The sequence below is a fragment of the Oryctolagus cuniculus genome, chromosome 7, assembly GCF_051225735.1.
Source record: "Oryctolagus cuniculus isolate XC-2025 breed Fujian yellow rabbit chromosome 7, ASM5122573v1, whole genome shotgun sequence".
NCBI classification, from domain to species: Eukaryota; Metazoa; Chordata; class Mammalia; order Lagomorpha; family Leporidae; genus Oryctolagus; species Oryctolagus cuniculus.
In genome coordinates, this window is record NC_142873.1 from 146135270 (window position 1) to 146195868 (window position 60599).

The 60599-nt window shown below is 58.5% G+C and overlaps 3 protein-coding genes across 5 annotated transcripts; 2 read left to right on the top strand and 1 right to left on the bottom strand.

Moving 5' to 3' along the window:
- Positions 1–5918: 5918 nt before the first annotated feature.
- TRIM63 (tripartite motif containing 63) lies at positions 5919–18797 on the top strand. Its single transcript, XM_051856858.3, has 9 exons — positions 5919–6376; positions 7102–7274; positions 10776–10944; positions 11675–11770; positions 12798–13031; positions 13751–13773; positions 14089–14213; positions 16788–16862; positions 18243–18797. Exons 1-9 carry the CDS (start codon positions 6218–6220, stop codon positions 18251–18253), a joined length of 1065 nt encoding a protein of 354 aa, XP_051712818.1. The 5' UTR covers positions 5919–6217; the 3' UTR covers positions 18254–18797.
- Positions 18798–26342: 7545 nt separating this feature from the next.
- Positions 26343–34244, top strand: SLC30A2 (solute carrier family 30 member 2). The gene is made up of 8 exons (XM_002716104.6): positions 26343–26627; positions 27281–27501; positions 28036–28182; positions 29170–29323; positions 29986–30154; positions 30781–30886; positions 31255–31389; positions 31616–34244. Exons 1-8 carry the CDS (start codon positions 26578–26580, stop codon positions 31759–31761), a joined length of 1128 nt encoding a protein of 375 aa, XP_002716150.1. The 5' UTR covers positions 26343–26577; the 3' UTR covers positions 31762–34244.
- On the bottom strand, positions 33717–47409 carry EXTL1 (exostosin like glycosyltransferase 1). 3 transcript variants are annotated; one of them, XM_002716129.6, is made up of 11 exons: positions 45811–47402; positions 40510–40600; positions 40142–40249; positions 39340–39459; positions 38749–38881; positions 38454–38560; positions 37675–37764; positions 36911–36997; positions 36407–36567; positions 34723–34891; positions 33717–34584 (listed from the first exon to the last, which is right to left on the bottom strand). In XM_002716129.6, the coding sequence occupies exons 1-11, from the start codon at positions 46575–46577 to the stop codon at positions 34402–34404; spliced, it is 2016 nt and encodes a 671-aa protein (XP_002716175.2). In that variant the 5' UTR covers positions 46578–47402; the 3' UTR covers positions 33717–34401. The 3 variants fall into 3 exon arrangements, 2 of the variants coding, with proteins under 2 accessions (XP_002716175.2, XP_089157455.1); XR_016211220.1 differs by lacking the exon at positions 38454–38560 and having other exon boundaries at positions 45811–47405; XM_089301329.1 differs by lacking the exons at positions 33717–34584; positions 34723–34891; positions 36407–36567; ... (3 more) ...; positions 38749–38881; positions 39340–39459 and adding an exon at positions 39612–40022 and having other exon boundaries at positions 45811–47409.
- Between the last annotated feature and the right edge of the window lie 13190 nt (positions 47410–60599).

Genomic DNA, 60599 nt, shown 5'->3' on the forward strand with positions numbered 1-60599 from the left:
CACCCCAGAGGCTGCAGGGGACATCCAGAGCAGAGGCGGGGTGGACCCCACCCTCCAGGGAGGCACCCAAGGAGGACAGGCACATGTATGTGAAAGAGATCTGCTCCGTGACGAAGCCAGGAAGCATTTAAAGAAACCCGAGCTCCGTGACTGTGACAGGGCAGCCGATTTCCTGTGTGTGACAGCGCCCCCGCCCCGCCCCTCTCTGGGCCTCGGGAACCGGCCCCTGGGGACATGGGGGGACCCTCAGAAATCACGTCCTGTGCTCGCTCCATTTGGCAGGTGAAGAAACCAAGGTGCGTGTGCCTCGCTGGGCGTCACACTGCCAGGCCCCGGCAGGGACGGACAGAGCCCAGGTGTCTGGGCCCCAGGCCAGCACTCTCTCTCCTGAACTGAGAGGCATCAGAATCTCAGGTTTCCAAAAAGTCCCCTTTCTAGTGACAAAGAAAAACAGCCCCGACTTTGGGATTGAACACGCCTATTCCAGCTTTGCCGACACCAGCTGTGGGACTGGGGCGACTCCACACGCTGACCTGAGCCTCAGTTTCCTCATCTGTAAAGGGCATAATACGCATGGCCCACGTATTTGAAAGTTGTTGAGAATAGATTTCATGTGTACTCATCACCAACATGTGAGGGAATGCACGTGGTAAGTGGCTTCATTAGCACTTCATGGTACACACGTACACGGACATGTTGAACATGACGGATATTTATGTTTTGTATTTAACAATTAAAAATGTTTTTATGGACCAGTGTTGTGGCGCAGTGAGCTATACTGCCACCTGCAATGGGAACATCCCACATCAGAGAGCCAGTTCAAATCCCAGCTGCTCCACTTCCTATCCAGCCCCCTGCTAATGCGCCTGGGAGAGCAGTGAAGATGGCCCAAGTGCTTAGGTCCTTTCACCCACGTGGGAGACCCAGAGAAGGCTCCTGGCTTTGGCCTGGCCCAGCTCCGGCTGTTGCAGCCACCTGGGAAGTAAACCAGTGGATGGAAGACCCCTCTCTCTCTCTCTCTCTGTAACTCTGCCTTTCAAATAAATACATAAATCTTTTTTTTTTAAAAAGAAGTTGCTATTTTTGTTAAGGGTGACCACAGCGTGTGGATAACATACAAACTCAATGTCAGGACACTAGAGTGTATGTAGGTGAAAGACTGAGTGGCTGAGATTTGGTTTACAATGTCTCAGAAAAGGGGCAGGCAGCTTAGCCCAGCAGGTACCCCACATCAGAGTGCCTGGCTTTGGTTCCGGGCTCTGGCTCCTGGCTCTGCTTCCTGCCCGTGCAGACCCTGGAAGGCAGCAGTGACGGCTCAGGAAGTTGGGTTCCTGCCGCCTCGTGGAGGTCCTGACTCCTGGCTTTGGTTGTGCCCGAGGGCTGCTGTGCGAATCTGGGACCTGACCCAGCCGATGGGCGCTCTATAGGTCTCTGTCTCTCAAATAAAAATAGATTTTGCGGCACCTCAGAAAAAAAAAAGTGCGGGGGCACAGATGAGATAAAGCTGGGGAAAGGGGCCCGCATGGTGGCACAGCCAGGTAGGTCACCACTTGTGATGCCAGCATTGCACCTTGCAGTGGCCAGTTCAAACCCGGGCTGCTCGGCTTCCCATCCAGCTCCCCGCTAACGCTCCTGGGAAGGCAGCAGAAGATGGTCCAAGTGCTTGGGCCCCTGCACCCACGTGGGAGGCCCCAGTGGGCTTCCTGGCTCCTGGCTTTGGCCTGGCTCAGATCTTGCTGGTGCAGACATTCAGGGTGTGAACCTGGGATTCATAGATCTATCGTGCTCTTCTATCTTCTGTAGGCTTGAAGTTTTCAACAATATAAACAGTCAACACCAGCACGTGCGGGGGGGGGGGGGGCAGGAAAGCGGAGGTGGTGCCGCGCTCGGGTGCAGACACACCGTGCACCAGGGCCCGGCTTTTCTGCTCCCTGGCCAGCACCACCTGACAGTCTGTTCCCATACCTGCTAACAATACTGGTTTGCAACGTTCTGTCACTCAACGGCGGCTGGACCTGGGCCAAGTGACTTTACCTCTCAGAGCCTCTGGGGCTTGGCTAAAAGCAGGGGAAATCGCGATGCCTGCCTCATTCAGAGCATGGGAGGATGGGAGGGAGGGAAAGGGCTGGGCACACGCCGGGCACACGCCGGGCACACAGCAACCTTTCAGTAAGCGCTGCAGTGAGGGGCACGCAGGCTGCTTGGGACGTGAACCCCAGCTCTGCTGCTGGTGGCTGTGTGACTGTAGCCAAGTCACTGAACTCTGGCGCTCATGCTGCCTCCCCACGGGGCTGCTGCGAGGATAGAGTGACAGGACATGTTTTGATGCCCAGCCTGGCCTGCATGGGAGTCTCCTTCCTCAGCCCTCGCCTTTCAGCAGGGCCGGCCTTGCCAGCCCCCAGGCTGGCCTCCGTCCCACTGTCCATTTGCTGGGTTTCTGCACCTGCACTGCCAAGTGTGGCTGGGAACAGTCAACAGGCCCACGTGGACGGCCCCTTGCAAATGACACATCGGAATTGGGAAACATCAGCCGGGCCTGCTGAGCCCAGACAGCCCTTCCGCCTCTCTCCAAGGCACACCCTGCTGTGTCCCACACCGGCTGGCAGGGCCTTGTCCCCACCCTGCAGGCCACCCTCCCCGCCGCCTGAGCCCTGGAAGTTGACCTCAACTCTCTCTGGATTGAGCACCTTTCTCTGCGCCTCCCAGTACCCCCGGGCCTCACCTCCGTCCCTTCCTGTCTTTCGTTCTCCCAACCCAGAGGTTGGACATGGAAGTTCCTCTCCTTCCCCGGGCTTTAGACCCCAGCCCCCATCTTCCAGAACTTTCTACTGGCTGCACCGACTCGAGTGCCTCAGTCTTCCCCAAGCCTGACAACAGCCCAGCTGCTCCCGCACTTGACTCGCTCATTCACTCCCCGGCTCGGCTAAGAAGCCGCTGTTGAGGGGCTGTGAGCCAGGCCTTCAGCGTCCATGGGGAGAGTCAGACCCACACCTGGGCGGTAGCCATGTTGTGACAGGGGAGACCCTGAGACGGGAGGGAGGGGGCCCCCGAGCGGATGCTCAACTTCCTGGTTGGTGCCTGTGAGTCGATGGCAGTAGTGCCGTGCCCGGGGACACTGGATTGGGACCGTGGGAGGAGGCGCTGCGTGTCTGGGACGTGGTGAGAGTGGGGATGCCGTGGAGGGTCTCCCGAGAAATGCCCAACAACCCTCCAGCTCAGGGGAGAGAAAGGTCAGAAGTGGAGTTAGCGACTTGAGAACCCCTGGTGTATCTGCGCTGGGGCCCCCAACACTAGCAGGGTGCTCTCTGCTGCGAGTGTCCAGGAGTTACACCGTGATGGCGTCCGCTGTCTCCGCCTCAGGCAGTCACAGCTGGATTCGCTGGAGGCACGGTGACGGCCTGGAGACAGCACAGACACAGCTGCCGTGCGCTCTCCCCCCATTCAGAGGCAAGACCGAAGCTTTCTCCTTGCTGACTTTTGTCATGGAGGAACTCCGACGTGTCCTTGGGTCTCCTGGGTATTTGGCCAAAGGGCGTGGAATGAGCAGGAAAGGCCTCAATTAGATGAGACCTCTCTCCCATAGCAGCAGAGGGGGAACAGGGTAGGAGGCCACCGGATGCTCGGACAAAACCGAGGACCCGTGGGCAAGGAAGGGGCCAGGCCTTCCCTCTTCAGCCCCTTTCCTCTTGTGGCCCCCTGCCTGCCTGGCAGCGTCTGTGTGATCCAAACAGAGCACAGCAGAGACGTGTGAGTTTGAATTCCTCGGCCCAGCAGCTCTGGTTCCTGTCCTGGAGCCACCTCTTGCTTGCTGTGTGACCTCCACTGAGCTGTGTTGCCTCTCTGTGCTCGAGCTTCCTCGCCTGGGGAAGGGGGTTTAATGGTTCCTACCCTGCTAGGATGATAAAGCAATCATACAAAGTATGAGGCACAGGGCCTGGCACATAGTAATTGCTCAGCAAAAGCTAGCCGTCGGCGTTTCAGGGGCGAGGACCAAGGCCACCTCCTCTTTCTGCGGTGATTCCTCCTCTTCTTCTCCGGTTTCCTCCCTGTCCTCAGGCTGGCCCCCTGCCCTGGCTACTCAGGGTCTCATGACCCCTTTCCTGAGCTCCCGCACGTTCCTCCTGGATGTCCCATGGCCTCTTAGGCGTAGCCAAGGCCCTGCGGCCGCTGCTCTCAACCTTCTGCTCCAGCGCCTTGGACCAGGCGACCCCAAGGTCCTTGCATGAGGCTCTGCCTTAAAAACCTCCCTTGGGCCTGCTCAAAGGACTTCTACTGCCAAGGTGAAAGATGCCCTTGCGAACGTGGAGGAAGGGGCCGGCGTCGACGCAAAGCAGGTGAAGCTGCCTTCTGCAGTGCTGGCACTGGTTTGAGTCCCAGCTGCTCCATTTCTGGTCCAGCTCCCTGTCAATGTGCCTGGGAAAAGCAGTGGAGGATGGCCCAGTGCTTGGGGCCCTGCACACATATGGAAGATGTGGATGAAACTCCCAGCTCCTGGCTTTGGTCTGGTCCAGCTTTGAATGTTGCACGCATTTTGGGAATGATCCAGCAGATGGAAGATCCGCTCGCTCTCTTTCTCTCTTTCTCTCTCTCTCCAACTCTGCCTTTCAAATAAATAAGTAAATATTGGGGCTGGAGCTGTGGTGTAGCAGGTAAAGCCGCCACCTGCAGTGCAGTGCCGGCATCCCATATGGGTGCCGGTTCAAGTCCTGGCTGCTCCACTTCCTTTTTTTTTACTTGACAGATAGACAGTGAGAGAGCGAGACAGAGAGAAAGGTCTTCCTTCCGTTGGTTCACCCCCAAAATGGCTGCCACAGCCAGAGCTGCCCCAATCCAAAGCCAGGAGCCAGGTGCTTCTTCCTGGTTTCCCACGCGGGTGCAGGTGCCCAAGCACTTGGGCCATCCTCCACTGCCTTCCCGGGCCACAGCAGAGAGCTGGACTGGAAGAGGAGCAACCAGGACTAGAACCCGGCGCCCATGTGGGATGCCGGCGCCACAGGCGGAGGATTAACCAAGTGAGCCATGGCACCGGGCTGCTCCACTTCCTATCCAGCTCACTGCTATGACCTGGGAAAGCAGTAGAAGATGGCCCAAGTCCTTGGGACCCTGCACCCACGTGGGAGACCGGAAGGAAGCTCCTGGCTCCTGGCTTCAGATTGGCACAGCTCCGGCTGTTGCAGCCAACTGGGGAGTGAACCAGCAGATGGAAGACCTCTCTCTATGACTCTGCCTCTCTGTAACTCTGTCTTTCAAATAAAAGAAATAAATCTTTAAAAATAATAAGTAAAGCTTTTTTAAAGTGGAGTAAAATTGAAAATGTGTGCCGAGACCCAGGGGAGCCTTCCGGCCAGTGCTGAGCGTCCAGGCGGGGTTTCCATAAGAGCTGCTCCCCTCTGCTCCTTCCTGGGCTGTGCACATCCCAGGGCAGGAGACCGCTCCTCTGCCTGTCACCTTGGTCCCTGCTGCACTGAAGAATGTCTGGTGTGTGGATAAGGTTCCTGGCTTTGCTGCTAGGAAGTGTAAAGTCTTCTCTTTGCTGGGACTCATTTCAAACTCTATAGAATGAGGGGACTGGACTCAAGGGAGCCCTTTCAGCGTTAAGGGGAATAAGTGGCCAAGAGAGGGAGACAGACACCCCGGGTGGGGCCTCCCCTGTCTACATGAGACGCTGGGCTCAGGTGCGAGGCTCAGAGAGGGGCGGCCCTGTCCCTTATCTTGAGAGCTGCCCAGGACTCCAGGGGAGTGGCAGGCACTGATTTACGTTAATGAGGGGGACAGTGACTATGAACCCCTGAATCCCCGAGGTCCCCTCCCTGGATCCCATCCCTGGCCCAGCAGCCTAGCTAGGGGGACCCAGTTTCTGGAGGGAACTCTGGGTACCCATGCCCCCGCCAGGCTGCCTCCGAACAGGTTGTTCTTGTTTTCGACCCCCCATGCCCGGGGAACAGCGATTGCTCAGGCTTGCGTGTGATCTGAGAGGGCCGCGTCTCCCAGGCTTGGAAGAAACTCAAGCCCCACCGCGCACTTGGCATCGGAATGCTCAGCTGGTCCCCTCCCGGGCTCATGTGACCGAGACCCAGCTATAAATACCAGAGGGGCCCCAGTCCCGGACAGAATTCAGACGCGGGGAGAAGAAGGCCGAGAGATTCCGAGCGGGTGTTTGTGACAAAGGCACAGGTCTCCGGAGCCAGCAGGTGGAGGAGGCAGCCACCCCAACGTTATGGATTACAAGTCGGGCCTGATCCAGGATGGCAGCCCCATGGAGAACCTGGAGAAGCAGCTGATCTGTCCCATCTGCCTGGAGATGTTCACCAAGCCGGTGGTCATCCTGCCGTGTCAGCACAACCTCTGCCGCAAGTGTGCCAACGACATCTTCCAGGTCGGTGCTGGCCATGGCCGCTCCTGGGTCCCTGGGCGGCAACTCGGCGGCCCTTTGCTCTTAGCCGAAGGCCCTGCAATGCGAGCTGATTCTTTCCGCTTCCGAGTGATCCCCTGTGGAGGCCTCTGGCCTGGGCTGGGGCTGGGGCGGTGGCTCTGGCGGCCCCGCTGCCTCTCCATGACGCATGTGTCCCTCCCAGCCTGTCCACAGCTCCCCCGCCTGCCCTGGGCCCGCTGAGGACTGAGAGTCAAATGCCTCAAGTGATAAGGGGGAGGCAGGCAGAGAGGGGAGAGAAACCAGACCCCTGGGGCCCGGCCAGCGCCACAGTGGCAGGGGGCCCGGAGCTGTGGGAGGAGGGGGACGGGCAGGCACGAGGCCTAGAGGGCCCCCCCACCGAGGCTGTCCTCTTCAAGGTGGGAGCCGGAGGGGCTCTAGGGAGGTCTGGCAGGCAGGCAGGACCCAGCGGTCCCCAGGAGCACCGTCTCCAATGCCCCTTCACTGCTTCACCTTTGCCCTAATTATAGCACCCATTTCTTGAGTGGGCAAACTGAGGTTTTGAGAGAGAAAGTCACTGCCCAGGGTCAGGCAGAGACGGAAGCCAGGCCTGCTGACTGCTCGGGGGCTCTCCGGGCAGGGGTCTGTTCTCACCTCAAGAGCGGGAGAGACTCAAGAGGGAAGGGGCTGAGGAGGGAGCACTGGCCTCACCTCTACCTTGGCCACCGCAGGCCGCAAATCCTTACTGGACCAACCGGAGCGGCACGGTGTCCATGTCCGGCGGCCGTTTCCGCTGCCCGTCCTGCCGCCACGAGGTGGTCATGGACCGGCACGGCGTGTACGGGCTGCAGAGGAACCTGCTGGTGGAGAACATCATTGACATCTACAAGCAAGAGTGCTCCAGGTCAGCTCGCCGGCCCCGAGACCCTGCCCCCAGAACCCGCCACTAGGGACCCCTCGGGCTGCACTGCCGGGGGAGATGGGAAGCGAGAGGGAGGGACAGGCCTGGGACCTGTGAGGTGGCCGGCTGGGCAGGGAGAGTGCCCAGTGACAACATAGCCAGGAGCTGCAGCGATGGCTACATTGTCTCCCTTGCCAGCCCTGGGGAGGCTCTGCCTGCCTCGCAGCCACCCTGTAGACCGGGAGGGACTTCTGTAATCCCCAAGAAGCCAAGTCAGTGACTCAAGGCTTCCCAGCCGAGAAGGGGGCGAGCTGGGGCTGAGCCTGGCCCATCGGGTGCTGAGTCTCCCTGTTAATAAGAGAGGCAGCATCTGTGAGTGGTGGGGCCGGCTGGAGACACAGCCGCTGCCGGGAGAGCGGTACAAATGAGGACATCCTGACACCACTCCCAGCTGCTGACCTCACAGCCTTTTTGGTCTAAAACCTCCACCAAGCACGTGGCAGCAGGCAGTGGCCTGCCCAGAGGTGCTGCCAACCATGCCCGCGGAGGAAGAGCCCTGGCCTGGGGCCTGTGATGGCCGCTCTGCCCCGTTGTTAATGCATTAAGTGGCCGAAGCGTGGCTGTGACTGTGGGCTAGGACACCGATGGGCAATGTGACACAGTCAAGTGCTCCCTGAGCACACGCTGTGCTCAGGCACTGTCCGGAGTACTTCCTGTCTCAGTCACTCTGTGAGGCATTCGCAGCTCCATTTTCCTATAAGGAAACGGAGGCTCAGAGAGGGTCGGAGATTTTCCCAAGGCCACACAGCTAGAAGAGAGAAGGTGTGACTGACTCCATGGTGAATGTGCTTTTTTCGTTTTAAAAATAATGTATTTATTTGAGAGAGAGAGAGAGAACACATTCCCATCTGCTGGTTCATGCGTGAAATGCCCAGCGGGGGCTGAGTTGGAGCTGAATCTGGGAGCCCAGAACTTAATCTGGGTCTCCTACGTGGGTGGCAGGAGCCCAATTACTTGAGTCATCAGCACAGCTTCCCGGGTCTGCATCGTAGGAGCCCGCGTCAGGAGCTGGAGCCGAGGATCCACCTGAGAACTCAGCTAGGGGGAGCAGGTGTCCCGAATGCCGGGCTCAGTGCCTGTGCCTGGTGCATATTCCTCACCGCTGGTCTAGATTGTGGCTACAGGATGCACACGGGCTGTGGGTCGCTATAAAAGTAGTCCAATCTGTATTGCATGGGAATACCAGCCCCCTCGGGGAGCACCTCCGCTGAGCGCGCTGTGTCGGAGCCCCTGAGGCCTCTCCAAGGGGAGGAGCGTCACAGCCGCTGCGCTTTCCTGGGGCTCTGCTCTGTGCTGGGCACTTCCTGTTCCCGCAGAGAGCTTCGGCAATTCTTCCTCCTGTCGGAGGAAACCAAACCCAGAGGAGCCAAGCAACTTGCTCCAACGGTCTGGACGGAAGCCAGAGGGAAGGATGGGCACCCAAGGGTCAGGGGTCACAGCTTGTCTCTGTGCACCACTGCTGGCCCCAGGGCTCCTCTCCCAGGGCCGGGAGACCCCTACCAGCATGCAGGCCCTGGGCGGCAAGATGCAAGAAGACAAGTCTGGCCAGGGGCTTCTTTAAGAACTGCGGGGGGAGGACAGAAAGCTGGGCTGTGGGCAGTCGTGCAGGCTGTTGGAGGTGAGCCCTTGACACTGAGAGGGAGTTGTCTCCATCCGACACTTGGGAATCAGAAGTGGCGTGGATACGGCGCTGGCTCTAAATGAGTATGTAGGCCAGTTGAGGAGGTAAGATCTGGACTCAAAAAAAAAAAAAAAAATCAAACGTACATGCCATCACTGTGGCTCAGAGGCTTGGGCCACCGCTTACAGTGCCAGCATACCATATCACAGCTCTGTCCGAATCCTGGCTGCTTTGTTTCCAATCCAGCTCCCAGCTCATGAGCCTGGGAAGACAGCGGAAGATGGCCCACGTACTTGGGCCCCTGCACCCACATGGGAGACCCAGAAGCTCCTGGCTCTTGGCTTAGGCCTGGTCCAGACCTAGCTGTTGCATACCATTTGGGGAGTGAACCAGCAGATGGAAGACCTCTCTCTCTCTCTCTCTTTCAGTTGCTCTGCCCCTCAAACAACTACATCTTAAAAAAAAAAAAAAAATAGAACCCAGGTTAGGAAGGATGGGGCTGTTGGAGGCCAGGGCCTGACCTGGGGACACCCTCATGGTGTGCTTACTGGTGAAGCCCTTTGACTTGTATTTAATCACTACCTCCTGGGCACCAGGCACTGTACACTGTCGACTCTGGGAGGGAGGAAACAGGTGAGTTTCCCGATGGAGGTTACAGCCTGCTGGATTAAATACAGAATTCAGTGAGGCCATTAGGATAAACACCCCAGCTCTCAGTGAGCAGGAGCCACCAGGAGCCATGGGGACTATAATTAGAGCGAGCGGGCTCTGGCCTGCCCTGCCCTGCCCTGCCCTTATGTGCCTGGTGACCTTGGGCAAGTCAGTTCACTTCTCTGGGACCCAGCTTCCTCCTGCTTCAAACCTCTTCATCTGCTGATCCTCCCCAACGTCCGCTGCCCTGACAGAGCCGGGGGCTGACTCCAGCACTAGAGTTTGGGTCCCAGGATGTGGGGACATGTGTGATGTCACTGGCTTCCCTGGGCTTGAGTCCCCAGAGGATGAAAGGAAAAGGTTTGGGGCTTGTGTTCTGGCACAACTGCCTGTGGTGTCAGCAGCCCTATGGGTGCCAGTTCAAGTCCTGGCTGCTCCGCTTTTGATCCAGCTCCCTGCTGATTCACCTGGGAAGGCAGCAGAGGGTGGCCCAAGTGCTTGGGCTCCTGCACCTGTGTGGGAGACTTGGGTGGAGCTCCTGGCTCCTGGATTTGGCCTAGATCAGCCCCAACCATTGTGGCCATTTGGGGAGTAAACCAGAGAATAGAGGGTCTCTCTGTCTCTCCTTTTCTCTCTGTCACTCTGCATTTCAAACAAACAAAATAAATCTCTTTTTTTAAGATTTATTTATTTTATTTGAAAGTCAGGGTTACACAGAGAGAGAACGAGAGGCAGAGAGAGAAAGAGAGGTCTTCCATCTGCTGGTTCACTCCTCATTGGCTGCAATGGCTGAAGCTGTGCAAATCCGAAGCCAGAAGCCAGGAGCCAGGAGCTTCTTCCTGGTCTCCCACCTGGGTGCAGGGGCCCAGGCACTTGGGCCATCTTCTACTGCTTTTCCAGGCCATAGCAGAGAGCTGGATTGGAAGTAGAGCAGCCGGGTCTCGAACCAGCACCCATATGGAATGCTGGTACTGCATGCAGCAGCTTTACCTGCTATGCCACAGCACTGGCCCCTAATATAAATCTTAAAAAAAAAAAAAAAAAAAGGGAAAGGTTTGGAGGCCTCCAACCACTGAGAGCCCAGGGACAGAACTGGAGTGAGCTCCAGTGACCAGAGCCGGGCTGAGACGGTCCCCCAAAGCCCCCGTGACCTGTGACGGTTCTCCTTTCAGTCGGCCCCTGCAGAAGGGCAGTCACCCCATGTGCAAGGAACACGAAGACGAGAAAATCAACATCTACTGCCTCACGTGTGAGACGCCCACGTGCTCCATGTGCAAGGTGTTTGGAGCCCACCAGGCCTGCGAGGTGGCCCCGCTGCAGAGCGTCTTCCAGGGCCAAAAGGTACCGGCTGCAGCCGCTGCTGCCCACAGCCTGGGCCTGCAGAGCAGGACCTGCTGGTTCAGGAGGCAGATCTGCTGAGCCGGCCTTTCAGGAATAATCCTGGGGAGGGACTGTCCCGGCTGCAGGGACAGCAGCCGCGGCCTCCCTGGGGGCGCTGACTGAGCTCATGGGTTATACTTAGAGCCACTTGCAAGCACCTGGGTGTGGCCAAAGGCGGAGTCAGACCCCAGGGCCCTCTCAGGCCACACTTCTGGGCCCCAGATTTCACATTCCCCTGCAGCGGGAGGCAGCTGGGAGCCCTCTCCCCGGGTGCAGGGCCGTGGCAGCCCTCCCAGCATGCCCATGCCGTCAGCTGCAGCTCCACCCCTCTGCTCTCCTCCCCACTCCCTCTCTGCTCCCAGTCTCTCCCCCACCACCCTCTGCATGCAGTTCTTGTCTTCGTCCCAATTTACTTAGAACAAGCCCTTCTTCAAGGGCCAGTTCCTTGCTGTGTGTTTTGGGCAGCTCAATCCCCTTCTCTGGGCTATGCCAATAAAACAAAAGACGCAGTAGCTCTTCTTTGACAGTCTCTGCTCTAGACCTGGGCTGCACCCTAGAAGAGGGGCCACACCCCTCCCGGGGGCTTTTTCCGGCAGAGCAGGGTGAGGGTGCTGCGGCCGCCGCCACACCCGAGCAGGTGGTCCTGAGTCTATTTCTGTCCGTCCCCTGCCGGTCCCCTCCTCCCGTGCAGACGGAGCTGAGTAACTGCATCTCCATGCTGGTGGCCGGGAATGACCGTGTGCAGACCATCATTACCCAGCTGGAAGACTCCTGTCGAGTGACCAAGGTGAGGGGACAGAGTGGCCTCGCCCTGGGGCTGAGGCCTTGCGGTGCAGCCCGCTCTCCGGCGAAGGCTCATGCTTGGGTTGGGACTAGAGGTTGGGGCCTGGAGCGTGGGGTGGCTGCGTGGGGATAGGAACAAGGGACTCACCGGTCCATCCATGCACTCAACAGATGTTTCTGGGGCATGGCCTGGTTTCAGGCCTCGACCCACGCCCTGGGGATGGGGGAGAGGGGCAGTGATCAAGACAGACTTGGTCCGTGAGCTCAGGGACCGTCCTGCCAGTAGTTCCCAGGGTGTGCTCAGTGCTAGCAGCTCACACAGCCCTGTTCTCCAGTGCTTCTCAAACGCTAACGTGCACACAAAACGGTGGGCTTTCCGCTCCGCGTCCCCCACAAGCTCCAGGGCTGCCCAGCTGTGGGGTTCAGGGAGGGCGGGAGGGCAGGAGGGAGCTTCTCCAGCTCCGGGAAGGCTCGTGGGAGGTTCCTCTGGCCCTGAGAGGGGACCTGGAGGAGAGACAGGGGCACGAAGGCGCACTGAGAGGAGGGGGTGGAGCTCTGTGATCACCCACCAGCGGCTCCCAGGCCGACGAGCTGGCTAGGATTGTGCCCATTCTTCAGGAAAGAAAGCCGGGACAGAGCATCCGAGTTGGGTGAGGCGGCTGCCGGGGGCAGGGCTGCCCTCCCACCTCTTCCAGGGCCCCATGGCGCGCAGCTGCCCGATCCAGACTTGGCCCTAGAATGGAGGGAGGGACGAGTGTGACGTGGGGCACACCAAGGGCCCAGGGTCTGTGCTGCCACGTGACCCCAGAGTCCCTTGTTGTGAAGAAGGGGCAGCTGTCTCCATGGCACCAGCCTCCACGTGTTACGCGGCTGGCCGTGGCACCTCATAGCTGCCGGCTTCTGGTGAAGCCTTTGTCTCCTCTTCCGTGAAAGGGGGCGGTAGGGAGATCTCTTCACCAGTCCCAGGAAGAGAGTGCTGGGGTGGGGAGCAAGGACCCCACGGGCGTGACGGCGATGTTGCTGTCCCCCAGGAGAACAGCCACCGCGTGAAAGAGGAGCTGAGCCGCAAGTTCGACGTCCTGTACACCGTCCTGGACGAGAAGAAGAGTGAGCTGCTGCAGCGCATCACGCAGGAGCAGGAGGGGAAGCTCAGCTTCCTGGAGGCCCTCATCCTGCAGTACCGGGAGCAGCTCGACAAGTCCACGAAGCTGGTGGAGACGGCCATCCAGTCCCTGGACGAGCCTGGCGGGGCCACCTTCCTCATGGTGAGCGAGGCTAGGAGGGGTGCTGTCTAAGGTTCTGCTTGTGCACCTCCACCGACCACTTATGTGCCCCTAGACAAGCCCTCTACAACGCTGGGAGTCTCGGCTTTCCTATCTGTAAAATGGGCACGCAGCGCTCCCCACCTTTCTCTTGCTGATTTTATGAAGATGAAATAAGAGGATGCTAATGAAATGGCTTTTCCAGCCACCAAGGGCTTGCCCCACATAGACTACTGAGTGACGGCTTGCTGCAGGCCAGGGGACGAGGAGGCGGCACGGCTGCACCCCGCAAGTTCTTGCTGGGGAAGACAGAGAAGGCCCGGCTCTAAGACTCAGAGTTCAGTTCAGTAAAAACTTTCGTGGGCCAGCCTTTGTGCCAAATGCTGGGTACGGGGGGGTGCCTGCGATAGGATTCTCATCTTGGCGATTTCAGGATTTAGCAGGCTTTGAGCTGAGGCCCAGAACCAAGCTCCCACCCAGACGGCAGGGCAGGGTGTGCATGCACAGGGTGTGTGGGGGTGTTGTTTCTAGAGTGATGACCAAGGCCTGTGCAGACCGTGAACCAATGGAGAGAATCCAGCTTCTAGCAGCCCCGGGTGGGGAGCAGGGCAGAAGTGGGTAGGGAATGGCACCAGGTGTCCATCTCCAACACCGGGTCCCTTGGGCTGAGTTCCTGCTTTTTTGGCAATCCTAACCCTTTGTTCTCTCTCCCCCCTCCACAGAGTGCCAAGCAACTCATCAAAAGGTCAGTGTCTGCCCAGGGGCTGTGACCCAAGCCCCCAGCTCCCAGCAGGGTCTCTGACTTCTGTCCGATGCCCCACACCCTGCCCCAGTGCGTTAGGTCTGTGGTGAGGGTCTTACCCTAGCCTGGATATCCTGGTCTTGGTGTCCCTACTGTTCTACTTGAGACTGGAGAGGGGGCACTGCCTCCTGGCTGGGGGCCTCTGGGTGGCAGGCAGTAGGGGGTGGGCACAGCTCATGCACCCGGGGTGTTGGAGCTAAGACTGCCCTTCCTGTCCTGAGCCCTGAGATCACAGCTCCATCTCTGTCTCGCCCACAGCATTGTGGAAGCTTCCAAGGGTTGCCAGCTGGGGAAGACAGAGCAGGGCTTTGAAAACATGGACTACTTCACCTTGGACTTGGAGCACATAGCAGACGCCCTGAGGGCCATCGACTTTGGGACAGGTAAAGTGATGGCTCCATTTGGCTGTTTAACTTGCTTGGCCCCTGACAGCCAGCATTCCTCCCACTGAGCCCCTTAGGGAGGCAGATGGACTACCAAAGAGCCCCAGATTTCACCTGACTCATGCAGGCAACTTCTGGATGAACCAGAGCCTCGCACCGTGCCTGGAGCACAAGCATAGCTCTGTGACTGATGTACAGATCCATGGTGCGAAGCATCATGGGAAGAGCCCAGGGTCTGCAATCAGACAGACCTGAGTTCAAATCCTGGTGCTGGCCATCCACCTCTCTGTGCTTCGTAGCCTAATTTTAGAAATTAGGTCAGGTGTGGGCATTCGGCTTAGGGGTTGGGACACCTGCAGCCCACACTGGAGGGCCTGGGTTCGAGTTCCAGCTCCAGCTCCCGACTCCAGCTTCCTGCTAAAGCAGACTCTGGGAGGCAGCAGTAATGGTCCAAGTGATTGGGTTCCTGCCACCCTGTGGGAGACCTGGATTGGGTTCCTGGCTCCCGACTTTGGTCCTGGTTTGGGGGTTATTGTGGGTATTTGAGGAGTAGGCCAGTGGATAGGAGCTCTGTCTGCCTCTCAATAAAATAAAATAAAATAAAATAAAATAAAATAAAATAAAATAATTAGGCTAACCGTGCCCCACGGAGCAGGCCAGGTATTTGCCAAGACACAGCTTGGGATGCCTGCATCCTTTATTGGAGAGCCTGGGTTTGGGTCCTGGCTCTTCTTGCTAGCGTGCCCCCTGTGAGGCAGTAGATGACGGCTTAAGTACTTGGGTCTCTGCCACCCACATGGGGGACCTGGACTGAGTCCGCAGCTCCTGGCTTTGACCTGGCCCAGCCCCGCCTACTGCAGGCACTTGAGAAGTGAACTAGCAGATGGGAGTTCTCTCTGTCTCTGTTTCTCCCTCTCTCTCTGCTTCTGAAATAAAAATAAACAAGTAAACATTTTGCGAAGTGAGCTCTCCAATAATGATTGGTTGGTATTGTCGCAGACATTGCTGCAGAAGGGTTTTGTGGGGTCTGAGATGTCTAGGAGTTACTGCCTACAGCCAGCCTCAGCCTCAGCTTCCAAGTGTCGCCTCGCTACAGTGTCTTCCTTTCTCTTCATAATGCCTTTTCCACAGAGTGCCTGTAAGAATTTTAATAATGTAACTGAAACAATAAGGGGGGAAATTAGGGAACCAGATAAAGAGCAAACATGTTAGTGCTGAAGTTTCTAGAGCTGTAATACAGCTTTTGAGCAACAGAGCGAGGGCCGATGCGATTCTGCTACGTGACCCATTGGTCCGAGAGGCAATGACCAGGGGAGGGGGGGGAGGAGGCAGAGGTGTGCAGGAGCAGGGACCAAGTGAGAAAGAGAAAGGCCTCTCGGTGCCCCCTTCATGGATTCCACTCCTGAACCCCAGACACACGCCTGGGGAGGAACAAAGCTGCGATCCCTGTGGCCTTGGGCACACCTCTGGCTGCAGGGCGTGCTCCACGCTGGCCTCCCTGGGCTGACATTCGCGAGTGGGTCACTCTGCGTGAACCCAATACCGCGAAGATCTGTGCTGCCCTGCGTAATCTCTCTGAGCCTCAGTTTCCTCAAAGGTGAAATGGGGAGAGGACCAACAGCTACCATTGTTGCCATGTCCACATCCCAGGCACGGAGCCCTTGACGTAAACTCCGCCATGCGATAAACTGCGTAAGATAGGTTCTTCATCGTCCCCATTTCATAGCCGGGGAGACCGAAGCCCAGAGAGAGTGAGTAATGGGCAGGGCGGCGCGGCTGGTGAGCGGCCCGCGTGCATTCCCGCCAGCTCTCAAGCTTCCAGGGAGGCTCCCAGGACACTGCGCATCCCATCCCGCAGTGAGCGCTCAGCAAACGCTGTTGTAAGTGACTGTGATCAGTGAGTCGGTCGACAACCACACAGCTCCCTGGGCTATCTCTGATCCCAGGTACTTGGCTGGCATTCAGGCAGTTGTTTTGGAGAAAATGCTGTGACCATGGTGACCCCTCCCAGGGTTCCCCAGGACTAAGGAGGTGGCTTGGGGCAGGGGTGGGGAAAGGGCCTGTTCCCTGCCAGTAGAACTTGAAGGGTGGGAAACGGGACCCAGGCTGCAGCTCTGTCGCCCGTCTACACTGTTGCTCAGCTTCAGGGAGCAATGGAGCACTGATGGCCCCTGCGTGCTCCCCACCCCGTGTGGCCCCTGCGGAGGCTAAGGAATGAGGAAAACGGAGCAGGGTGCTGAGCAAGCCGGCTTCAAGGGCTGAGCGGATTCCCCAGGGACAAGGACTCTGACCCTGCGAATGGAGCTGTTTGGTCCTGCTCTCCGCGGGTGTGGGGTGGGGTGTGTGTGTGTTTGTCTACCTGGGCGATGTGCTAAGTACAAAGTGCACAGCCAGAGTCCTCTCTGCCCACGGGCGGGGCAGGCGACAGGTGCTGCAGCTGCACGGGCACAGGGGAGTGCAGGGAGAGGCAGGTGCAGCGCGGCGGGGGCCAGCCCCTCTCTTGCACACCCGTGGACAGCACGTGCTGGGTGTTGAGGAGCTAGCCCACCCTCACCGGCTTGTTCTTTATCCCAGATGAGGAAGAAGATGAGTTCCTGGAGGAAGAAGACGATCAGGACGAAGAACAGTCCTCAGCAGGGAAGGAAGAAGGTAAGAAATCCATCCTCCTTCATTCATTCATTCATTCATTCATCCCCTCACCCCACAGCAGAGTGAGAAGGCCACTGTGCACCAGGTGCCGCGCTGGACACTGGGGCTCCCAGCATGCATTCTCTTAAAGTCCTGTCTCCTTACCTTTAGAGGGAAAAAAAATCCCCAACTTTGCATAATCAAAAGCATCCCGTTTTACATCTAAATAAGCTTCCTAACCGGCAAGTGCCAAACAGAGGTCAAAGGTGAAAGACTGGGGTCTCACTAGAGAGGCTGGGCCCATGGAGGGCTTTCTTTTTGGCCATTAGTGGCTTTTTTTTTTTTTTTTTTTTTTGGCCATTAGTGTTTAAACTTTTTTTTTTTTAAAGATTTATTTATGTATTTGAAAGTCAGAGGTACAGAGAGGGAGAGACAGAGAGATCTTCCATCTGCTGGTTCGGTCTCCAGATGGTCACAACTGGAGCTGGGCCAGGCCAAAGCCAGGAGCCAGAAGCTTCTTCCAGGTCTCCCATGTGGGGGGCAGGGACCCAGGCACTTGGGCCATCTTTCACTGCTTTTCCCAGGCACTTCAGCAGGGAGCTGGATTGGGAGTGGAGCAGCTGGGACATGAACCAGCACCCAGAGGGGGTGCTAGCATTGCAGGAGGTAGCTTTACCTGCTATGTTACAATGCCAGTCCCTGTTAAAAGTTTCTTAAAATTAGTTGCTAGCATTTTTTAAATTAAGAGATTGCTTTTTAAAGGATTAAAAGAGAAGCAGATTTAAACTAAGAATCTGAATATTCCCACTTCATAGAAAAATTTGGAAAGAGCAGACATTGTTGGAGTTGAGGTTCACCCTCATCCCAGAGAGCTGGCTCTGGGTGGTGGCCTTCCCCTTTAAGTTAGACAAGCTCCCTGCTACTGCACTCTGTCCCACCCCCATCAAAGCTGCCTGCTTCAGAGTCTGCCGGGCCCTGAGCTCACCAGTCTCGCAGAGTTGGGATGAGAGTCCGGGCTCTGAATTGCAGCTCCGCCAAGGGCCAGCTGTGTGATCTGAGAGTCCGGGACTACCCTTCTGTGCGTGGGGGCTCGATGGCCCCATGGACCTCAAAAGGTTATAGCAGGGAGTAAATCGGTCACCCCTAGCCTGGTGTCTGGCGCCTAGGAAGGGTGTGCTTGCTCATGTTATTTTTCAAGCAGTAGTTGTTAGAACTAAATTCCGGTCCTGCTGAAAGATATCCAACAGTGTTTCATAGTTTCAGCCTGGATGTCAGAAGTCAGAGTGTTCAGGCAGCTGAACTCCACTGTGGTGTCAAGAGGAGGGACCACCGTGGGCTGCTAAGCCCAGGGCCCCGGCATCACTGTCTCACCAGTGCCTCTGTGTCTTTTCTTTCCTGCAGGACACCAGTAAGGAGCTGGAGGAGGAGAGACGCTGGAGATGCAGAGACTGGGGAGGGTGGGAATGGGCCAGGGGCCTAGGTGGCAGGCCCAGGGTGGGAGGGGTGGGGGGGGAGGTCTTCTCTGCTCAGAGAGCAGGGAGTAGGTAGGACCCCCCCCAACTGTGTCCAGCAGCCACTGAACCCGGATTGGAAACGTGCTTGAAACCACCACACAGGACACTTTCTTATGTTGGTGCAAAATGGAAGATTTTGTACATTTTTACAATGTGACTTTTTTGTATATACTTGTATACGTATGCCAATTTGGTGCTTTTGTACAGGAATTTTTGTATGATAATGCCTGGTCACGGCGTGACTGGCCATGTCAGACAGAGGGGAAGGAAGCCAGGTCGACAGAGCTGCCCACTTCCTCTCCTTGGTGGGGGGCCTGGGGGCACCTGCAGGCCCAGACCGGGAAAATGTACTGTATTTCAGGGCCATCCCCGAGCTGCGGGCGGGCACTGGCTTTTGTGCTGTCTGTCGTTTCAATAAACGCGCAATGCTCTCTTCCTGTTATTATGGAGGTCTCGGAGGTTCATTCTACCTCTCTTTCTGGAGAGAACTCGGGGTGCATGAACAGAGGCCTGGCAGGTGGGAGAAGGCACTGGCAGGGCTAGGGCTCCGTCCCAGCAAAGCACTTCCCGGTGTGAGCTCCATGGAAAACTGGCCTTGAGATGCGCCTCCAAAAACAGGTTTAGTGTGTTGCGCTCAGCGTCCATCCGGAGACAGAGCCTCAGGGCAAGTTGCGAGGCTTTGGTGGAGGTACAGTCCCGGGGCAGACAGAGGGAAGGAGAAGGGGAGCAAGGAGCCAGTGTGAGGTGTTGCGTAACTGAGCTGGCCCGGCTTCACCAACTCCGCCACGGGTGGCACACTCCTGAGAAGGTCACCAAAAACCGGAACGTGGCAGCCTGTGTTGTGGTGCAGTGGGTTGGGCTACTACCTGCAACACTGGTGGCATCCCATATGTGTGCTGGGTTCAAGTCCTGACTGCTTCACTTCTGACCTGGGAAGGCAGCAGACAATGGCCCGAGGACTTGTCTTGTGCACTTATCATTCATATAGGAGTCTTGGATGAAGTTCCACCTTCCTGCTTCAGCCAGCCCCAGCCCCAAGCCATTGTGGCCAAATGGGGAGTGAACCAGAAGACAGAAGATACTTCTCTCTCTCTCTCTCTCTCTCTCTCTCGTAGCTCTGCCTTTCAAAAAAGTAAAATGAATCTTCAAAACACACAAGCAGGGGGCCAGCATTGTGGCATAGCAGGTAAAGCCACCACCTGCGTCGCTGGCACCCCTGGGGTGCCAGCTCGGGTCCCGGCTGTTCCTCTTCTGATCCAGGTCCCTGCTATGGCCTGAGAAAACAGTAGAAGATGGCCCAAGTGCTTGGACCTCTGCACCCACATGCGATAACCAGAAGAAGCTCCTGACTCCTGGCTTTTTTTTTTTTTTTTTTAATTTATTTATTTGAAAGGCAGAGTTACAGAGAGACAGATGCACAGAAAAAGATAGAGAGAGAGGTCTTCCAGCCGCTGGTTCACTACACAAATGACCGCAATGGCCAGAGCTGTGCTGATCCGAAGCCAGGAGCCAGGAGCTTCTTCTGGGTCTCCCATGAGGGTGCAGGGGCCCAAGCATGGCCATAGCAGAGAGCTGCATCAGAAGAGGAGCAGCCAGGACTCGAACCGGCACCCATATGGGATGCTGGTACCACAGGCAGAGGCTTTGGCCCACCACACCACAGTGCCAGCTCCCCTCCAAGGCCTTAGATTGGTCCAGCTCTGGCCACTGGGGCCATTTGGGGAGTGAACCAACAAATGGAAGATGGATCCCTCTGCTCTCCCTCTCTGTAACTCTACCTTTCAAATAAATAAAATAAATCTTTAAAACACACATGCACACACAATCTTATTCTAAACAGTTCATGAGAGGACTGCACTTCCAGGTGGTGTCACTCGGCCCCTCGGGAAGCTGGTGACTCCCCGACCTGTGTGGTGCCCCAGCGGCTCCACGCTCTGGTGGGGTCAGGCAAGGGAGCCGGAGCTGCTGCCGTTCTCCTCACACAGACCCCATGTCGGGTATTGGAACCGGACTTTCTGTAGGGAAGGCCAGGGCAGACCCCTGCACTGTGGAGCGGCCACAGTGGTGTGAGGCTCTCAGTGGGCAGGGGGCCAAGAGCCTGCGCCTGGGAGGCAGCCATTCGCTAGGGCTGATGCGGTGCGGCCCTCCCCGCTCAGGGAGCACCGCAGACCTGCCGAACAAGGCTGCCAGGAAGGGGACTCTGAGCAGGCCCGTCACACAGGAAGCACCTTCGCTCGGGACGAGGACCACACAATCCGCAGTGCTGGAACAACTGCCTGATCCCGATCCGGACAGCTCCTGACCGCCTCCTCCTCCCTCTCTTCCTCCTCCTCTTCCTCCTCCTCCTCCTTCTTGTTGTTCTTTTTTTTTTTTTTCCTTTTGTGAATTGAATATTTAACCCAGCATTCACGTGACATCCTCCAGCGCTCCTCTCCTATGGAACTCACGCTTAGAAAGTGCTTGAAACTCTCCCACCTCGGTCTGTTTTCGCTTCTGGAAGTTTTTCTAAGACTAACTCAGTCCCTCTCTTTGACTTTTGAGGAATCAAGTTTTAGCTGGCGTTATGGCACAGCAGGTTAAGCCGCTGCCTGAGACACCAGCGTCCCATACAGGCGCTGGTTCCAGTCCCGGCTGCTCCACTTCTGATCCGACTTCCTGCTAATGCACCTGGCAAAGCAGAGGTGAGCTCCCGCCATCCACGTGGGAGACCCTGATCGAGTTCCTGGCTCCTGACTTCGGGCTAGCCCAACCAGGCCTTTGTGGCCATTTGGGAAGCACTGGAAGATTTTTTTACTCTATCTCTGTAACTCTGCCTTTCAAGTAATCAAATGAATCCTGGAAAAAAAAAAAAAAAAAAAGAAGAGGGAATCAGATTTTGCTCTCATTTCCAATCCCTTCTCAAGTGCTAATGTATTTCGATTTTAAAAAATTGTGTAGTAGATAAACAATAAACCACTGTAAGCTACCCAGGCCAAGAAAAACACACTGCCAGCCTGGAAGCCCTCCACGCCCCCTCCCATCACGGCTCCTCCTGCTCTGGGTGGCCTCTGTCTTGTCTGATCTGATGATCGCGTACTCGCTTTTCCTGATCGTGTTCTCTGCTAAAGCGTCCTCCTGTAGGATGGAGGAGACCTGAGGCCAGAAAGCCGGGGCTTTCATCAGCTGGAAGTCACAAGTCACGTGCATCTCAACGCAGGTAGAGCTTCACTGTCAGTTCAAATTCCTGCAAGACAGCTGGGGGTTGCAAATGAGAGGCTCTCTCTGCCACACCGAGCCTCTCTCACTGTCCTTGCACACTAGAGCCCTGGAGGGTGGTGAGAAGAGATCTGAGCCAACAGGCTTCCTGTGGGATCACACTGGCTTCCAGGGGTTTGCAGTGAAGGTTCACTTCCCCCAAATCTCCAGTACTGGGAAGTTAGCTGTATAGAGTTGATGATAAAGGACATTGCAAAGTGTAGAGACGACAAAGAGAGGCAGCAGGCGAGACACACGGACAGGAGCCTGGGGCTACCACGCCTTCTCCAGGTACCTCCATGCATTCAGCTTTCTGGAAGCTCCCCAAACCCCATTTTTTGGTTTTTATGGAGACTCCATTGCATATGCATGAGTGGAACATGGACAACTCTGTAGAACTGAGACTGGATCCAAAGGGTGTCGTCTGTGGCTATGGAGTGGGCAGGGAAGTCCCACAGACCTGCCTGTTTGGATTCTTCCAGGTGTACTCTTTCTCCCTCCTGGGTATGGCAGGACCTCCCAGAACGAGAGTAATTTGTGGCCCAGCAGGGTAAGCCACTGTCTCTGACGCCAGCATACCATATGAGTTCTGACTGCTCCGCTTCTGATCCAGCTCCCTGCTAATGCACCTGGGAAAGCAGCAGAATATGACCCAGGTGCTTGTGCCCCTGCACCTACGTGGGAGGCACAGATGGAATTCTGGGCTTCTGACCTCAGCTTAGGCTCCTCCCCCATTTAAATCCAGCTTTCAAATAAAAATAAATAATTTGTTTAAAAAGTTCATGATTTTACATGCATCATGGGAAAGTATTGCTTTAAAGAAAATTGTTGTTAAAGTTCTTATAAAATGAATATATGTAACAGGGTCTGACTTAAAAATCTGTGTATTGAGAATTTTTTTAAAGCTGTTATTTAATGAATGCAAATTTCATAGGTACAACTTTAAGACTATAGTGGTGGAGCCAGTGCTGTGGCACAGCAGGTTAAAGCCCCAGGTCTGCAGCGCCAGCATCCCACATGGATGCCAGTTCGAGTCCCGGCCGCTCCACTTCCTATTCAGCTCTCTGCTATGGCCTGGGAAAGCAGTAGAAGATGGTCCACATCCTTGGGCCCCTGCATCCACATGGGAGACCCAGAAGAAACTTCAGGCTCCTGGCTTTGGATCGGTGCAACTCTAGCCATTGCAGCCATTTGGGGAGTGAACCAGCAAATGGAAGACCTCTCTCTCTGCCTCTGCCTCTCGTAACTCTGCCTTTCAAATGAATAAATAAATCTTAAAAAAAAAAAGAATATAGTGATTCTTCCCCCCATACCCACCCTCCCACCCCAACTCCCGTCCCACCACCTACTCCCTCTCCCATCTCATTCTTCATTAAGATTCATTTTTAATTAACTTTATATACAGAAGACTAACACTATACTAAGCAAAGATTTCAACAGTTTACACCCATACACACAACATATAAAGTACTGTTTGATAACAAGTTTTGCAGTTAATTCTCACAGTACAACTCATTAAGGACAGAGGTCCTACATGAGAAGTAAGTGCACAGTGACTTCTGTTGTTGATTTAACAATTGACACCTTATTTATGATGTCAGTGATCACCCGAGGCTCTTGCCATCAGCTGCCACTGCCAATGCTATGGAAGCCTTTTGTGACCACAAACTCCATCAGTATTTAGACAAGACCATAAGCAAAGTGGAAGTTCTCTCCTCCCTTCAGAGAAAAGTACATCCTTCTTTGATGGCCCCTTCTTTCCACTGGGGTCTCATTCACAGAGATCCTTCAGGCAGGATTTTTTTTTTTTTTTTTTTTGCCACAGTGTTTTGGCTCCATGCCCGAAATGCTCTCATTTTTTGGCCACATCTGAATGCCTTAAGGACTGATTCTGAGGTCAGAGTGTTACTTAAAGCGATTGTCATTCTATGAATCTGCAGTGTGGACTGCTTCCCATGTGGTACATTCCCTCCTTTTTAATTCTGATATTATTACCAGGCACTTGATGCTATTTATATGATCTCTTTAACACTTAATCCTATCTATATGTTCACTTTAACACTTAATATGGTCACTTTAACAATTAAGGTTGCATTTTTACCACCAATTTTAATAGGATTTGGAGTCCTATGACAAGTTTTAAAACTGTACCCTCATAATTTAAAAAAAAACATTTATTTATTATTTATTTATCTGAAAGGCAGAGATAGAGAGAAGGGAGAGACAAAGAGAGATCTTCCATCTGCTGGTTCACTCACTCCTCAAATGGCAGCAGCAGCCAGGGCTGGGATGGACGGAAGCCAGGTGCCCAAGCTCAGACTCCTTAGCAGCGAGCTGCATCAGAAGTGAGCAGCCAGGTCTTACACCTTGCTCATATGGAATGAGCGTCACAGGCAGCGGCTTAACCCGCCGTGTCACAATGCTGGCCCCATGTGTTGAGAATTTACAATGTGCTTTGCATTAAAGGGAACAAGATATGACACATTTTTGTAAAGTGTAAATGCATTGCCACCAAATAGGTTATAAGTCATCTGAGCATACAGCAGTTTGAAAATGTGAGTACTTCAAAAAATGCAAGAAAAAAGGAATTAATAGATGTTGATTTTGGTGCAAAACCCTTTCGAAATCCTTGAACAGTTTTATAATAGCGGGAATTGCCACAAACATTTTTGAAGACTCCCCGTATGCATCGATTTCAAAAATTGTTTGATAAACTTATACTTTCGTTGCATTTTCCACAAACGTTTTCAAGTATCCTGTACAAGCCACAGCTGAGAAAGCCGAGCAGGAGCTCCTGTGTGTGGCACCCGGCTCACTCCTGTCTGGAAAAGCGGCCAGCCTTTTCGTTGTCTACTTCCTCATTGCAGTTTAGTCCAGAGGTATCGTGTGCCTGGTAGCTGCTGAGAGGAGCTAAAATGGAACAGGTGTGCCAACTCATCTCTCGTCCTGAGGTGTTTATGATCTGGTGGGAGGAGCGGTGAGACTGTGTGAGATGACCAGTGAGCGTGCAGAGGGCATCGCCCCTTGGGAAGCTCAGAAACGTGCAGGCCCCACTCCCATCTGCGGCAGCTGGGCTGGCCGGATGCAGGGACTGTAACCCGCAATTCTTGCCTTCTCCAGGGGCTACTGACCCTCCGACTGCACCTTAAGAAAACCAGGGAGACTGGTGCCGTGGCTCACTAGGCTAATCCTCCACCTGCAGCGCCAGCACCCCGGGTTCTAGTCCTGGTCGGGGCGCCGGATTCTGTCCCGGTTGCCCCTCTTCCAGGCCAGCTCTCTGCTGTGGCCCAGGAGGGCAGTGGAGGATGGCCCAAGTCCTTGGGCCCTGCACCCACATGGGAGACCAGGAAGAAGCACCTGGCTCCTGGCTTCGGATCAGTGGGTGTGCTGGCCACAGTGCACTGGCCGCAGCGGCCACTGGAGGGTGAACCAACAGAAAAGGAAGACCCTTCTCTCCCTTCTCTCTGTCTCTCTCTCTCACTGTCCATCTGCCTGTTAAAAAGAAAAGAAGAGAAGAGAAGAGAAGAGAAGAGAAGAGAAGAGAAGAGAAGAGAAGAGAAGAGAAGAGAAGAGAAGAGAAGAGAAGAGAAGAGAAAAGAAAATCAGGGAGGCTGGCGCCGCAGCTCACTAGGCTAATCCTCCACCTGCGGCACCGGCACTCCGGGTTCTAGTCCCGGTTGGGGCGCCGGTTCTGTCCCGGTTGCTCCTCTTCCAGGCCAGCTCTCTGCTGTGGCCCAGAAAGGCAGTGGAGGATGGCCCAGGTGCTTGGGCCCTGCACCCTCATGGGTGACCAGGAGGAAGAGCCTAGCTCCTGGCTTCAGATTGGTGCAGTGCCCCGGCCGTAGCGGCCATTTGGAAAGTGAAGCAACAGAAGGAAGACCTTTCTCTCTTTCTCTCTCTCTCTCTCTCTCTCTCTCTCTCTCTCTCTAACTCTGCCTGTCCAAAACAAACAAACAAACAACCACCAGGGAATCTGAGACCGCCCACCTCCCCTCTGTGGAAACCCAAGTCAGGCAGGCAAGGCCAGGCCCCACACCCCTGCGCCTTAGGGTGACTCCCGCTGGGGAAGATGCTGAAACAACCACTGGGTGGTGGGGTGAAAGCCAGGGTGGTCGCCAGCCCCCAGGTCTTTCTACAAAAGGGCACCTGTTGGGAGGAGAGGGTCATGGGAGACACTTCAATTGGCTCTGAGCCCAGGTAGGACAAGGGCCAGACCAGTTGCTCCTGGCGGAGACCCTGTCCTCAGACTGGCCGCTTGTAGGGCCTCCTGGACCCCGTGAGTATCTACGGGGAGGCGAGAAAGGCGGTGGCGGTGCAGTCAGTTCTGCTCCGAGGGCGCCCGCGGCCGCTGCCTGACCACACCGGTGTTTGTAGGAGTGGGGACACAGACGAGCGCTTCGGACGCTACACAGAGCCCGTAAGAGGCGCGGACCGGCCACCGCTTCAGGGGCTTGTGTGGGTCGGTCAGTCCCGGGAGGATCCTGCTGCAGACTGGGGCGGGAGCAAACAGAACAAGGGCTGGGGGCACTTCTCCAGGAATCCCGCGCTGGAGACTGCGGCTCAGCCGCCCGCAGTCCGAACCCAGCACCCCGGAGCGGCGGCCGGGCGCAGGTGGCTGCGGGCCCCGGGCGGGCTCAGAAGCCAGGTGCGCAGAGGTCCGGGGCACCGGGACGGCGCCCGGGAATCTGTGCAGCCGGCCACCCCCGCCCTTTCCCCGCGGGCTTTTGCACACGACGCGCCGCGGGCCGCTTCACACGGGGTGGAGAGCGCCGGATAAAGCGGGCGTGAGCGGGGCGCAGCGGCGGCGGCGCGGACACGTGGGAGCGCTCGGAGCGGATCCGGAGCTGGACCCCGAGCCCGAGCCCGTGCAGCGGCGGGCGGGCGCGGCGCGCGGGCCCTCGGCTCAGGTAGTGCGCTCCGCGGAGCGTCCGGTGCGCAACTTCTGGAGCGCCTCTGGAGAGGCAGCAGCGCGGGGCGCGAGGGGCTGCATGGAGGACACGGAGAAGCTGCACCTGCTGGACCGCAGGACTGGAGTCCGGTAAGGCGGCAACCTGGGGAGGGGCGGGAATTTGGGCGGCCGCAGCTCCTCTTCTCAGTCCTGGCTGCGGCTGGAACTAGGACCAGGCAGAAGGGGTGGGGTGAGGTTAGGGAAGAGGAAATTTATTGTGGCCGTCTGACCCTGGCCGCCTGACCCCGGGGATCATTTTCTGTCTGTGGGCCGAGCGCAGATCCTGATTTCCGATCGAGGCAGGGTGGGGGTGGGGGCTCCGATGCTTGGATTCCCCACCCCCACTCTGACTCCAGCCCAGCATTCTGCCCCCCAGGCAGCTGCGCCCTGGGGAGGCTCTGTGTCCCCAAGTGTGCAGGAGGGGGCCCTGCCCTTCTAGAACCAGAGCTCTGTTCTTTCTCCGTGCTCCACTAATCAGCCTGCCCCTTGGCCTGTTCCCAAGGTCTTGGCCTCCTCTAGGCCCTGGAAGGGATGGGGGAGGGAGGAACACCCCAGGGCCAGGGCCCCAAGACTCTCATCCCCTCCACCCCCACTCCCTCCAAACACAGGCTTCTCGTTTGCTTGGGGACAGGTGAGCTTGAACAGGTGGGAACACCAAGACCCCACACAGAACCCTGGCTGGGATCAGCCCTCCCCACCCCCACCTTGGAATTGAGCGTCCCCTCTCCTTCCTCTCTGGCCAGGTCCTACATGGGATCTCTGTGGCAGGAGGGGACCGACTGGACCCCTCTGCCTGGGCCTGGCCTGGACATGCAGGTCATGGAGCTGGCTGCCCAGAGCAACCACTACTGCCATGCCCAGAGGGGTCCACACAGTCACCACGACCCCGAGAGGGAGCAGGCCCGGCGCCAGCTCTATGTGGCCTCTGCCGTCTGCCTGGTGTTCATGATCGGAGAAGTCATCGGTAAGGACTTTTGTGCTCATTAGAGGAAGCTGGTGTCTGGTTGGTCTGGCGTCCCAGTAATAGTAACCAGCAGCCCCATCGACGGAGCGCACACTGTGCTGCTCAGACACACGCTCTCTCACCGGTTCTCTGGACAGTCTTGTGCTGTCATCCGGGTGCTGTTACTCTCCTTAGTTTGCGGAGGGTGAAACTGAGGCATGTCGAGGTTAAATAACTTGCCAGAGATCCCACACAGCTAGTGGGTAAGGGAAGGCTTGAATGTCCAGAGGGAGAGAGCGTTTGCTGAGCGCCCACTCTGCTTTCCAGGCCCTAACTGAACTTGATTTTCACGCTCACTCTCTAAGGAGAGGTTGTTGGCCCATTTCACAGAGTGTGGAAGTTGAGACTCAGAGAGGGTCGTTTATTTGCTCACAGTTGTACTGTTAATGAGGTCTCAAAAGAAGACTGATGCCCCCTGCTGTACCCACAGTCTGGGGAGTCGGCTCTTCAGGGAGCTGGTACCGACCCTGCACCCTCCTGGCCCCACCCCTGCAGGTGGGTACCTGGCGCACAGCTTGGCCATCATGACCGATGCGGCCCACCTGCTCACCGACTTTGCCAGCATGCTCATCAGCCTCTTCTCCCTCTGGATGTCCTCCCGACCGGCCACCAAGACCATGAACTTCGGCTGGCAGCGAGCTGGTGCGTAGCCCGGCTGCAGATGGGCGTGAGAGCGTGTGGGTCTGAGCAGGTTCCAAGGGGCTGTAGTGGGTGGGTCCCTGAGCAAGGCCAGGAGGGTGACTTGGGTCCAGGAAGAGGATGTTCTTCGGGAACTCCCAGGCATCCAGGAGCTCCCAGTCTGCCAGGAAGCCAAGTTCACCTTCCTAAGAAATGCAGTCGCTCAAGAACTTCAAGTGACAATGGCATTAGCATTGTACACAGCTGCAGGGATCAGCTCTGGGGGAGGGAAAGGTCGCGGAGCCCACTGGGAGTGACAGGCTTTAAACTCTCTCTCGTCCACTCCTGGACTGCACTGGCGCTGTCTTCTGTGCGGAGGTGGCCCAGCCGCTGCTCCTTAGTCGTCTCAGTTTGCCAGCTGAGCAAAGGACATTTATTTTACTTACTTGTTTTTAAAGATTTATTTATTTGAAAGAGAGTTACAGAGAGAAAGAGAGAGAGAGAAAGAGAGAGAGAGAGATCTATCCACTGGTTTACTCCCCAGATGGCAGCAACAGCAGGGGCTGAGCCAGGCTGAAGCCATGAGCCTGGAACTCCATCTGGGTCTCCCACATGGGTGCAGGGGCCCAAGCACTCGGGCCATCCTCTGCTGCATTCCCAGGCACATTAGCAGGCAGCTGGATTGGAAGTGGAACAGCCGGGACTCGAACCGGTGCCCATATGGAATGCTGGCCCTGCAGGTAGCAGCTTAACCTGCTGAGCCGCAACACTGACTCCAGGGCATTTATTTCAATACATCGGTTTGTTTCCATGTAAAACACAAATGATTGACCCAGAGACTTCTAAGTTCCTTCCGGCTCTGATTTGTTCAGATGTGAGTGGTGGGAGTGGCTGTCGTGGCTTCAGTGTGTCCCAGAGGACCCAGGCCCTGACTTGGCAGAGGGAGGCAAGTTCAGGGTGGGGGACTTAGGGCCCATGTAAGGTTGGTGCTGGGGCCGGGTTCTTCCGCAGAGATCCTGGGAGCCCTGCTGTCGGTGCTGTCCATCTGGGTGGTGACCGGCGTGCTGGTGTACCTGGCCGTGCAGCGGCTTATCTCCGGGGAGTATGAGATCGAGGGGGCCACGATGCTGATCACGTCCGGCTGCGCTGTGGCTGTGAACATCATGTGAGTGTGGCCCCGGTCCCCCGTGCTTTCCCCTGCTCCCGCCGGTCACGTGTGTCCCCGCGTCTGCTCTCAGTGGAAGGAGGCCAAGCCACAACCTGCAGAGGCCACAGGAACAGAACTTCCTGCTCTGAGCTCTGGCACTGGGAACCTCTGTGTCCTGCTTAGGCCAAGGATATCAGGAGCTACAAATCTGGGGCCGTATGAACTCTCCCCACCCTCCTGCACCTGTCAGTGATAGCCTTGGGGGCTGAAGTGGGAGCCACGAGGCTCACTGCCTCTGGGGCAGGATCCAAGCCCCTGTCCAAGGTGATGTGCCTGAGACCGGTCTCCGTGAGGGGCCTACTTGGGGCTCTTTCTCTCCCTTGCTCAGTGGCCTCAGTTTCCCCATCTGTGACACGATGGGGTGAACCAGGGGACCTCCTCCATTTCGCCCTCCGACTCTGAGATATGGCCCTGGGGCATTGTCAGGCCCAGACCCAGCCTAGCATTGGGACTGGGCCTTGGCTTTCTCCTGTGGCTCTCAGACGGGAGACTTGGGGGGCTGGGCTCCTCAGGGCAGAGGGATCACACAGTGTATCGGGCTGGACACTTTTGGCCCACAGCGAGACCAGCTCCGGAAGGTGGCCCCTACCTGCCCCTTGACATTGTTTCCACTTTTATAGAATGGGGTTGACCCTCCACCAGTCTGGCCATGGGCACAGCCATGGGCACAGCCACGACGCCAGCCAGCCACAGGAGAACCCCAGTGTCCGAGCGGCTTTCGTCCACGTGATCGGGGACTTTCTGCAGAGCCTGGGTGTCCTGGTGGCAGCCTATATCTTATACTTCAAGGTCAGAGCTGGGGCTGGGGTCGGGGGAGAGGGTGGGGGTGAGGCAGGGGAGTGTGGAGCATCTTGATCTCTGCACAGGACCCCTCCCAGCTTTTCAGTCCATCCCAGTTCTGGGCACAAGGGTGGGGAGAGGGAAGGAACGTTTCTCCAGCACCTGCAGGGCAGGCAGCTCAGAAGGGGTCAGTGAAGTTGCACAGCTGGGAACTGCTGCTGAAGCCTGGGCGTGGCCCACTGTATTGCGGCAGGGAGGTGTGGTGGGAAGAGCTAGACATTTGCTTGGAAGCCTGGCTCTCCCCCTGGCCGGCCGTTGGATGAGCCTCACTTTCCCCATCTAGAAAATAGGGATGGTGGCCCACATGGTATCTAGGATTCCTGTTAGCTCTGCCCATGTCTCAGCCCTCGGGCAGGGAAGGTGGAAAGGGCCCGTGCCTGTCCCTGAACTGTGCCCCGTCCTGTCTGTTCTTCCAGGTACGCAGTGAATGGTAGAAAGCTGGGGGGCAGGGCCAGGGTGAGGGGCAGGCCCACCCTGCAGAGGCAGCCCCTCTCCCCCCAGTGCTGGGTGGGCAAGGAGAAGGGAAGTAAGGGGTGGGTGGTGACCCCCAGGTGTGCCTTCCTCCCGTCTCGCAGCCCGAGTACAAGTATATAGATCCCATCTGCACCTTCCTCTTCTCCATCTTGGTCCTGGGGACAACCTTGACCATCCTGAGAGATGTGATCCTGGTGCTGATGGAAGGTAACAGCGTCAGGGGCTCCCCTTTTGCTCTTGGCTCTCAAGCTCTAAGCCTGAAATGGGGTGTGTGTGCGGGTCAAGGGGATCCCAGCCTGCTGGCCGGGAGCCACGGTCTGGAGCGTGGCGTTGGCCGGGAAACCTCCAGGGTGGTGAACAAAGCAGATGGCCCTGCTCTCTAGGAGGGGACAGTCAATGAACACAGCCACCTCAGTGCAGGAGTGAAGCAGACGACGGAGCCAGCTGATCCGATGGGGAGGGCGCTGGGTACCGTCCTGCTGGCCAGGGGCACTTGGAGGAGGAAGCGCCAGCCCCGCACCTGTGGGTACAGGAGGGGCAGCTGTTTCTTTCGCCTCTGTCCCTGCCGTCCTTAGGAACCCCCAAGGGCATGGACTTCACAGCTGTGCGGGATCTGCTGCTGTCGGTGGAAGGGGTGGAAGCCTTGCACAGTCTGCATATCTGGGCGCTGACCGTGGCTCAGCCTGTGCTCTCCGTCCACATCGCCATCGGTGAGTGGCTGGGGCACTCAGGGCAGGGAGAGGAGGAGAGGTAGCCAAAGGCCTGGGGCCATCCCCCAGGAGTCTCGACCGTGGATGCAGGCACTGCCCGTGCAAGGACATTGGCACACGAGTGTGCAATAGGCCCTGCCCTGTTTTGCTGGGGGGAGGGTATGTGACTTGGGCTCCTGGCTGTCCCCAAAGAGCAAGAGTGAGTAGACATTCTCGGGTGCCCTAGGTGAGAATGCAGATGCCCAGGCTGTGTTGAAGACGGCCAGCGCCCGCCTCCAGGGGAGGTTCCACTTCCATACCATGACCATCCAGATTGAGGACTACTCCGATGACATGAAGGACTGCCAGGCGTGCCAAGGCCCCTCGGACTGACCGCCTGGCCAGGCACCCACAGAGGCACCCACAGGACCTGCAGGTGGCCGGCCAGCCAGGACTCTGCCTATCCCGGCTGTGTTATAAGCCACTCTTGCTCCAGGTGCAGGAAGGAGCCTTGCACCCCTCCAGGAGTAGGGCTCTTCCTGGGCTCCCCCACCTGATGACAGCCAGCCCCAGGGCTGCTGGGATCCGGCACCTGCTGCTCCGCTCCCAGCAGGACCATGTCCAGGCCGCACCCGCAGCCAACGCTGTCCTAATTTCACATGGGTAGCACCTGGGCTTTCCCTGGGACTGAAGGCAGCGTGGAGGGTGCGGGGTTGTGAGGACCCCGTAACCGCAGAGGAGTTCCCCTGGGTAGGGAGCCAGGCGCGCCAGAGGCCTGAGCCCTGGTCCCTGCAGCTGGGGGCCAAACACGACCCTTTCCTGGTGGGGCTGGAGGGGTTTCTTGGGTGAGGACCTGGCTTTTGCCCCCTTTCCTGCTTTCCCAGCCCAGGAAGCTGCATCGGGGTGTGGGCACGTCTGAGATTTCAGCTGGGGTCCTACAGCCTTGCCCCAGGCCACTTCCCCTGCCCTGAGAGCAGCCCAGGGCATGGCAGAACCTGAACTCTGACCTGACTGAGCCGGCTGTGTTGCCTGAACGGCCTGATGTGGGTCTGGACACAGCCCAGTGGCCCTGGAAGCAGGAGACTCAGGCTTCCCGGGCTGGGGGAGGCACAAAAGGGGAGGCCTGTCCCCCGTGCCCGGGAGCCCTGGGTCTCGGGTCTGTTCCCGGCACTGCAGTGACCAAGTACCCTTCGCCCAGCTGCCCTCGTGTCTCTGTCTCACCTGGAGACGAGCAGGTTGGCGCCTACCTCGCAGGGTCGTTGTGAGGCCCAAAGCCAAAGTCTGCTCAGGAGCTGGAGAGTGGTTCCCTGGGTGCTTGTCCTGGAGAGAGGGGACCCTGCTACAAAGCCCTCTCCCAGGCAGCTCGGAGTTCACCTCTGTTCCTGCCTGGGGCAGCTGGCCATTTGCCTCTCCCTTTCCACCTCTAGAAGGGCCTTTCTTGCCTCTGTAGCACCGTCACCACCATGCCTGTGCTCCAGGCCCCAGGGTCCTTCAGCCCCGTAAGGTCTGTAGGAAGTCAGGGTTGGCCTGGAGTCGGGGTGGGGGCTGCTGGAGGCTGTGTCCTCCCACCTCACCATCTCACAGCCATCAAATCCCTAGCCCCTGGAGCCCGGGCTCTGCTATGTGCCAAGTCCTCACCCCCCTCTAACGGGACGGTCACTGCTGACCTCCATTATAGAGGGGGCTCAGAGAGGCTGAGTTATTTGCCTCAAGTCACACAGCCAGTGTGCGGCAGGTTTCTGCCTCACTCACCAAGTGTGTCCACTGCTGTAGGGGCTGGGGTCCTACTTGGAGCTGTAGGCTGCTGCAGTGTGAGAGTCTCAGGCCCTCCCACAGGCATGGCAGTGCAGGGGCTTGTGTGGGGCGGCTGGGACCGGAAAGGTGCCCGTCTCCCGGCTGGGCTGGCACTCGGAGCCCTCTGCCCTGGGAAGGCTGCCTGTGCTGCAGCTGTGCTGTGTGCCCCCCCCCTCCCCCCGCTGTCCTTGACTCTCAGCCAGCCCTGCCTGCCTTTAACTCTAAACCCCCTGCACCTCAGGCTCTGGAAGCCGGGGCCCAGGGCAGCCAAGGAGCACCCACTCTGCAAGTCCAGCTGTGACAGGCCCCAGGGAGAGCCCGAGTCAGCCGGGGCAAGGGGTCAAGCTGCAGGCCAGGGCTAGGAGTCTTAGGGGATGGTATGTCCAGCCAGCGAGCCAGTCACGGGAGTTTCCAGAGCCGCGAGGCCACCAAAGCAGAAAAACATCTGACACCCCCCCCTCTCGAAGTCACCCCCCCCCCCGAAGTCGCTCCTGCGCCCAGGCGACTCCTGTGTTCCCTACGCAGCTGCCGTAAGGGTATTTATAGCCTGGGCGTGAGGGGGCAAGGGCAGGAGCTTTATTTCGGAAGTGATAATTCCAGTTCCAGGTGGGTGAACCCGGGAGAACTCCGAGACCTCTCCCGCTCCAGCCCTCACCTGCAGGGCCCTCAGGACACAAACCCCACTCCTGTCCAGCCCAGCCTAGAAATGGCCCCTTGCTGAGTTGCAGGTGTGCAGGCCAAGGGGGCGGGGCTGTTTCCAGAGGTCCTCGCTCGCCGGGTTTTCGAGCTTCGGGCTGCAGACGGCTCTGATTGTGCGGGTGCTAAAAACTCGGTTCGGCTTCCAGGCGGAGGCAGTGCGGAGCGGCGCTGCCCTCTAGTGGCACAGGCCGGGAGCACGGAAGAGCCAGGGCGCGCGGGGCTTGGGCGGACCACCTGCGTTCCATTCCCCTGTCGTCCCCCGACCTCTGGCTTCCTCACGCCCTTTGCTCCTTCGCTGGGACGCGAGGGTCGAGCCCGACAACCCACGCGTCTGCGGATGGCTGCCTGTCCATGCCCAGGGGCTAGGGGACCGGGTTTTGTCTAGGGCACGGCCTGTCCACGGCTTTGCGGGCACCGGGGGTGTGCTGGGGACTGGGGCGGCCCCGCTCCGCCGGGGGTCTGGCTGCGATTGGCTGGCCCGGTCTGACGTTTGCCGCCGGGTTGCGCTGACTGGTTCTCCGCCGTCCCGGGCGCGGACTCCTAGCGCCCCTCCAGGCTGCGATACTTCTTGCGCTGCACCGACACCGGGTCCTTGAACAGCACCGGGTCTAGGCGCAGGCGAGAGGTCACCAGGGGCATGTGGCCGAACTCTGCTGCCAGCTGGTCGACGCAGTCCCGGGCTGGGGGCTGCGACTCCGGCCCGGAGCCGGGGCCCGCAGGTGCCTAAGAGGGTGGGGAGGGGATAGGGGGAAGAAACGCGTTGATTGGCTTCTCTGCCCTGGCGAACCCTGTGCTCCCTGCCTCAAGGGTTCGGATTCGCCGGTTCCTTCCCGGGGCAGCAGGTGCCGCCCAGCCTCTCACCCGCGGAGCCGCCTCGTGGTGCCGCTTGGCCTGGGGCACCTTGATCGGGGGCAGTTTGGTGACTGCTGCTACTAGGAAGTTCATCAGGACGTCAACGCAAGCGGGGGATCCGTCTGCTAGGGTCCTCAGAGCTTTGGGCAGGGAGCGCGTGAAGAGAGTGTGGTAATACCTGGGCGGGGTGGGGGTGCGGGTAAGAGAGGAACAGGCTGCAGCGAGTCCACCCCTCCGCCAGCTCCAAGCCTCTTGGAGCAGCCCAGGTCCCCTCTGAGCCCAGGCTGTCCCAGCGGCCCCATGTCCAGGACCAACAGCTCCCACTGTCTTGTACCCGACTGCAGCCAATGGTGCTCTCTGTCCTGCTCCTCACAGCTCCTTTGGGCTGGGAGGATAAGCTGGTTTCTAAGCCACCAAGCATGGCCCCCCAGAAGAGCAGCTGCTGATTGGCCAGAGCCTGGGTTCCTCTGCAGGACAGCCCCGCCCACCCCACAGGCATGGGATCACCCTCCTGAGAGCTCCCGCTGAGTTTCTGGGTCATGTACAAGAGGCTCCAGTTGACACATACTTGGTTTAAAACTGTGTAAGGGCCGGCGCCGCGGCTCACTAGGCTAATCCTCCGCCTAGCGGCGCCGGCACACCGGGTTCTAGTCCCGGTCGGGGCGCCGGATTCTGTCCTGGTTGCCCCTCTTCCAGGCCAGCTCTCTGCTGTGGCCAGGGAGTGCAGTGGAGGATGGCCCAAGTGCTTGGGCCCTGCACCCCATGGGAGACCAGGAGAAGCACCTGGCTCCTGCCATCGGATCAGTGCGGTGCGCTGGCCACAGCGCGCCAGCTGCGGCGGCCATTGGAGGGTGAACCAATGGCAAAAAGGAAGACCTTTCTCTCTGTCTCTCTCTCTCACTATCCACTCTGCCTGTCAGAAAACAAAACAAAAAACAAACAAACAAAAAAAAAAACAAACAAAAAAACTGTAAGGAGCTCCTTAAAGAGGCCCTCCAGAATCCAGCCCCTGCCCCAAGGCTGGGGTACCTCAGGCGATTTCTAGAGGGGCTCAGATGATCCCTAACCCATTGCACACACACTCAGGGCATCAGAACCATTCTGTTGGGGCTGGTGTTGTGGCAGCCACCGCCGATGCTGGCACCACGTCAGCCTGACGGAGTCCTGGCTGCTCTGCTTCTAGCCCAGCTCCCTGCTAACGTGCCTGGGAGGCAGCAGCAGATGCCACCCACATAGGAGACCCAGATGGGGCTCCAGGCTCCTGGCGTTGGCCTCGCCCAGTTCTGGCCGTTGTAGCAATTTGGGGGGTGAAACAGTGGGTGGAAGATCTCTGTCTCTCCCTACATCACCCTGCCTTTCAAATAAATAAATGTCAAAAAAAAAAATCTCTTGTTGCCTGACCACCGTCAACACCACGCCCACACACTGTCCTTACTCTGCAGTCCTACTTAACGTCACGCTAGCTGGGACTTGTGTGCCGGGGGCTATGTCCTGATCACGCCAGCACTGGGGTGAGGACGTCCCATTTTACAGATGAGAAAACTGAGACCCAAGGGGACCAAGACTTTCTCAGGCCACACAGCTGGGAAGGGGCTGATCTGGGCCTTGAACTCCAAGCTCTAGGGACCGGCGCATTCTTGGTTCAGGGAGGAACCCCGATTCTCTGATCCCTGTGCCAGGGTGGGGTCTGTACCGATGGTAGAAGGCGGCCGTGGTGAGAACCATGGAGAATTCATTGGCCGTCTCGGCAGTGTAGCCCCAGCTGCCCCGGGCCTCGTCCCAGAAGTGGCTCCATGTCACAAAGCCCACCATCCGCTCTGGGAAGCTCTGCCACACCCCAAAGGCAAAATCCACCTGGAGAGGGATTTAAGTGAGCCGTGAGGAAGGACTTCGCAGCCACCTGGGAACAACCAGAGATTGGGAAGGGAGGCCTGCCTGGTTGAGGGGCTGAGGCAGGGCCTGGGGGAGAGGAGATGGGAGCTGTTGGTTGGGATCGTCTAGGAAACCATGTTCTCAGGAGTCCCTGCCAAGCCTCTGCCCCAGAGAGCCCGACTCCCTGATTTCTCAAGAGGAAGCCGCCTGGCTTGCTGGGAGGCCTCTGACCGGTGGTCCTGCTAGCTCTGGGAGCTGGGGGGCTGCCAGGGTCCCCGGGCTCTGCCCCGGCGCACAGTGGGCTGCTCTTGGGCCCAGCCCTCACCTCACTCGTGGAAAGGCTGCTGTGGGGATCAAGGCTGAGGATGGCGTCGGTGCTGATGGCGCTGTACGGGAAGAAGCGGTCGCTGGCCTGCAGCGGGAGGGGTGGGAGTGACTCGGTGGTGGGAGCCCCTCCCCACCCTGGTCCAGTAATAGGTAACTCAGCCGTTCCTACGGTCCAATAATAGGCTTGGAGCAGAAGGAAGAGCTGTGAATACAGCAGTCCTGCCCAGAACCCACTCTGGGAGCCATCCACTTTTACCTGTCTGAATTTCAGTTCCCCTTCGGAAAAAAGGGGCGTTTGGCCTCTAGGGGCCCTTGGAGCTGTGTCAGCTCAGGATTCCTCTGTTGTCACATTAGATGCTCTGAGCAAGCATCGTTGATTTGAAAGAACCAGGTCTGAGTGAGCGAAAGGACGTGGCCAGGCGCACACAGCCGGCAGGTGGCACGCACCAGCCTTGCCCAGCCCGAGGGGCTGTCCTCAAGCACGGTTCCTCCAGACCCCAGGCTCCCCCCGCCCCCTGCTGTCCCTCTGAGAGACATCAACGGATCCTCCGCCTGCCCCTGTCACCTGGGCCCCAGTGCTCCGGAAGCACAATTCACAAGGGCCAAACGCATTTGTACTGGGCCCGCAGCTACAGCCTCTGCCTGATTTCTCCAGGCGCAACCTGACAGCCAACCTGGGCTCAGGAGAAGCTCAGCACCCCATGGGCACCCCCCAGTTCCCAGCATGGGCCCAGCCCTCCCGTGCCCCTTCCTGTCCCTCACCTTCCTGCGCCCCTCAAGGACTGTTAAGGGTACTGATGTCTCCGGCCACCTGGGTGGGGATGGCCTCTCACTGCTCCATAGAATCAGGATCTAGGAGGGAAAGGTGTGGGGCGGTTCCAGAAGACTGGGGTCTTGGGCAGACGCGGGGCTCCCAGCAGTGAGCTTGTTCGGGGTGGGAGGATGGCAGAGTGGCTGCACACGGGAGGGTGGCCTGGCCGGGCCCCGGGGTCTTCCACAGCTGCCGTGTCCTTGCCTCGGGGTTTCCAGAGGGCAACGTTTCGGGAGACGCGAAGGTACCTGCGGGGCCCTGGCTCCAGGCCACAGCCCCACCTGCTCCCTAAGGTTTCCTTTTCCTCCGGCCCCTCAATCATGCCCACCCCAAAAGTCCCCTCTGCACCCCGCTGAGCTCATGGCCTGCTTCCCTTCCAGCTGCTGGCTTGTCCGGGGCTTCTCCCCGGAGCTTGGCCACCATGCTGGGAAATGCTAACTGCATCCGAATCCTGGGCAGAGTCCTCTCCTGTCTATTTTTGGCCTCCTCAGGGTGGAGCCCAGGCCCTGGCCTCATAATAGTCTGAGTGAATGAATGAATGGTTCTTTTCCAGCCTCCCCAAGTGGCAGCTGGTTTTCGGGCGGCTTCACCACTTTCCATGGGGGTGAGGAGGCAGCGGGAGCACTGGAGATTCCCTTTCGCCCCTCCTCAACCTGGGGGTCTCCAGGGCCCTGCCCGTCCCTTGTCCCCACCCTGGATCCCAGGACTGCAGCTGGCGAGGAGGCAGGACCTGGGCACAGTGCTGGGACGCAGCCACGGCCTCGATGAGCTTCAGTGGGGGCTGCCCGGGGGCCTCCACCCAGATCAGGGCGCTGAACCTGCCCTCAGGACTAGAGCCTGGGAGGAGGAGACACGGTTGTCAGGGAGGGAGGGGACAGAACCCCTGGGAGAGTGGCCGGAGTTGGGGCCCTGAGAGCCCAGAGCAATGCTGGGGGCTTGGGGAGGGTCTTTATGGAGCTCCGGGGGGGGGGCATGCATGGGGGAGAGTTGAGGGGACTTCCAGTTGTCCCACCCCCAGGGCATACCCTGCTGCAGGTGGTAGAAGGGAAAGTCCTGGGGGTGAGTGGAGTAGGTGGGCAGGGCCAGGAGTGCCCCGGGGGGGCTGTTCCACAGCAGCCAGGGCTGAGCAGACGCTCCGAGGATGCGGGCCTGGAGAATCTGGAATGAGAGACCGTGCAGAGGAGGGGCCAGCCCAGCGCGGCCTCAGGGAAGGCAGCAGGTGCAGCGCCTGACCCCTGTGGCCCCTGAGCTGAGAAATGGAGACCCTGGTGATGAGGGTCCAGAGGTGGCAGATGGGGACAGGCCGGCCGTCCCCCTTCCCTTCCCTACTGGGCAGACATCACTGGCAGGTCACCATCTTTTTCCCGGACCCTGGACCCCTCCCAACACAGTGTCCACCCCAGGCACTGACCGCTGCCCACCTGGACTCTGCACCAGCTTTGAAATCTACAGGCCGCAGCTCCGGTGGGAGGGGGGCAGTGTCCAGGGCTTCACAGCCGAGCCTCAGATCACCCCGGGAGCATATTCAAGAGGGAACCCCGGGATAAGAGAATGGAGAGGGGGCCAGGATGAAACAGCGCAGGGCCCAGGCCCCCGCTCCGGGGAGCACCGCTCACCTCCAGCATGGTGTGGATGACCTTCTCCACGGAGGAGAAGTAAGCCGCCCACAGAAACTGTGTCTGCTGGCGTAGGCTGAGGACCCGTGCTAGCGGCATCTCCTGGAGGGCAGCCAGGACCTGGGCACAGACAGAGACAGTGCAGAGCCCTCGGACCTCGTCCAGCCCTGGTTCACAGGGAGGGTATCCGGGTGTCCTGTGGCTCTCAGGTGGGTTAGCAGCGCCACCCCGAGGCCAGGGCCCAGGGAACAGAACAGCCAAGAGTCAGGGTCTGCGCAGAACTGGGTTTAAATGTCACTTGGTAGCCATGACTGGTCTCAGTTTCCTCATCTGTCCAATGGGGGTGAAGAGGTTAAAGTGGATGATGCATGCACACTGCTTGGCCCAGGAAAGCAGCGGTGACAGCGCCTGCACCATGCCCCTCCCCAGGGCCCTGGAGGAGGAGGGGACATCGCCTCGTTGTGCACTGTGTCAATCCCCTGGAGGCTCTCTGACTTCGGATTTCTGGGGCAATCTCCCCTTAACTCTTAACAGTCGAGGCAGCTGTGAACCATGGGAGATGGGTGTGCCCAGGGATCACCTGGTCCAGCTCAGCCCACTGTAGAACTGGGGAAACGAGGCTGGAGGAGGGCCAGGACTTGCTCTCGGAAGCCCGGGCGATCTCTACCTTCATCAGGTGCCGCCTAGGGGAAGGAGAGCTTGGGAACCTCGTTGAGGAGCATCAGAGGGGAGAGGAGCGAGGACCGAGGCCAGCCTGGCGCCAGGGTTCTTGGCTCCCGCACCAGCCCGCGTCCTGAGCTACCTGCCGTGGTTGCCTCTCGTCCGCTATGATGGTCGCCTTGGTCCAGTCGATGCGCTCGGAGAAGGGCAGCTCCCAGAGAGGGCTGAGAAGCACAGGGATGCAGCCGGCCTGGGAGGCAGGGAGGCACAGGGGCTGGGGCGCAGTCCCACCCTGCCCGGACCTGCCCCTCCCACTTCCAGGTCAGCAGCAAGGGGCAGAGAGGCACACAAGGACTGTGGGAGGGGAGGGGCGGTGAGCGTGGCCACAGGTGCACCGGGGCCCAGAAATGGGCAGCCCACTGCCCCTCTCCCGTGGCCTGTGCCCAGAGGACAGTGCCAGCTCAGGAGTGGGCGGATGGAGGACGAGGGAAGCCCCAGATGGGGTTTTACCTGTAGGGCTTGCAGGAAGCGCCAGGCGTCAGAGCGGTGGCCAGGGATGAGGCAGAAGGTAGCATTGGGCAGCGTCTCTGTGGGCTGGCTCCTAAGGTGCAGCTGGGCCTGAGCCAGTGCCCCTCCCCCCACCAACACTCCCCCACTCACAGGTGTACACACGCCGTCCTGGGCTCCCGTACTACCGACACCCGTGTGCACGTGCAGCCACGCACAGCCGCACTCGCACAAACACAAACCACGCACCGGCCCCTTATGGGCAGTGGGACCACCAGGCAGAAACCCTGGGTGGCCTTGAAAACCTCCCTCCCCTACTCGGGGCCTCCGGTGTCCTGGTCTGCAGGGTGGGAGGGGCAGGAGCCACTGACTCCAGCGGGCACACGTCTGTCCTGCCACCACCCTGCCACACGCACTCTCGAGGGGCCTCGGCGTCTCCAGCTGCCCCCGGCTGTGAAAGGCTGCTCTGTGCCGAGGCGCCTGGGCTCGGGGCCTGCAACCGCACAGGAAGCCTCTGCCCCAGGCCCTGGGCGGTGAGGACAGGCCTCCTCTGTTCCTCCCGGCCCTGTGTGTGCCTCCCCACAGCACCTCCCTGGAGGTGTGGCGGGAACCACTCCCCGGGCCCCAGCTGGGCAGGCGTGGGGCGGGGGCTGCCGTGGGGAGCAGGCCCGGAGTTGTCCCGCCTGGGGCCTTCCGGGGCTGCGCTCCCAGAAGCAGAGCTGGGGGTGCTCAGGCAGCCTCTGGACCAACCCCCATGGAACACGGGGAGACTGAGAGACCTGGGCACTGGCTCAGGGGCCCAGAAATGGCTGAGGTAGAGCTGGGCCTGCTGCTGACCCCAGGACGTTTGAAACACCCCAGAGCTACTGAAAGGTGTCCGCAGGCCCCCGCCTTCCTTCTCCCCACCTTGATGCATCTTCCAGGCTCCCCTGGCGGAAGCAACAAGTCAACGAAAAGCCCAAGTGCCTGCGACAGCCGACCAGGGCAGGCCCCAGGCTCTAAGGGCTGTGAAGCCCTGGGCGACGGCTTCACGGAGACCAGAAACTGGGGCCTGCTGAACACACAGCACTGTGCCTTTGTGTGTCCTTTCCTCACCCTGCCAGCCTGCGGAATTCTCTCGTCCTGTCCAAGTGCAAAAGTCACCTCCTCTAGGAAGCCCTCCTTGATCTCTCCAGAGGTGCCTCTCTCTGCTTCCACCTCCTGGTACGCTGTCATAATCGTGGTCCAAGCTAACCTTTATTGAGCACGTGTTTTATCCCAGGCACAGTTCTAAGTGTTCACTTCATTCTCACAGCAGCTCTCTGAGATGGGAGGTCTGCACTGTTAGCCCATTGGACAGGTGAGGAAGCTGAGGCCCCAAGAGGTCCCACAGCTCTTCAGTCGAGCGGCCAGGCAGGCAGCTTGTGCAGCCTCTCTCTGTCAACGTGTGTCAAACCACCGACTAGTCTGTCTCTCCTGCAAGGCTGGACTCCTTAAGGAGGCCGTGCCTCCTTCTTCTCAGTATCCCTGGAGCCTAGCAGGGTGTCTGGCGGAGAATGGGTGATCGCTGGGTGCCAAGTGAATGAATGCCCCCTGTGGCGACACAGAACAGATCCAGGAGCAATGGACCCAGGGTCTGGGGGCTCAGTTTGTGCACATATCCTAGTGATGGAACTGAGAGTTCAGCCAACCAGTGGCCCTGTGAGGTGGTGAGCTCCCCATCACAGGAGGTAAGTAATCACAGGAGGGAGTGTGCTACAGAGAGAGCCGAGTGGTGATGCCATTTGGGATTCCGGGACCCTGTGAGGTCCACATGGACTCAGGTCTCGGGGCCCAGGGCACAGTGGCTTAGCTGGTAAAGCCGCTGCCTATGTCACTGGCATACCATATGGGCACTGGTTCGTGGCCTGAGTGCTCCACTTCTGATCCAGCTCCCTGCTAATGGCCTGGGAAAGCAGTAGAAGATGGCCCAAGTGCTTGGGCCCCTGCACCCACGTGGGAGACTGGGAGGAAGCTCCTGGCTCCTGGCTTCAGCCTGGCCCAGTCTTGGCCATTGCAGCCATCTGGATGGAAGATTCTCTCTTTTCCTCTCTCTCTCTCCCCTTCTCTCTCTCTTTCTCTAACTCTGACTTTCAGATAAATACTTCAAAAATTTAAAAAACCAACAATAGCTTATATTAAGTGATTTTCTTTGACTTGAAAGTTCATGTTTGTCCTCGTGAGTGTCAAAGAATTGAAAACATTTGCTTGGGGTCCTCAAAGGCCCTCGACAGGGCAGCTCGTGTGCCCGGCTGATCCAGGCTGGGGGCTTTCAGACACGCGTGAACGGATGGACAAGCCGGCGCGGGCAGCCTGGTTGCACACTGCTGTATGCGGTCAGTTCCTCCCAACAGACACCCGAGAAACTGGCAGCAGCCTTTGGCTCCAGGAAGCAACAACCGGCAGTCAGGAGGCAGCGGTAGGAGGGAGGCTTTGACTGTGTACCCTCTTGTACCTTTGGAATTCTGTGGCCTGTGGATGAATTACCTATTCATAAAAATGAATAAATAACAACTCCAGTGGGTGGAGCCTTATTCCAAAGCAACAGGGAAAATACGGGTTTTGAAGCCAGAAGTACAGTACACTGCCTCCGAGCGCCTGATGAGGAAAGCGAGGGGCGGTCGTCAACAGAGGTGCCTGCCCCAGAGGCCCTGGGCTGGCGCAGGTCCCCTCTCTGATCAGTTTCCTATCCCTTGGAATGGAGAGAAGAGGATCTCACTTGCAGGGCGCTTGGCAGGTGCAGCGTCACTGGGCCCGGCCCCAGGCCCGAGGCGAGCGTTCCCCAGGGAGCAGCCTCCTCCACCTGAGCGACAGTGGGCCAGTGGCAGGGACCGTGAACCGCCTCTCTCTCTGACCAGCGCTTGTCTATTCAGGCCTCCTCCTCTCACTCTGTCCCTGTCCCCTCTGCCTGGCCCAGGCGGCTGCCGGGCACTTCTGGTGACCCCAGCGATTATGGGTACTGCCACCTGCAGACAGGCTGAGGTCAAAGGCAGAACCCCTGGCAGTCCAGAGGACAATGCAAGGTCGGCCAGGCCTCACCCCGGGGAGATGACCGTGTGGGACCTGCGACTGCGGAGTGACCCATGCTGATTAGAAACCCTGGCCAGGCGTGGCCAGTTTAGGGACCATGGAGACAGCGGCTGCCCGCTGAGTGCGGCTCCCTCACTTTCGGTTTCTCAGAGAAATTCAGACTGAAATAAGCACTTCTAAGGGCCATGGAAAAGTGGAATTAAACATTTATAGGAAGGGCATTTGGTGCAGTGGTCAGGATGCTGCCCGGGACGCCCACATCCCATACCCGGCTGCCTGGATTCGAGTCCGACTCCGCTTCCAGTCCAGCCTCCTGTGAATGCGCACCCTGGGAGGCAGCAGGTGATGGCTCAAGTACGTGGGTCCCTGCCCCCGACATAGGAGACCTGCGCTGAGCCACAGCTGTGTTTTGAGGGGAGGATGTGAAGCAGCGGCTGTAAGACTTCCGTGTCTGAAGCTGTCTCCCCACCTTTTTTGTTGTTGTTGTTGTTTAAGATTTATTTATTAATTTGAAAGGCAGAGTTACAGAGAAAGAGAAGGAGAGACACAGAGAGAGATCTTCCAGCCACTGGTTCATTCCCCCAAAGGACCGTGATGGCCGAGATGGGTCAGGCTGCAGCCAGGAGCCCGGGATTTCATCTGGGTCTCTCACATGAGTGGCGGGAGCCCAGGGACTTGGGCCGTCTTCCCCTGCTTTCCCAGACACACTGGCAGGGAGCTGGATAGGAAGTGGAGCAGCCGGGACTCAATATGGGATGCTGGCACTGCAGGAGGCTGCCTAACCCGCTCCACCACAACACCGGCGCCTGTCTCTCTGCCTTTTAAATAAATTTTTAAGTATTTTAGAAAGATAAGTTTATTTTGGTATAAAATCTTTTGAAATCCATGCATATGAAGGGTCACCAAAATTCATGGAATATGCACGTGATGAAAACGCTATGCATGGATTTCAAGAATTTTTTGCAGCAAAATAAACACCTCAGTGACATTTTCCATGAACTTTTTGATGTGTCCGTCTCGTTTTCAGATTCACCAAGGACTGCATGGAGTTATGATAGCTAAGGTGAGCAGAGAGAGGATCAGCCGGGGAGCAGGAAGAGCTGAGCCCTCCTCAGGCAGGTGGGGTGGGGCGTGGTGACCAGAGCACCTGGTCACCAAAGTGACCCGGCATCTCAGGTTAGGGCAGCACCTGCGCACTGCACGTGATCCCGACAGGAGGGCTGTGCGTGGGGCTGCAGGGGATGCTCCATTCTGACCCTGGCTGTGGGCTCCTTGCCTGCAGGAGGCACAGGGATCCCATTCCCACAAGAGCCCAAGCAGAGGCAAGAATGGAGCTTGGCAGGGGAAGAATTCCTGAGAGGGAAGTGGCGCTCAGAATAGCTGCTGTTGTTCAAGCAGAGATCAGAGAGGGCCCGAGGGACCCAGCAGAGTGACGGTCTCCAGCTCGGGTCTGCCCTGGGGGCCCGGGCAACCTCGGAGGGACGGCCATCCTTGCCTGCCCAGCCAGCCTTTGGAGCTGCTGGCCTCTGGGGACGCAGAGGGACAAGATGCTGCCTCACCGGGGTGTGTCACTTGGACGAGCCCCGGTGGAGAGAAGTTTGTGTAAGGTCCCCAGGTCCAGCAGGCCCCCTCCCCTTGTACATAATCAGACACTCCCACCGGCGGGAAGTTCTTCCTCCCATCCGCCCTAGGTCACCTCTGCTGGAAACGAAGACTGCTGTTTCCCGGTGTGGTTAATCCCCACGCGGCACAGGAGCAGCGGCCTGCTATGGCCCGTTACTGATCTCCACAGCCCCTGCGAAGCATGTCACAGGCCGATCGCACACTCCCACTTAGAACTGACAGCTCGCATACCCTGGGCTTCGGAGACAGGCGATTCTGCACGGAAACACTGGCTGCATCCCTTCCAGCTGAGCGGCCTCAGATAAGTTACTTAACCTCTCTGAGCATTAACACCTCGTGATCACAGCTAACATTATCACAATAGGTATCTCAAAAAGTGTTGGGCCACCCAGTATCGGCCAGGGTAGGAGGGGCTGGACTATAGGGAAGGCAGTGAACTCCTTTTCCTGGAGTTCCCGAGACAGAATTCCCAAACTTGCCTTTGACTCGCTTTGAGGCCAACCGACAGCTGAGGCCAAAGTTTGCCAGGACCAGCGGGTTCTCGATCTTAACGCTGCCCTTGACCCTGGTCTCTGGACTCACTCCCATCTCGGTTCCCCTCCCATCCAGCCCCCACGGGGACAGGTCACTTACAGCTCGCCTCCAGGGTCCTGCTCACAGCGCCCGTCCCAGGAACAGGCAGAGGAGTTGGCATCTGCCGTGCGCCACCTGCCTCTCTCGCTGGCCAGGGCTAGCAGGGCAGCCCTGGGGTGGGGGCTGTGCTGCCGCAGCTGCCCAGGAGCCCCGGCTCGCAGAGGGTGGGCTTCAGGGAGGAGCGGGAGCGCCACATCGCAGCCGGGCCGGAAGGTGTCCACCGTGGGGCTGGCCTCCGCCACCATCGCCTGTGCCAGCTGGAAGGTCCGGGGGCGGGGGGCCGGGTGGAGAGTGAGCACCAGGTGGTTCCTGCCCCCGTTCCACTGCGGAGGCACCGGGCTGCGCTCATGGGGGCCGGGGAGGAGGAGGAGGAGGAGGCAGGCCTCGGCGGCGCTGCGTGTGTGGTAGCGCGAGCCCTCCACGGAAGCCAGGATCTTGCGATGAGTCTCAGAGATGGGTCCAGCCACCGGGTACACGAACACCTTGAGCCCATCGCTCCCGCACTTCGAGGTGTCCAAGCAGGCTCCCCGCTGGCAGCTTTCCCCCCGGGCGGCTTGAAGTTGAGGGACGTCTTCCAGGAGCTCCTCCGGCTGGGAGAAACTCTGCAGGAGCCCCGCATCCAGCCAGCGGGGCCAGCCTTGGGGGGCTCCCAGCCCAGGCCTGGGGGGCGCTGCCAGGCGGAGAAAGGGGGAGACCCCCAGGAGGACGAGGAGCAGCCAGGAGGCTGACAGTGCCAGCCACAGGGACTTTCTTCCCCAGGATTGCATGTGGCCACCCACAGCTGGGGCTGGGGAAGCGGCAAGCGTGGGCTCCTGGAGCTGGGGTCGCCCTCCTAGTCTAGCGCCCTCATTGTACAGATGGGAAGACTGAGGCCTGCTGAGACAGGCTGCCTGTGCAAGGTGGAACAGCAAGTCACGGCCAGGCAGGGGGAAGCCCCCAGCTTCCCGGACTTGCTTTTCTGTTCTCCGGACTCTGCCTCCTCTGCCTCAGGACAGCCAAGCCCTAAGAGCAGGGCCCCTGCCACTGGGCACTGCTCAGGCTGATGCAACCCCTGTCCAGACCACAAGGCCGTGTCCCTCTGCCCTCCTGGCCACATTCCCTGACCTTGTCCTTGACCCAGAGGAGGGCTGTCTGCCAGGCCATGTAGGAGTGGCCAGGGCTCCCACAGAGGGTGACTAGCCAGGGCAGGACTGGGAGGAGATGGGGCCGAGCAGCCCCAGCCACCCCTGGCCCCACTGGCAGGCACTCCTGAGCTATGGCCCTGTGGCTGGAGCTAAAATTAGACCCTGAGCCCTGTGTGGGCCATTGGGGGTCAGCTGAGGTCAGGGCCTGGGTGTAGCTAGTGCCCCCCTGGGGTGCGGGAGCTGCTGGGAGGGCTTGAGATCCTGTTGGCTTCCAGTCTGTCGCTGTCGCAGTCCAGCCAGCACAGTGCTCCCTGTCCTCAGCCCTGCAGCTGCCCTGCACCCCTGGCTTGGAGCTGTCAGGGTGCAGAGGCCAGGGCCGCCGCTCCAAGCCCCTGCCCTGCAGCGTCCCCGGAGCCCTGGTGCCCCATCCCTCTCCGGGCAGCGTCTGAGCCTGTCTCGCTCTCTTTCCCGACAGCAGCCGGCTCCTCCCCTGCCAGCGCTGATTCGCTCCTGGCTGGGAGGTGGGGTCTTGACTTAACCCTTTCCGAACCAGTTCCCTCGATTGCTAGAATAATAACCAGCAGGTGCCACACCCCGCAGCTGGCCGGAGCCCCGGCAGCCTCTGGCTCCTCCAGCAACCCTCCGAGGCAGAGGGTGTCTCATTTTTTACAGGTGAGAAAACTGAAGCTCATAGACGGTTGGAAGCTTCCGGAGGTGGCCCAGCAAAGAAGTGGCAGCTGGGGATTGGAAGCCTGAGCTCCTGACCCCGTGTGATGGGCACCGGGTGTGTGTGTGGGGGCATCTACAATTCAGCAGATGAAGAAATCTTCAATAAGTGAGGAGTCAGGGGTGGGAGCGTGTGAATCGGACAATGAGCCCCCATGATTGGTCCCCTCCCCCACGCTCGCTCTCTCATCCAGCCCTTATGGGATGTTCTGTATCAGTCCACGCCCCGGTGAGGGATCCCCCTGGTGGGTTCCTCGGTCTGTGCTTTGCAGGAAGAGTTGGGAAGGGGGGCTGTCATTCACTGAGGAATTGCCAGGCTGATGGGGGAGGCAGACCCTGGCTGCCAGGAGCCCCAGTCTGATGAGGGAGGCACAGGGAGGCAGACTTGAAACAGCTCTGCCTCTACCCCCAGACCTGCTGGTTGCGGCTGGGCCTCTGGCCCCGTGTCTCTAGGGTGGTCATATATAACAAGAGCTGGTTCCCAGGTCTGTCCCTGGGGTCCCTCACCGAGGGGGGCTGGGCTGAGCGAGAGCCACCATGGGGACCTGTTGCCTCCCGTGAGTATCCAGTCTGCAGTGGGCACACACCGGAGATGTCCTCAGAGGGGCCAAGGAAGGGAACACTGGCTTCTTGGCGCCGACGGTGGGTCACTCGGGCGTGGACTGTGCCCCTGCCCACGTCAGGCGCCTTGGGCTCAAGGAGGCCCTTGCGGGTGCTCTCTGCTGCCGGCTCGGGTCACTTCCTTTCTCCCAGGCCACCCTCTCAGGCTTACTGTCGGAGGAAATAGAGTGGGCAAACAGTAGTTGCAGAGGGAGGGAGGAACCAGGTCTGGGGCAGGGGCACACAGAGGGGCTGCCTAACCCAGGGGACCCGCGAAGGCCCCTGAGGCAGCCATCCCAACAAACCCACCAGGAGAACAGTAGTGTATGTTATAAAAATCACTGTGGGAGCTGGTGCTGTGGCATAGCGGGTGAAGCCGCCGCCTGCAGTGCCTGCAGGTTCGAGCTTCAGGGCGCTGGTTCGAGTCCCGGCTGCTCCACTTCAGATCCAGCTCCCTGCTATGGCCTGGGAAAGCAGTGGAAGATGGCCCAGGTCCTTGGGCCCCTGCATCCATGTAGGAGGCCCAGAGGAGGCTCTTGCAGAGGTGACGGGGACTGGAGCGAATGTCAAGGGAGATCCGTCAGGCCGGAGGGCGGCCAGGACACAGATTCTGAGGCAGGCGTGACCTGGCCTTGGCTGCCCTGCACCCCGCAGACCCCAAGGAAGAGGACGTGGGGTCTCAGGCTTTAGCGCAGGGGAGGAAGGATGGCGGGGCTGGCAGGTGTGGGAAGGGGGATCGGCTGTGAGGCTTGGCCGGAGCCACAGGCAGGATGGGGCTGTGGGCAGCTGAGATGGGGAGACGGAGGGGGCGCAGTTTGAGAAGATCAGGAAAGGTGAGCGGTTGGGTCCCATTCATTCCATCATCCCGGCACGAATCAGTGAGTCCAATGAGCGGTTGAGGAAGGAGAGGAGGATGGATGGCCAGGAGCCAAGGCCAGCAGGCTGAGGACGGGGGTGCTTGGGGGGGCACCAGCACCCCACCTCCAGGCCTGGGCCCCCGGGCTGGCTCCAGTGCGTGCCCACATTCAGGCACCACGCAAGTCCTCTCCCACCCTCATCCCTGCAGGGGAGCTTCAGCCGGCTGCCCCAGCTTGTCTGGGCTGGGGTTCCCACGGCTGCCCTGGGGCTTGGATGGAGGAGGAGAAGGTGGGGGCATCCTGGCAGGCAGAACTGAGCCCTACTCATCCTATAAATAGATCTCTGGGACCTGCCAAGGGCTCCAGGGCCTCCACCAGGCTCTTTAGTCAAGTCACCAGGAGTCTTTGTCCTGTAGCTGGGCTCTGAGGGATGGGACAGATGCCAACGCTCTGGGGGGTGGGTGTGGGTAGGGCAGGGGGGGAGAGGGCAGCACCGCAGGGGAGGAGGAGGCGGCCCGACTACTGCCTTGGTGTGGGAGGCTTCCTGGAGGAGGCAGGGCAGGGCTGAAGCAGGCCCTGGTGTGGACCGGGGGCACGCAGGGCTCTGAGCACGGCAGGGCCTGTCTCTGAGCTGTGGGCGGTGCTGCCTCTCCCTGCCTGGCAGCTGCGTGGGCACAGGGTTGCTTCCTGCCTAATGCGCCACAGAGCCCAGGCAGGAAATGGGGTCTGAGTGCTCCCCCTCTGCACCCTGCCTGGCCTCCCCCACTCCTCCCCTGCTCTCCAGGCTCCAGGCTCCAGAGAGGAAGGGGCCCGCAGCCCTGCAGGGTGCTGGGTGCTCTGAACAAGCTGTGTGTCCCAGGGCAGGTGACTACATGTCTCTGAGCTTTTGCTTCCTAGATGACAAGGCAGGGATGATGACCATGGCTCTTTCCTTCAAGGCTTGCTGGGAAGAGGACTGAGTGAGGTGGTGCACAGCACCCGGCACGCGAGGAGGCCCAGGGAGGCGACGACTTGCCCACGTTGGGGTTTCCCTGCAGGATTAGGGCGTGCGAGGGCTCCGGCATCCCATGTGCTTGAGCCCTCGCACACTTGGGCACAGATAACCCCAAATTGCGTGCATTTCCCCAGGTCTCTGCAGCACCGACCAGCTCCCGCCTGCAGGAGGCAGAGCGGCTCCTGCTCACGGTGTGCAGCCCATACCTCGCCGGCCTGGTGCAGGCCAGGGAGGCAGGGAGTGCTGGGGAGCAGGTTCTGGCCTCCGCTCCTCTCCCAGCACGGCTGTGTGACCTCGAACAAGTCACCGCTTTTCCTCTGGGCCTCTTTGCTTAGCATCAGCCTAAAGTGTAGCAGGGCTAGGCTTCCTAGAGAAAAGACCAGGATTCTTGCTCAGATTGGAGGTCAGACCTTCCTTTTCCCATCCTGTGGACATCTGGCTTTTTCGTTTCCTTTTTAATAAAGTTGTTTATTTATTAGAAGTGGGGAGAGAGAGGGAGAGGGGGAGAGAGAGGGAGAGAGGGGGAGAGAGAGAGAGAGAGAGAAATCTTCCATCCCTGGCTCATTTATCAGATGGCCACAACAGCCAAGGCTGAGCCAGGCCAAAGCCAGGAGCAACTCCATCTGGGTCTTCCACATAGGTGTAGAGGCCCAAGTACTTGGAACATCATCTGCTGCTTTCCCAGGCCTTTACGAGGGAGCTGGATCAAAAGTGGAGCAGCCGGGTCTTGAACTGGCACTCTGCTAAGGGATGCCAGCAATAAAAGTGATGACTTAATTTGCTGCACCACACACCAGCCCCTCAATACTTGGATTTGTTAAGAAAACATGTACAGGGACCGGCACTGTGGCGTAGTGGGTAAAGTTGCCGCCTGCAGTGCCGGCATCCCATATGGGTACCGGTTCGTGTCCTGGCTGCTCCACTTCTGATCCAGCTCTCTGCTATGGCCTGGGAAAGCAGCAGAAGATGGGTCCCTGCATTGGCATGGGAGACCTGGAAGAAACTCCTGACTCCTGGCTTCAGATCAACCCAGCTCCAGCTGTTGTGGCCACTTGGGGAGTGAACCAGCAAATGAAAGACCTCTCTCTCTAACTCTGCCTTGCAAATAAATCTTTTAAAAAAAGAAAACTCGTACAAAACATAGAGGTGAGGGACTGAGGAGACTGTGACCTTTCAAGCCCCCAGGTGCCCCGAGACCCCAAGGGAGGGCCATTTTGCTTGACTTTTCACTCTTTAGGCATTAGGACCCAGGCATGTTATGAGTCTGAGAACTAAGGTGCTAATTTGCAGAACACAGCTAAGATAGAAAAGATTTCTGACCAGAAGGGGGCGCCCCAAAGACGGCAGGTCATCCACTGCCTCGCACTTGCCAGTTTGGAGTCTCACCAGCACTTGCCGGGCTTCTGACCATCAGCAGGGACTCCTCGGACCCGGCTCTGTCACTGGTGCGCTCCTGGGATAACTGCTTTTTAATTAATTACTTACTCTGAAAGGCAGAGAGTGACACAGATCCTATGGCTGCAACAACCGGGGCCAGGCCAGATCAAAGCCAGGATCCAGGAACTCCATCCGGCTCTCCCACCTGGGTAGCAGGGGCCGAAGTGCTTGGGCCACCTGCTGCCTCCCAGGCCCATTACCAGGAAGCTGCATCGGAAGCGCAGGAGCCAGAATTTGAACTGCGCTCCAGTGTGGCATGTGGGCGTCCCAGGGGCTGGCTTAGCACTGCCCCTGCCTCTCACTATCTCCGAGCTCCTGGCCCAGCCTCTCCCTTCAGGCCTGTGTGTTCCCGGGGCAGAGGTCTGGGGAGCAGCCGAACTGGACAAGTCCAGTAGAGCAAATTCCAAGCTCTGGTCCTGGAGTCATTCTGCTCCATCCTCCTGGATGCTTCACTGGAATTACTCTCGGAAGGTTCCAGAAGCCATGCCCAGCCTCCCTCAAATTAGTTCCTGGACCCAGACCCTCCTGGAGCAGCCCATGCCCAGACACCTCCACTTCAGCCCTGGGCTCCAAGGGATTACTCATGGGAGCCGGCCTGGCAGGTGTTTACCCAGCAGGCTGATGGGCAGTTGAGGGCCTCCAGGGTCCCTTCTGGGCAGAGAGAGATGAGGGCCCAGCAGGGGGCTGGGAGCCAGGGCAGAGGTCAGGCCGGCAGGAAGGGAAACAGGGCAGCGGCGGGCTCCCAGGAGGCTCTGAAGGGCTCAGACCCACTTCCTCTTGGCGTCTTGGCCTCAGAAAGGCTTCCCTTCATCTGTGATCATTGCTGCCGCTGGGCCCCTGAAGGCTGGCCTGGTTTGACTCTCACCACCACTTGTCTAACTGTGGATTCCGGAGGGGGGATGCAGAGCAGCAACCTCAACATTTGAAGTCTCCCCACTGGGGGACCCAGACCAGGACCTGTCTGACGTCAGAGCTGCTGTGCTGTGCCCTCCCCCGTGGAAGAAGACGCAGGTGGTTTGTTGGGCACCTGCTACGTGCTCTGTGTCGGACGCTTTTGCCTGATTCTGACCCTGAAGATATCTTTACCCAGAACCACTTACGAAGCCATTAACATCAGAAGGGTGAGACAGTGTGAGGGGACGCCACCAGGTTCCTGGGAAAATGGAATTAAAAGGCAAAGTTTATTTTGGTGCAAAAACTTTTTTGAAATCCAGGGGTAATATTTTTCAGGAGATACATTGTCCATGAACTTTCTGGAGTCCCCTTGTCTGAAGGGACCTCAGAAAATTTTGTGCCAAAATAAAGTTACCGTTTAGTGGCATTTTCTGTGACGTTTGTGACGTCCCCTTGTACAGGCCATAGCTGGGGGAGGAAGCACTGAGTTGAATCCCAGGAGTGAGAAGGAGAGGAACTGTGTCCTCACTGGAGGTTATCAGGCCCTGTCAGACCCACCTCCGACACAGCCCTGAAGCCAGCCTCCTGCCCTCCTGCCCTGGCCCCACACTGGCCTAAGTCACTGTCACTTGTCACTTAGATCAGTGTTGGCCTGTAGTCTCCACTTTGTCCCAGTCTCAGTAAAACACCTGCTCATGGCAGCAGAGCGTCCTGTAAACATACAAACCCTGCTCTCCTCCGCTTTGCCTCTGTATTAACCATGTCTTTCTTTCTTTGACTGAGAGAGACAGAGAGATCTTCCATCTGCTCGCCAAATGCCTGCAACAGCCAGGGCTGGGCCAGGCAGAAGCCAGGAGCTCAGAGCTCAATCCTGGTTTCCCACACGGGTGGCAGGGACTCCAGCACTGGGCCATCGTCTGCGGCTCCGGTGCACATGAGCAGAAGCTTAATGGGAAGTGGAGGAGCTGGGACTCCGGCCAGGCGCTCCGACATGAGACACGGGGCGTCTTCACTGCTGAGCCAAACGCCCAGCCTCAACATGTCCTTTTATTTGCTGTACTTAGATCTTTGGATGCCTGGGCCTCACTGATCCTGACAGGACTGCCTTTCCCAGCCAGCCAGTTCTCGAGGGGAAAGCGCTCTCCTTGTGCCCAGCCCGGGTCCCAGCCCCCTCCGGAGGCTCTGAACAGCTCACTCACCAGTCCTCTCCTGGATCACCGCAGGGCCAGAGGCCAGACAACTGGGGATAGCCCCTCTACCCCAGAGCCTACTGCCATTTTCCAAGGTGGCCAGCCCTAAGCCTGCTTCCCCTGCTCGGCCCACCCTTTCCCGAGGAAGCCAGCTGAAGGCTCCTGTGCACCTGTTTCCCGGGCGCCAGCCGCCTCCTCTCTGCTTGATCTGCGAGTCCAGCACACTCTCTTTTCAATGGACTCATCTTCAGACCTGTCGGCCTCACCACACCTAGCAGTGCAACCTGTATTTTAAGGCAAGCCCCAGTGGCTTCCATCACACCTAGGAGAGAGCCCAGCCTCCCTTCCACGGCCTAGCAGGCCCTCTGTGGTCTGGCCCTGGCCACCCTCCAGGACCTGGCCTCCCACTTGCTCCCCCCACTCACGGTGGTCAGCCCCCACCCCCACAAAGCTGCTTCTGCTCTGGGGCTGTTCCCCTCACTGTTCCCTCGCCGGGAGCTTTCTTGCCCCAGAGCCTGGCACGGAGCTTTGGCTCAGCAGCCATGGCACCTGCTCAGAGGGGCCGCCCATGAACATGGGCCATCGCGGGACAATGATCACTAACACCGTGTGGGTGTTTTCCGTATATCAGACACAGTTTTATATGCTTCCCGTGTGTTCATTTTTTTTAAAAAGATTTATTTATTTTATTTGAAAGTCAGAGTTACGGAGAGGCAGAGAGAGAGAGGTCTTTCATTCTCTGGTTCCCAAATGGCCACAACAGCCGGAGCTGGGCTGATGCAAAGCCAGGAGCCAGGAGCTTCCTCCGGGTCTTCCACGTGGGTGCAGGGGCCCAAGCACGTGGGCTATCTTCCACTGCTTTCCCAGGCCATAGCAGAGAGCTGGATCAGAAGCAGAGCAGCCGGGACTTTAACCGGCGCCCATACTGGATGCTGGCACTGCAGGCCAGGGTTTTAATCCACTGTGCCACAGCACAGGCCTCGTATGTTCACTTTTGAATCTCCACAACAACCATGTAGGGTGGGTATTGTTACTAATTCCATTTCCCAGGTGAAGAAACTGTCTCAGAGAAGTGATATGACCAAAGTCTCACAGCTCATGGGCAGGAGAACCAGGACTCACACTGGGCAGCCCCGGGGCCAGCACTGTGGCACAGTAGGCTGTTACAGCTGGCAATGCCTGCATCACATATGGGAGCACTGGTGCAAGTCCTGGCTGCTCCACTTCCAATCCAGCTCCCTGCTAATGAGCCTGGGAAACCAGCAGATGATGGCCCAAGGGCTTGGGCCCTGTCATTCACACGGGAGACCCAGATGGAGTTCCTGGATCCTGACTTTATCTTGGACTAGTCCCAGCTGTTGCAGGCATTTGGGGGAGTGAACCAGCAGATGGAAGACCTCTGTCTCTCTGTCTTTCCTTCTCTCCCTTTCAAACAAAGGAATCTTACGAAGAAATCAACCTGGCAGCCATTGTCAGAATCTGTGCACAGAGCCACTGCACCTTACTTTCTGGTGCAGACGAGATTCACAGTAAATATTAGCTATTGCTGGTATCGTTGTCGTTTCTACCCGAGCCCGAATTTCACTCCGCAGTTTCTTTCATTGAATTTGAGATCCGCTGGGCAAGTCATTCCCTGTCCAGTTTGCCACAGTCCCTCCTGCTCCCTACTGTCTTGCACCAATTTACCCGACTTGCCTGGGCCCTGAAGACATTCGTGTTTGTGCATGAGGCTGCCGCTGACTCATTCATCACTCCTTCCACGCCCGCTCTGCCAGGCCCTGTGCCAGGCCCGCGGAGGGGAGAGAGGCCGCCCTGCCCTCCAGGCTCCCTGGCCATGCAGCGAGGCAACTGTGCACGCATGCACCCTGCACCGCGGCTGTCACAGGGACATCGCTGAGGGCTAGGGGAGCACCCAGGGGCCAGGGAGGATCCCCCGAAGAAAGTGGCGTCTCTCAGGGGTTTGGGAGACCGGGCAGACAGGAACGTGCATGAGCAACCACAAGGAGCGGCCGCATGCGAGTCCTGGGACCGGCTGGTCACGCCGGTGTGGCAGAGGCGTGAGTGGAGCTGGCGTGTTCCCACCTCGAAGGGCTTCCGGTGACAACAGTGGCCTTTGCTGTAGGGGCTTCAAGCAGTCCTAGAAGGATTCTATCTGTTTATTTTGAAAGGCAGAACTATATAGAGAGAGGGAGAGACGTGAGAGAGAGAGGGAGAGAGGTCTTCTATCTGCTGGCTCACTCCCTAAATAGCTGGAATGGCCAGGGCTGGTTCAGGTCGAAGACAGAACTCCATCGAGGTTGGAGCATGTGGCAGGTGGCAGGGGTCCAAGCACTTGGGCCATCTTCCACTGCTTTCCCAGGCACATCATCAAGGAGCTGGATCAGAAGTGGAACAGCCAGCGCTCTGATGTGGGATGCCACTGTCGTAAGCTGCAATTTAACCTCCTGTGCCACAGCACGGGCCCCCAGCGGAAGTTTAAAGCAGGGGAGGGCACGGTGTTGTTGGTGAGGCTTCTGCCCCGCCCCACCCCACCCCGCCTCACCCCCATTTCCCCTAACCCGGCCTGCAGCGTGGTGCTCGCCGGGCCAGCTGGTGCTCTGCAGCTTAGCACGCATTTGCCCAGCGTGTGATGGGCTTGCCGATAACAAGGCTGGGAGCAGGAGACCGAGAGCGGGAAGTCAGGCCTGCCCTGGCCTCTGGGCGGCCCTGCACTGGCCCAGCCTCCCAGGATCATTTTTGATGAGAGGTTCTGGGAAGCAGAGGTTTGCTGAAGCCAAGGGAACTCCCACAGCCGGGAGGGGCAGAGCCGGCCACGCCCTCCCCCGCTTCCCCCTCCCTCTCTTTGCAGAAAGCACCTCCGGCTGGCCTGGCCTCCTTTTTCTGGGCTCCACTGGGGACTGACTGCCTTGGGGGGCATCCCCCCAACTCAAGAGTTAGGCCTGACAGAGGGGGAGTGTGGGAGCGGCCTCGGAGCCGCCGCGGCCGGGCAGCAAGGCCGGGGAGCAGCTCAGTAGACCTGGTTTTTCGCCTGGCTTGGCCAGTGATTACCTGGAAGCCAGCTGGCCTCCGTGCGCCTCAGTTTCCTGCTACTGACCTCCCAACGCGGTTATGCCAGTTGAATCGGATCGCACGTGGCCAGCACCGGGCACACACGTGCACCTTCCCGAGTTCGGAGGGAAGTGGACAGGGGCTGACCACGTGGATTCAGCACCTGTACCAGCAGAGGAGCGAGCACGCGGCAAAGGCGCGCAGGGGGCGGGGCAGGACTGGAGAGGGCCGTGTCTCCAGGCAGTTCGCTGTGTGCGGTACAGGTTGGAGCCAAGAACGAAGAGGCGAGACAAGACAGATCAGTGGAGTCGGCATGGGAGGGCCTGGAGGCCGGCTGACAGGCTTGGGCTCAAGCTCGCAGGCCCAAGGCATAGCAGTTACCCGGGGACCTGGGCAATTCATGCCTCGACTTCCTTGATGGTTGGAGGCTGTCCGTGGGGTGCGCGACAAGGCCCCTTTCCTGGTTCATAGACGGCGGAGAAGGGCTCTGGGTGCAGGGGTGCTTGGCAAACGCTGCAAGGGAACTCGAAGCAGGGCGTGGCGTAGGAGGCAAGTACCACACGCTACAGCTGTGACCTTTTCTGCCTGTTTTCTCATCTGAACAACAGCAAGACGACTTTCTCATCTGAAACTGGACAGCCTCTCGGGAGGGCTCCATGAGGACATGCAGCAAGGCTGGCCCAGAGTGGACCATCTGCAGACTGGCAGGTGAGGCTAGGCTCAGCTCCCAGGCCACGCCCTCTGAGAATCCTTCCTTGGCCTTCCTGTTGAGAGCAACTCGCTCCCTCCACTGTCCATCAAAGGGCCCTATTTCTTTCTTTTTTAAGGATTTATTTTATTTCTTTGAAAGACAGAGTTACAGAGAGGTAGAGCCAGAGAAAGAGAGAAAGGTCTTCCATCCGCTGGTTCACTGCCCAAATGATCACAATGACCAGAGCTGAGCTGATCCGAAGCCAGGAGTCAGGAGCTTCTTCTGGGTCTCCCACGTGAGTGCAGGGGCCCAAGGACTTGGGGCATCCTCCACTGCCTTCCTAGGTCATAGCAGAGAGCTGGATCGGAAGTGGAACAGCTGGGACTAGAACCAGCGCCCATATGGGATGCCGGTGCTTCAGGCCAGGGTTTTAACCTGCTGTGCCACAGCGCTGGCCCTCAAAGTCTTTCTCTTAAAGAGGGTCCCTCCAAATGGTATAAGCTTCAAGCCCCACAAAACCTAGATGCACCTCTGTCCCATCAGATTGAAGTAACCAGTGACACCTGGGCTGGACCGCTGAACCCTGACATCAGTTCTGTAATGTAAATACTGCAATCATCCCAATATTTTAAAAAAAGATTGAATGACTGACCTGTGTGGGGAGCAACTCGGACTATACTGTTACTGGAATTAAGACTTATTCTATGCATCTGCTCTCCCACAATATGGCGCTGAGAAGGGAGAAACAGCTTCTACACAGCTGCCTCCAGTACAACCAATAAACTGTAGGACCTACTCCTGATTGGAGGAGAGCAGCGTACTCGGCGTGTGGGTAGCAGAGTTGGGATTGGTGGAAAAGGACTATAAAGGAGGAGAGAGACAACATGCACCAGGAACATCTAAGAGGAACACCTGTGCAGCCCCCGAGAGAGCCGGCCGGCGGTGTGCCGCTCCCCCGCGGAAGTGGGGAAAGTGGCCAGGGGGAACCGCCCTTCCATGGAGGTGGAAGGGACAGTAGCCAACCCGGGAAGAACCAGCAGCAAACCCGGGGAAGGCCGAGCAGACAAAAGAACAACGCAGGGTCCTGTGTCGTTCCTCCACGAAGACGGGGAGCGACATAATGGTGCCGTGACTCGGATATGAAGCCTAGGCAGGGTTTAGTGTCGTTCCTCCATGAAGAGGGGGAGCGACAGACCTGAAAGGCAGGGTGACAGAGAGAGAGAGAGAGAGAGAGAGAGAGAGAGAATCATCCTTCTCCTGGTTCACTCCCAAATTGGTTGTGACAGCTGGGGCTGGGCCAGGCTGAAGCCAGGAATTCCGTCCTCTGGGTGGCAGGGACCCAGGCACTTTACCATCATCGGCTGCTTCCTAGCGTGCATGTCAGCAGGAAGAGGATCGGAAGCGGAGCAGCCAGGACTCTAACCTGCTCTCTGCCGTGGGATGCGGACGTCCCATGCGGTGGCTTAACCAGCTGTGGCAGAGCACCCGTTCCTGTTACCCCATTTACAGGAGAACAGACAGGACAGTGACTGCCCTAGATGTCAGTCACTGCACGGTCCGTGAGAGGTCCCACTGGGAATGATGGTCTCCCGGCTCCAGAGCCCGACCTTGGCTCCAGGGCTTTGAGGGGGAATGGTGACCCCAAGTTCCCAAGCACATAACTGCCAGCCCTTCCCACACGCCCAGCCCTCAGCCCAGGGCACACGTGGACCCACACCCAGCCCTCAGCGCAGGGCACACGTGGACACACGCCCAGCCCTCAGCCCAGGGCATGCATGGACACACACCCAGCCTTCAGCCCAGGGCACACGTGGACACACACCCAGCCCTCAGCGCAGGGCACACGTGGACACACGCCCAGCCCTCAGCCCAGGGCATGCATGGACACACACCCAGCCTTCAGCCCAGGGCACACGTGGACACACACCCAGCCCTCAGCCCAGGGCACACGTGGACACACGCCCAGCCTGCAGCCCAGGGCATGTGTGGACACACGCCCAGCCAGCCCAAGGCATGGTGGACACATGCCCAGCCTTCAGCCTAGGGCATGTGTGGACACACGCCCAGCCCTCAGCCCAGGGCACACGTGGACACACGCCTAGCCCTCAGCCCAGGGCACACGTGGACACACGCCCAGCTCTCAGCCCAGGGCATGCGTGGACACACACCCAGCCCTCAGCGCAGGACACACGTGGACACACACCCAGCCCTCAGCCCAGGGCATGGTGGACACTCGATGGCAGTACGCGAGTGATGGGCAGCCCTGACCTCCAGATGTGGCCTGACACTTGGCTGGCTTTGGTGGCCTCAGGCTGAACGAAATCATTTCCCAGAATGGTGACAGAAGGCAAGGCCACTGTGTGAAAGGTCACAGCACACATAATCACGTCTGAACAGACAAAACCCCAGCCTGTCCCAGCCGCAGGAAGGCAGGTTCCCCTTCTGGCCCAGCCAACATGAGAAGCTGTGGGTTTTCCCTAACGACAACCTGGGCTTGGTCTAGACGGCCCTCCTTCTAGATGGCCACCACGAAGACAGTGGTGGACTCACGCCCCCTTCCTCCCAGCACCCCCTGCAGAGCAGCGCCCCGCTGGCTACCCCTCCCCCAACACGTAAGAAAAGTGCAGACTCCGCGGAGTTCTGCCCAACACCCTCCTCCTGAGGTGTCCCTGCAGGAAAGACGGCTCGTTAATTACAGGTGCGTTCCCGGCACTCTGACTGGGATGACAGCGACACAGGCGTCACCTGCTGATGGATCATTTGGCATAAAACCTCACTGTCAAAAGTTAGAAAAGGTTGCTCCTCCCTACGCAGCTGATGATGACAGAAGGAAAACCAGCAGTTCCCTCTGGGGGAGAGGAGGTGGGGGCTGACTGTACACAGAGGAGGCAGCGATCGGGGGGACGGGAAGCGTTCTGAACTTTGAGCGGGGTGGTGGTTACAACAAAGGCTTTTTTTTTTTTTTTTTTTTTTTTTTTTTGACAGGCAGAGTGGACAGTGAGAGAGAGAGACAGAGAGAAAGGTCTTCCTTTTCTGTTGGTTCACCCTCCAATGGCCGCCTTGGCCGGCGCGCTGCGGCCGGCGCACTGCACTGATCCGATGGCAGGAGCCAGGTGCTTCTCCTGGTCTCCCATGGGGTGCAGGGCCCAAGTACTTGGGCCATCCTCCACTGCACTCCCGGGCCACAGCAGAGAGCTGGCCTGAAAGAGGGGCAACCGGGACAGAATC

Bases quoted from the DNA above. Each gene is read 5' to 3' on its own strand.
- TRIM63 (XM_051856858.3), top strand. From the start codon at position 6,218: ATGGATTACAAGTCGGGCCTGATCCAGGATGGCAGCCCCATGGAGAAC. The intron at 11,771-12,797 runs GTGAGGGGACAG...GCTGTCCCCCAG, and splicing joins ACTCCTGTCGAGTGACCAAG to GAGAACAGCCACCGCGTGAA. The intron at 13,774-14,088 runs GTCAGTGTCTGC...TCTCGCCCACAG, and splicing joins GCCAAGCAACTCATCAAAAG to CATTGTGGAAGCTTCCAAGG.
- SLC30A2 (XM_002716104.6), top strand. From the start codon at position 26,578: ATGGAGGACACGGAGAAGCTGCACCTGCTGGACCGCAGGACTGGAGTC. The intron at 28,183-29,169 runs GTGCGTAGCCCG...GTTCTTCCGCAG, and splicing joins CTTCGGCTGGCAGCGAGCTG to AGATCCTGGGAGCCCTGCTG. The intron at 29,324-29,985 runs GTGAGTGTGGCC...CCACTTTTATAG, and splicing joins GCTGTGGCTGTGAACATCAT to AATGGGGTTGACCCTCCACC.
- EXTL1 (XM_002716129.6), bottom strand. From the start codon at position 46,577: ATGCAATCCTGGGGAAGAAAGTCCCTGTGGCTGGCACTGTCAGCCTCC. The intron at 40,601-45,810 runs GTAAGTGACCTG...GCTGCACCTTAG, and splicing joins CAGGACCCTGGAGGCGAGCT to GAGCCAGCCCACAGAGACGC. The intron at 40,250-40,509 runs GTAAAACCCCAT...CCTGCCTCCCAG, and splicing joins GCTTCCTGCAAGCCCTACAG to GCCGGCTGCATCCCTGTGCT.